The sequence below is a fragment of the Lactuca sativa genome, chromosome 1 (genome assembly GCF_002870075.4).
Source record: "Lactuca sativa cultivar Salinas chromosome 1, Lsat_Salinas_v11, whole genome shotgun sequence".
Taxonomy (NCBI): Eukaryota; Viridiplantae; Streptophyta; class Magnoliopsida; order Asterales; family Asteraceae; genus Lactuca; species Lactuca sativa.
Genome location: NC_056623.2, coordinates 22,623,521 through 22,695,609, shown reverse-complemented (window position 1 = coordinate 22,695,609; position 72,089 = coordinate 22,623,521). Strand labels below are relative to the sequence as shown.

The window sequence follows — 72,089 nt, the reverse complement described above, 5'->3', positions numbered from 1 at the left end:
TTTTGAATGGATAGAGACCAAACGTGCAACAAAAATATAATATAAGGACGGTATGGGTGAAAAAAAATTGTTAGAGACCAAACACACAAATTATCCTAAATCACAGTGACCATCTGTGTAATTTACCCCACAGTTTTTTTTTTTATTATTGAATACTAAAATGGTATTTTAAAACATAAAATAAGTTGGATCACGAGATATGGCTGTGGCTTTTTGCAATTTTTTTACGAGACATGGCTGTGGCCTTTGTAATTTTTCTGCTCGTTTCGCTTCTCAAGTCTGAACACAGATGAGTTAGAGAGTCGCTTGCGCTGGTTTACGAGAGATGGCTGTTGATTTTGCAATTTGTCCGCTCGTTTCGTTTCTCAAAGACAGAGGAATTAAAGAGTCGCTGAGCCCTACTCCCCTTTTTTTTTTCTATTTCTTTAGCATTCTCTGTTAATGAATGTTCGTGCTTCCAACTTCGAAACCTTCATTTGGGCATTCATTCGAAGAAGGTAATTAGAGATTATGCTTTCAACCTTTCTAATTAGTTTGTTTCCGTGTAAAAACAGTATTTGCGCGTTTGACTTTGATGAATGGATACATATTCAAACTATATTTGATAGTCATCATATTAGAAAATTTTCAAGATGGTAATTTGAACACCGACTGATGGATTGTTCTTTTCTATTTATTTAGTTTGTAACTTCCATCTAATTTAGGTTGAGATTAATTGATATGTGTAATGCCAATGACTTTGTTTTGTATGAGAATATTAGTTTTTTTATCAACATTAAGCCTATTGTTCTAATCTGTTAATCGATTGGTGCAGGTGGGGGGATATCCACTAATAGTGATTTCAATAGGCCGATGGTAGTGGTTCACTTTTCTGGCATTTTTATTGATTATGTTTAATCTCATGCGCTAATTAGTTGTAGAGTTATATAATGCATTTGTATGCTTTGCAGGCAGATACAACCATTTTAGAAAAATGCATAACGTTTGGACCATGGGGCACGAACATCTCATTCTCAGCAGGGAAAGAGTGTATTTATATACCGGATGGGTTTATTAAAAAAATTCGTATTTTACATGGAATGTGTATTGATGGCATTGAATTCCAAAGCGACAGTAGCACAGGTGCACGACAAAAGTCCTTTTTTGGTCGCCAGCGTGGTGAACGAACGGACATGGTAACCGCTCTTATCTGAATATGACTTGATGCATTTCATGGAGGAACAGATCATGATGGGGATATATCAGAAGTGGAGATTAATTTGGATGGTGTGCAAGAGTATTTGACTGGAATATCGGGGTATTATGGACCTGTTGAGGGCTATGTTGGATTGGAAGGTATAACGTCCCTCACTATTCACACAAACAAGGGGAAACATGGGCCTTATGGACAGGAAAGTGGAGGTGCCGGGTATGTTTATTTTACATCGACCACATCTTCTGGGAAAATAGTTGGTTTCCATCGAGGAATGGTGATTTTCTTACTGCAATTGGTGTTCATATGGAGTATCTCTGAAGATGATGGAAGAAGCATAGACCTTTTGCTAAGATTTCATTTTTTAATGGTAATTGCATCGATCGAATTTCCTACTCTTCGCTTTTGATAATATAAGATTGCCATGTTTGGGTTTTTTCTTTTTTTTTTGAGCAACTCGTGTGTGAAATTTTTTGGCATTTCTAAGTAAGCAATTATGCCCTATCAATGTTTGTTTCAAATTAATTCATGAAGGTTATTTTTCCCTTCGAAATAAAATATTTAAAACGCTTGTGTTATTGCGCCTCTATTAAGGACATGAGATACCATATTATTAATTTTATTACTAGTTGTGAAACCATGAGTTATGTGGATTAATTTAAAAAAAAAGTTAAATATATAAGTCTAAATATTTGAGAACTTCAAATTTAAAAGAAAATAAAAAAAATAATGAATTATTAAATATATTTTAATCTTAATCAAACAATTTAAATAAATAAAATAAATAAATTAATGAGCTTTAATTTGAGAATTTAAAAACAGAAATTTAAAACTAAAAGGTAAGTCTATTTATAAAAATGATATTCATTTTTTATTACATTTATTGTAATTATTATATTAAAAGTTTATGCCGAATTTAATTAAAAAAAAACTCATAAAATGATATGTGTAAATAAATTAAATCAAAAAAACCAAAAAATAACATTTAACAAATTTAATATGAATGTGACATTTAACAAAAGAAAACCTTTATTTATTAGACTAAGAAAACTAAGAAAGTTCAACTATTACAATCATGTATGCCAAAGCTCTTTTACCTTCTTTTTTTTTCATAAAACTTTCACGCCATCATTGTTTGTATCAAAAGCACTTTGAGTTTGAACCTAACTTTTATTTCGCTCAGGATTGCATTTTAAAAGACGATTTTGAGATTTTTAATATCAGATTTTTTTTGAATAACAAAGGTCGTTTGAACTGGAATGTAATAATCCCTTCTAGCATTCTCTTTCAAAAAATATAAAAAATAATCCCTTCTAGCATGTTCATCTTCAAAGTCCCTTCACTTCTTTTTTTAAGGCATTGATCATTTCACACAGGCATAGGTTGTTTTGTTGTTTCTATTGACTTCTACTCAGTGGCGTAGCCATGATTTGGTTTTAGGGTACGCCAAATAATTTAAAAAATATGAACAAGTAGCAAAATACTTCGAATGATAACAACGTGTAACAATATATGATTTTAAAGTAAATTGTTCGTTTAAGTTGGAAGTAATTAATTAAACTAAGATAATAATAAAAAATATTAATATACTAACTTGATGAACGAAGAATTCACCATGGAGATTGAAATACAATTTGATCTATTTAAAAAATTGTTGTCTTAATTCTTTAATCGACATGTCTCAATAGGTAAATTATTTCATTCATTATGAATTTAAGTTTTGAGTGGGTACAGTCTTTGCATTTTTTTATTCAATAGAAATATGAATTTTATATATAATATATATTTCATCTCAAATTTGTACGGGGTGGGCCAAGGCCCACTCTTGCACCAATGTAGCACTGCCCCTACTTCTACTATTGTTTTATCATCAATTTCTATCGACTCTAGCATCATAGGCTGGAGTGAGTGGTGTCACCGAAACCGTACTCTATTCACTGTCATATGTGTGTCATATCATTTTTTTACCACATAATGTGGTTTCTTGTCACATCCAAGGAGTGGTACCACACTTTTTGTGTTTTTTTGTTGTTTTTTTAATAATTTAAGCAAATAAAACTTCATTATATATATATATATATATATATATATATATATATATATATATATATATATATATATTACATTGCATTACTTGGTTTATTTTATTATTATTTTGAATGGATAAAATCTTTTTTTTTGTCAAAATATAATATTTCATTAATTAAAAATAAAAATGCCATACATTGCTTGACTTAAAAAAATAAAAAATAAAAAAAAAAAAAAAAAAAAAAAAAACCCTAAACTTTTAGAAATGCAAATTAGAAACATAAAATCTACAACATAAAAATATAAACAAAAAAAAGTAAAAAAACAAAACAAAACAAAATGCACACCAAACGTTAAAAAAAAAAAAAAAAAAAAAAAAAAAAAAAAAAAAAAAGAAGAAGAAGAAGAAGAAGCTAGGCACGATTTGCATAACGTTTTTTTCACTTCCTGCTTCATCGCCAAAATAACTTGAAACTCGTCCTTGGTCATATTCGACGTGTCCATCAATAGTACTCTCATATCGCTGTCCCTTTGTTTCCGAAGCTCTCTTTCAGAAGCAATTTGCAAAATCCTGTCCATTCTAGCTTTTATACCTTCCATGACGGCCCCATTTCTTTCAACTCATATGAATCTGACGCTTTGTCTTTGTCTTTGTTTTTTGCTTTGTCTTTGCTTTTTGCTTTGTCTTTTCCCATTGGTCGGGAAGGTGGTGAAACTGGAACAAATTCATTCTTGTTCAGATCAAATTGAACACGAAAATCTGATGTAGTGTGGTCGGACTCAGATGTTCTGCTGCGTTTTGAACCACTGTCGATATGCTTGTCTGATGTTTTGTTGTTTTCCCATTTCTTGTTATCTTTCACAAAATTCCAAACTTCAAGAAACTTGAAAGCCTTCAGATTTTCTTTTTGATACACTTTCAGCGCTTTCCTCAAAATCACATCATCGTTTTCTCTACTTTTCCATTGAAGTTTCATGTTGGTATACAAATCATTAAACAACATGATTTCCTTGTTCATCTTCCCCCATTTCGAGTACACTTGATGTTATGAACTGTATTCTCTACGGTTCATTCCTTTATCGAACATATATAAAACGTGAATCCAAAAGCGGTCATGCTTTTGGTCTTTTCCAACCGTCGCATCTTCTGAAATATCAATCGAAGATTGTGCCAACACTAACACTTCTAGGGGTCCCAACCTTTAGCATGTGCCTTTTCTTTTCTTTTAGTTGTTGCTCGAGTGGGCTGAGTTTCTTCAACGAATTCCGGTTTAGAATCAGAAACGACCGTAGGTGGTTGTGTTTGTGTTTGTTGAACAAACTCGGGTTGAGACCAAAAATCAAATGGATTAAAATTTGTGTCGGGTTGTGGTAGTGTTTGTGTTGGTCGTTGTGGAAAATACGGAAGCATACCGCCATAGTGGTAATACGGAGGCAAAAAAACCGGTTGAACAAATTAAGGTATTGGGGTTGTGGTGTTTCCAGCGGGTGTTTTTTCTTTGGAGGGCCTTTTGGAAGAAGACATGTTGAAAAAAAATTAAAGAAAAGATAGTTAAAGAGATAAGTAAATAGAGTAAAGTTTTTGTAAAAATGGTATATATATATATATATATATATATATATATATATATATATATATATATATATATATATATATATATATATATATAGGGTAAATTTAAAAAAATAATAATAATAATAAATAATTCTACGAATTGACCGTTTAATGGTCAAAAGATGCCCCATCCAATCAAACTGTACGGCGAAAAATGGCTACACTGCGACCTAAACCACGGGAGACCGCGGTCAGGGGGCGATGTGCACGGCTGAGGTGGCAAAACCGCGGCCCCAAACCGCAGCCACTCCCTCGAGTCTTATAAGAAAAGAAAGTCAAAAATTATAAACATAAGCAAAAATAAGTATAACATTTTCATATATTTTCTTTCACATAAACCTGATCAATAAAGAACTCAAGTTTTCAACATAAAGTTGATCAACAAAGAACTCAAAATAGTAAACAAGTTGTCACATGTTTGACAAACTTGATCATTGTTTCTACATATATGTACATATTTGACAAAACATGGTCAGTGTTTCATATACTTTCATGTCCTGATCAGCAAAGATGTCGTTTTCCTCTTGTCAAGAGGATCTGAAGCAACAATTTAGAAGGTTGTAGAATGGTAATTGGGGTTATAATCGGTTGGGTTAACTTGCTTTTCTTTTTGGACCATATTAAACACGACTTATTTTATCTAATTTTGGTTTGAGTTGGTTGGGTTTACCGGGTCCATTGACCATCTTTTACACTAAGGTGTGTGTTTTTTCATTTGGTTGTTAAAGCTTATTGAAAGAGAACACAGAGGGAAGTATGCTTAAAAGTGATCTATCTTGCCCTTTAAAGAACCATTTTTCCCAATATGCCAAGAGAATTTGAAACCTAACACCATCTTTAGCTAACACCTAATAAATCCAGTTAAATAGTTGTACACTCAACTATTATTATTAAAGTTAATCTGACCATGGCCTTAAGGCTATCTTGATCATCAAACTAAATGATATAAATACATAAAAACCATCAACGATCCTTTGCATAGAGTTGGTAATCAGTCAACCTAGATTGGATTCGGGTTCAATCCATTTATTAATTGGCTTTAAGTTTTTAATCAAACTTGTCATCGAGCTCATATGTTTATGTATTTCTCAACCCAATCTATTACATAAATAATTAAACTTAGATTAACCCATTTATAAAAAATAAAAAAAAAATTAAAAAAAAAAAAAAAAAAAAAACTAAATAAATTAACCAATGATTACACCACTTAAAGTAGTTCCAAAAGTGAATAAAATTTTGAAGTATGAGAAAAACACAATCATAATTCAAAAATACATATAAATTGTTGGGTTTTTAAAAAGGGAAAACTACAATAAAGTCCCTACATATTGGCCTCATAATCGATTTAGTCCCTATATATTTTTTTTCTATTCAATTAAGTCTCAAATATCGGTAATCGTATTCAATTTAACCCTTTGACCCGGTCAACAGGTCATCTAACTTTCAAAAATTACATTTTTGTCCCATATTTCAAAATTTATTACAAATTTGGTCCAAAATTTACACTTTTGGCCCAAATTTTAATTTTAATTTTTTTACAAATTTGGTCCAAACTTACCTTTTTTGCTCAAATTTTAGAATTTTATTATGAATTCATCCTAATTTTAGTTTTTTTACAACTTTTTTTTTTCAAAAAATTGTTTCTAATATGTTTTTTCTTTATGAAATCATTATTATACAAAAAAATATATTTTCACATAAAAATATTATATTATCTATATAAAAACTTTTTTTAAAAAGTTTTTTGTATATGAAATATCTAGTTATAAAAATATGTATTTATTTATATATAAATTCGTTTTTATAAAAAAAATATACACAAACACCTATCACCTTTATATATATATATATATATATATATATATATATATATATATATATATATATATATATATATATATATATATATATATATATATATACACACACACACACAAATAGGTGTGTATCTATATTTTTTTATAAAATCGTTTTTGTTTATATTTTTTTATAAAAACGTGTTTGAATAATTTTTTATATAATACGTGTTCATATATATTTTATAAAAACGTGTTTGAATAAGTTTTTATATAATAGGTGTTTGTATATATTTTATAAAATCGTGTTTGTATACATTTTATAAAATGTATACAAACACGTATTATATAAAAAAATATTCAAACACGTTTTTATAAAAAAAAAAATATAAACAAACACGATTTTATAAAAAAATATAGATAAAATAGGGTGTTTGTATACATTTTTTTTTGTAAAATACATTTTTGTATACATTTTTTTTATAAAAACAGATTTCTATATATTATATACTTAATAAATACTTATTTTTATAACTAAATATTTCATATACAAAAAACTTTTTGAAGAAAGTTTTTATATATAAAATATAAGATTTTTATGTGAAAATACATTTTTTTATATAAATATGATGTTATAAAGAAAAAACATATTTCAAACAATTCTTTGAGAAAAAAAGTTGTAAAAAAACTAAAGTTATGATGAATTCATAATAAAATTCTAAAATTTGGGCAAAAAGGGTAAAGTGTGGACCAAATTTGTAACAAAATTTAAAATTTGGGCAAAAAGTGTAAATTTTTTATCAAATTTGAATAAATTTTGAAATCTGGGCTAAAAATGTAATTTTTGAAAGTTAGATGACCTGTTGACCGGGTCAAAGGGTTAAATTGAATACGATTACCGGTATTTGGGACTTAATTGAATAAAAAATATATATAAGGACTAAATCGATTATAAAGCCAATATGTAGGGACTTTATTGAAGTTTTCCTTTTTAAAAAAACATAGTAAATAACAATGTATAACCATCAAACGCAAAGAAAAAAACCCAAATACGGCAATCATGTATTATCAAAAGTGAGGACTGGCAAATTTGATTAAATTACCATTAATACATGCATCTTAACAAAAAAAAGTCAAAGCTTCTACTATCACCAGCTTCAAAAATACTCCATATGAACACCAATTGCGATCAGAAAATCACCATTCCTCCCATGAAACCCAACAACTTTCCCGGGAGATGATTTTGAAGTATAATCAACAGACCCCTTTCCACGTTCCTGTCCATAAGGCCCATAAATTTTCTTGTTTGTGTGAAAAGAAATAGAAGTTATGCCATTAACTTCAACAGGTCTGTAAAAGCCCGATATCCCAGTCAAATATTCTTTCTCATCATCAAAATCAACCTATTAAGATTAAGGTTTACCCATTAGATTACACGGTAATGCCACTCACTCACAAATAGAAAACAAAAAATAAAGTGTATATTTTAATATTTTTGCACATTACCAGTTCTGTTTTATCGCCACGTGTTCCTCCATGCATTTGTGACAAAACGGATTTACCATCCTTCTTAACATATTTAAATTGGACGCCACAAATGACCTTCAAAGACTCTCCTAAATAAACACGTATTTGTTTGACATGTGAGAAAACCCCATCATCCCATGGCCTACCTCCAGCAGCCCCCCAAGGTCCTGCCCCACTCGCCATTCCTAGTGCAGACATCTTACAGCACAACTGCAGTGAAATGAAATTAATTAGTCACACTTGTTAAACACTAAAAGCAGAAAATAATCGACAATCAAATTCTGAGACAATAGAACGAACCCCATGTGAAGATTTGGGATATAATGCTAGTGATTTAGGAATTACATAAATCCCAATAGAATCAATGTATTTTCCAGCACGACCATAAAATCCAACTATCATCCCATCTTTACCATCATATGAGAAAGGGATGCCTTTATCTGAATTACCATACGGACCATAACGAATCTGATTTGTTCGAAAGCATAAAGACATGACTACAGTAGAACCTCCAAATTGACCAATTGTCCCGCTTATATTAGTCAAATATTCGTCTGGGTAGTCGATTAAAATCTGCAGAATTGAGGAAATGTCATCGACAAATGTGTTTGATGAGATCAAAGAGGTATTGAAATAACATGATGAATTACCATGTCAGTTTTGTTGCCACCATCTCCACCAAAAATAGAGGTTTCAGTTTTACCCGTCTGACAATCACTTTGAAATCTGATGCGATCGATAACCCCTGCATGTACGATTGTGATCTTTTTAAGAAAGCCGCCTGCTTCAGGCATAATTACCCAGTCTTCACCCTGTGAACCACCCCATGGTCCAAGAGTTATGCACCCTTCATTACTTCTTGTACCTCCCTGTAACCCATTAAAAATCATAAAGCGTTAAAGTAGTATTTTTGTTTTTCCATATAATAAGAATGGAAAAATAAAAAATTGAAACTCTACCATATCTGGCTACTGAAACAGGATGAAAGGATAAACTCTAATTGCCTTCTTCAGTTGTATGCTCCGGTGAAAATACAGAAACTGGAATGAGGAGCATGCAGAAAATGCTGAAAAAAAAAAAAAAGGCCTAGTGTGTAGAGTGTAGGGATCATCAAGCGACTCCATCTTGAGAAACCAAACGAGCGGACAAATTGCAATAAATTACGTTTTCTTCGACTTAAAAGTAAATTACAAAGACTTTATGCTTAATTTTTACAACTATTCGTTAATTAAAACGAAAGTGATTGATATACATAACAATTTTTGATCATTTTTTACCATACACATATAAAACACAAAATTAATTAGGGTCTAAGGAGAATACATCTCAAAATGATCATCTTTTAAATCTCTAATGCAAAAATTATAACCACATTTGCAATAAAAAACACGTTATAGATAAGTGAATCAATATTATTTAAAGATATTTAAATCCTCTATTAGTTTATTTTTTATGATTTACAAAATTTGTGGTCATTAAATTACACAAAATACATTTAGAACAGTGAACTTCTTTAATTATATTATAACCTTGTAACCCGTTTTCTTTTTCTAGTAATACTCGGAGTATCTTGTTCATTTTCTCAAACAACATATAGATATTTTGTAAGGATTGAAGGAGTGAAACATGACATGTCATGCTCCCACATCATCAGTAAAGCCAAAGATTGTTTATTGTTTGTCATGTCAATTTTGCTACATAGCATAAATGGCATGTTATTTTGAGAGGTAGGTCAAGATTATTTTTTTATTTTTATATTTTATATTAAATTAAATGTTTTATTTAAAAAAAAACATTTCATTTAAAAAACAACAATATTTGAAATATTATTTAAAACTTGACTTAAACTAGACTTAAAATTACTCAATGATAGGCTTAAAATTAAACATTTAAAAACTTGACTTGATACTACTTCTCAAACTTATATTTTTTCATAAGCTCCTCTTGCATTTTCTCCGCAGCTCGACATTGACACTCGGGTAATTTTGAAACTTCTTTCATCATTAGCTTCCACTCACGATTTCTTTATTTTTGTTTCGCAAGTTGCAACATTCTTTGGATGTGCTCATTTAACTCCATTAGCCCCTCTCTTTTCTCCTTACTCGAAGAACCTTCGACACCCTTGAGCTTTCTCTTCGCTTTATCTCTTCCTATAGGATGACTCGACCTCAGAATATCATATGGTGTGTCATCGTTGAGGTCTATTCCAACATGTGCATCCGAAGATTGACTATGGGAGTTTTCGAATGTTTTTGTTCTTTTTGAACTACCCGTGACGTCTTCCGGCGTGTATTGTTTAGCCATTTTTCTTTGTCCTTCACAACATTCCAAAAACTAATATTTTTTAATGCTTTCTTCTTTTCCTTACAGTACACTTCTTGAGTTTTGGATAGGATTTGTGCATCATTAGCACCTTCACATTGACGTAGATACCATTGAAATACGTTGCATATTTGCTTGTATTCCTCCATTTTGAACATATTTATCTTTTGTTTGGTATGAACCTCTCTTCATGCGCTTAATAAAAATCCTCCGATACGTCAACTCATGCTTCTGCTAACGCCTTTTCTTCATCCGTTGACGATTTTTTATTGTTGGCCCTCCTTTTTTCTTGTTGTCGACTCGAGGGTTGTGTGGTAGAGGGCGGGGTGGAATGAAGGGTGGATCTTCGGATTCGGTTGAATCTAATTCAATAGACTGAAAGATCTTTTATTGCATTTTTTCAAACGGGTTAAATTCAGGTTGTGAATTTAGGGTCGGGATGGAATTTGAGATGAAGATTGGAATTAGGGTCGAGATGTAATTTGTATTGGAGATTGGAATTGGGGTTGGAGATTGGCATTGGGCTTGGTTTGCATCATTTGTAATATGAAACATTTTCGGGATAATGAATAATTGGTGGTGAGTATATGGGTGCTTCAAGTTGAGGTCGATATATCGAAGAAGACAAACTGTATGGCGAAGTGTTTGAAACATTTTTCTTATTTCTTCTAGGGTTTTTTGTTGGCTATGAGAATACATTTTTGAATTTAAGAGATTTAAAGAGATTTGATGTTTTGTAGGTTGGTGTGGAATGAGTTTGGAAGATATAGAGGTATTTATAGAGGGTGAATGCAATTTTTAAAATTTTGAATTTTAAAACTCTAACGGCTAGCTTTAAAAAAATGTTAGTGAATTTGAATTGTAAAGAGTGGCTACATAAATTTTGAATATATGGGTTAGAAAGGTAAATTTTTATTAAAGAAAAAAATAAATGCAAAACAGCCGTTGGCTCCTCTCCCTCATTGGCACATTTATGCCGTCGACCCATGCCACCCTTGGCATGCCACCGTCGAGGGATGATGTATGCTGAGCTCGCCGAGTAAACTAAAGCCTAAAGAAAAACCCAACCATGAATATGATTATCAACCAAGCAGACCAAAATATGCACAAGCCCCGAAACCAGTTTAATGTTCAAAATACTTTTCACAAATTTGTTTTAAGTTATGTATATCAACTGTACATTTGAATTTAATCTTGATATATATACATTGGATATTTACTTGTGGTATTATTTTGCAAACTATTTTAAGAGATTTTATAAGCTTTTTTATGTTAGTTAATTATTTGTATATAATTTCATAATTAAGACAGCCAAAAACTTCAAATGAACGTACAATTTTATTTTTGACTTTATTTCATGATTTTCTATACATTTCGTGAAATACTTTATTTGTTTTGCATAGGGGTGAGCATTTGGACCGGGGAACCGGCCGGAACCGAATAAAACCGATCGGGCTGGTACCGGGACGATATTCCAAGGACGTAGCCACTCACAACTAAGGTGGGTCCTAGGACCCACCTAATTTCTTAAATTGATATAGTATTTGTATAGAAAAAAAATTAGGAACCACCTTTAAAAAAAAATTAGGACCTATCTAATACTATTCGACAAAACCTATCACACATTGGAGATAAAGAGAAAGCTAAAGTTATTTGATGTTATAAAAATAAATTATGAATGGTTATTAGGAAATTTAAAAAACAATACAAGTCTCTCATATTGTTGGTTGTATAAAATAGTTGTTGCAAATGAACTCTTTAAAAATAAAAGAGACTTGGTCGTGCAAAGTAATTGTTTTTTTTTTTTTTTGCAAAAATTGGGTTAAGTAGACCAATTTTTACTAGTTTTTAGTTGCTCTATCGGTCCTGTTGAACTCGAGTTTTTACAGATTGGTCGTTTTTTATTGGTTCGACCCGACCCGATATGTCACATATAGCATTAACTTTTTGGTTTTTCCGCTTTCATTTAATTAGGAACCATGTGTTATTCTATTCTAGATTCGCCACTATGATATTCTTGTGGATTTTTGGAACCAGAAAACCGGTTCGGTTCTTAAATTTGGCCGACTTCGGTTCCTGGGCCAAGTCGTACGGGTCGATTCCTTTGCTCATCCCTAGTTTTGCAAATTGATTACTATGTAGTAATGTAGTTAACTAGTTGTTGATATTATAAGATCCCATTTAACGAAATCATTTACGACTTGACAAACTAGTATGTAATATTCAAAAGACTAAACTGCACAAATGGTCTCTGTAGTATGTCAAAAAATGCCACTTTGGTCCAAAAAGGTTTGGACTAGCACCAGTGGTCCAAAACTTTCATTTTGTTGCGTCTTTGGTCCAATCTGTTCTAATTATTTTCAAAATGACGGATTTGCCCCTATTAATATGATTTTCTCTTTTTTCTTATTTCCTTTTCTGATTAAAAAAACAAGAAATCAAAAATAAAAATCTCTCTCTATCTCTCTCTCTCTCTCTTTCTCTTATTTCTTTTTCTTGATTTTCTGATTTTCTGATTTTCTCTTTTTTCTTATTTCTTTTTGTGATTTTATGTTCTTGGACTAATACCCACGATCACCTTAAATCCACACACTTACACCATTGTTAGAACAAACATCACCAACCTCTACCTTTCACCTTGGACCATGACTAGCAGCCACCGAGGACCACCCATAGCCACAACCAAACTCTGCTGCTAAGGAGTTCCGATAACCAACCACCGATAGTGAGTCCACCGGAAAACCACCTGGGACCACCGGAACATCATCGCTTCCACCACCCATCTACCTTCCTGTCATCGCCGATTAACCTACCACCCATAACCCTTTCCTTCTTATCCCCTCTCGTCAAATCCGTCGGAACAGAAAAGTAAAAGCAGCAGTGCTACCATCACCTCCCTCCATCGCCGTTGATTTGGAATCCCGTCGGACACCATCAACCTCTTGACACCCCCACCGTTTTCTACCATTGGTAAGCCACTACCTCTCTCTCTCTCTCTCTCTCTCTCTCTCTCTCTCTCTCTCTCTCTCTCCCTTCTCTCTTTATATTCTTGCATCGAGCCCCACTGTCGATTACAACAGATCTGTGGCTCGAATATTAGATCTATTTAGTATCGGTTTTTCAAATTTATTCAGATCATTGGTTGAAGTTTGATCGATTTTTCAGATCTAGTTAGCGTTACCCCCATTCTCGGATCGTCCTCGTTACTACCCTTGTTGTCTCCTGTTTTGCTTTCCTTCCGACAAGAACGAAGAGAAGGGAAGGGAGTTAGGTTGGGGTTGATCGGTAAAGGAAGTGGGGGAATAAAGGGTGTCGGGCAACTGTGGTGGTGATGTGGTGGAGCAAGGTGGTCCTCGATGGTGTTGGGGTATTTCTTGGTGTCGCCGATGGTCAGGGAATGAAGCAGCAACGAGGGGAAGAAAAGAAAATGAGAGAGAGAAAAGGAAGTGTTCGTTTATGGGGAAGAAGAAGAAGAAGAAGAAGAAGAAGAAGAAGAAGAGAGAGAGAGAGAGAGAGAGAGAGAGAGAGAGAGAGAGAGATTTGTCTTTTCTTTTAATTTTTTTTATTTTTTAACCAGTCAAATATTTAAATAAATAAATAAAAGTGAAAAAGTAAAAGGTAAGGGTAAAATTGTCATTATAAAAAAGTTCAAAGCATATTGGATCAAACTTGCAACAAAATAAAAAGTTTGGACCTCTGGTGCTAGTCCAAATTTTTTTGGACCAAAGTGGCAATTTTCAGTTAACCACAGGGACCATTGTGCAGTTTTGTCTATTCAAAATCGTAATTCAGACTTTCTTTATTGTTTGTTTGGTGAGAAAGAGAAAGACAACAACTTAAAATATCTAAAGAAATAAGTAGATAAATTGAGAAATCAAAAGAATTTAATGTTGCAATAGTATACCAACAAACAAATTATCAGGAAAAATACATCATTAGTACGAAGAACAGAAGAACTGTGTTCGTGATGACACTTACAAAGGATCTTCGATAACCACAATTTTCCTATAACGAAAACATATATAGTATAATTAAGAGAAATTAAATATTTTCTAACATTTTTTTCATAGTCGTCTTGCTATCCATCTTAAATGCCCGTATGTATCATTAGAGGTGGCAATCGTGTCGTGTCGTGTCGGGTTCGTGTCGTGTCGAAACACTAAACGGGTTGAAAGTGCTTGACCCTAACCCAACCCATTTAATTAACGTGTCGTGTCGTGTCAACCTGTTTATTTTCGTGTCGAGTTCGTGTCGGGTTTCGGGTTAGGGCTATACCTTGAAATATGTCGTGTCATGTGAGGGTAAAAGATTGAGCATGCTGAAAGAGTAGGAGTTGGGTAGGCGGGGAGGAAAAACTAATAGTTTGGAGGCACAATAGATGAAGTCATAGCAATTTCAGGTGACAAAATTAAAAGAGTGGGAGTTGGGGAGGCGGATGAAAATGTCGCGAGGATGTGAGAGTGGTGAAAGAGAGTGTGTAGTTTGGGAGAGAATGGAAAAACTGAAATTAAGTCTTGATCTAGACGGCTAAGTCATTTCAACATTACAAAACGACTCGAAGGTTTTCTTTTACTTATGGTTTTGGTTTTGTATCTTTCTAGTTTATTTAAATAATTCAAAAAATTTGCATATAAATAAACGGGTCATTTTCGAGTCATATTCGAGTTGAAATTCTTAACCCTAACCTTACCCGTTTAATTTTCGTGTCGTGTCGTGTCAACCCGTTTATTTAAACGGGTTGAAATATCTTACCCAAACCCGTTTATTTCGTGTCGGGTTTCGTGTCGTGTCAATTTTTGCCACTCTAGTATCATATTTAATAAAATTAATAATATTTTAATCCATCACTATTTAACATATATATATATATATATATATATATATATATATATATATATATATATATATATATATATATATATATATACTAGTTTATAACCCGTGGAAACCATTGTTACAAAATTAATTAAATATTCATAATAACAATTTCAAAATTATTAATCAATTATTTTATATAAAATTTTAAATACATTATTAATTAAGAGATTTTTTTATTAATTATGTAAAATTATAATTATTGATTCAAATAAATATGTGGAGTTAATTTATCATATATATTAGACTCTTTTTATTTGTGAACTAATGAAAACAATAATATAAAATTTAAAATTTAAAATAAATAATAAATAGATTGACAAATACCATCACATTAATTAGGATGTTTAATGAATTTAAAATAAAAAATTAATAGAATGACAAGTGGCATCATATTAATTAGGGGTTCTAATATTATGACACTTGGCAAAAAGACTACTCTTTTATTAGTATAAATATATATATAAAAGGATATTTAATTCTCAAAAATTAATATCACAACAGCGACACAAAGTCGAAAAGTATTTTAAAAAGTATTGATGTTTTTGGTTTTCAAATATTATATTATATATGCATTAAGGCTATTAATATTAAACGTTACTTATTAAAAATAACACATTATTCTCTATACGTCATACACTAGAGTTGTGTTTTCAAATCATAGAGCTCTTTACTACCAATTTGTTTGTTAATCTACAAGTTTGTTCTCTTATATGTTTTATGATGTAATTTTATTAAATACTACGATTTTAGACCTTCCGAGTGCTTGATAAAAAAAATATAAAAAATAAAAAACCCAAAATGACAATCATATATGTATAGCCATCACTAGTTAAAAATTCCATGTTTGATGCAATCAATAACCATGAATACATGCATCTTAGCAAAAAGTCAAAGCTTCTTCCATCATCATATTTTCAGAAATACTCCATATGAACACCAATTGCAGTTAGAAAATCACCATTCCTGCCTTGAAAACCAACCACCTTCCCAGGAGATGATGATGATGTAAAATAAACATACCCTTCTCCACTTTCTTGCCCATACAATCTTCTTGTTTGTGTGAATAGTGATGGAGGTTATCCCTTCCAATCCATTGAACTCCACAACAGGTCCATAAAACCCTGATATCCCAGTCAAACACTCCTTCTCACCATCCAAATCAACCTGTCGACAATCAAGATCATGGTTCTCCAGTCAGCCTACACTAATCATGACACTCATGAATTGCAACAAGAAAAAAAATAAAATGTAGATTTATGCACACTACCAGTTCTGTTTTATCCCCACATGTTCCTCCATGCATTTGTGACAAAATGGAATTACCATCCCTTTTAATTTATTCAAATTGGATGCCATAAATGACCTTCAAAGACTCTCCTAAATAAACACGTATTTGTTTGACATGAGAGAAAACTCCATCATCCCATGGCTTACCTCCAGCAGCCCCCCAAGGTCCTGCCTCCCTTGGCATTCCTGCTCCAGACATCTCACAACACAACTGCAGTGAAATGAAATTACTTAGTCACAGATATATTTAAGCATATTTAAACACTAAAAACATAAAAGAAATGACAACTAATGAATTTTGGAGACCATGGAATGAACCTCATGCATCGAATTGGAATTGTTTTTGGGAGCAGAGTTTGGAGATAATGATGGTGATAGTGATTTAGGAATCACATAAATCCCAATAGCATTAATGTATTGGCCAAAACGTCCATAAAATCCAATAATCATCCCATCTTTACCATCATACGAGAAAGGGGTGCCCTTATCAGAATTACCATACGGACCATAACGAATCTGATTTGTGTGAAAGCTTAAAGACATCAGCATCGGAGGAGAAAAAGAACCTCCAGAATTATCAATTGTCCCACTTATTGAAGTCAAATATTCGTTTGGGTAATCAATGCAAATCTGCAGAATTGAAAAAAGCTTAAAAGCATCATCTCTCATGAAGCAAACACATGACGTCTTCAACGACATCAAGAGGTCTCACAGATAACATCACTTACAGTGTCCGTTTTCTTGCCACCAGATCCACCGAAAATGGAGGTTTGAGTTTCACCTGTTTGAGTATGACAATCGCTTTGAAATCTAATGCGATCAATAAACCCAGCATGTACGATTGTGATCTTTTTAATATAGCCTTCTTCAGGCATGTAAAGCCAATATTCACCCTGTGAACCACCCCATGGTCCATGCTTTATGCATCCTTGTATTCTGTTTGTAGTTGTACCTCCCTATAAACCATATAAATTATAATCATAGTAGTAGCTTCATAACATGAAATAAGTGCAGAACAAAACGAATTGAAAGTTTGAAATCATACCATCCGGTTACCGAGATCTATGTATGTATTTGAAATCCACTACCTGAAACAATCAGTCAAAGTGAACATAAGCAGTAAGAGAACATTAATAATGATTATTTGTCGAAAAATCATACGTAGAAAGTTATGGAAGAAGTACTAAAGATTTAGAACAATATGCGTGATCATGATGCAGATCAGATAGGATGATCATACTACACTCTTTGTCATGCATTTCTAAAGTGAATTGTAGTAGTAAAACAAACCATTAGCATGATACACAATAAACTCCAACTAGGTTAGAAGGTAATTACCCGTTAAATGAAAAGAACGACTCCGTAAGTCGATCGATTGACAACAATACTGACTGGCATTTTCTGATTTTCCGTTTCCATCATATATATAATGTGAATGTTTAGCCAGCTTTTAGATTTCAAATGCGCATTTGTTTTACCCTACTAAAACAACGTAATCACTGATCAGACAGGTTGAAAGGATAAACCCTAATTACCTTCTGCAGTTGTATGCTCCGGTGGGCGGACGCAAGGCTTAGAAAAGGGGGTGGTGCAAATTCCCAATGATGTGAAAATTTATATAGGCAACAACATCAAAAAATAAAAAAAAATAAATAAATAAAAATAAATAAAAAAAAAGAACCTTCCAAATATTTATATTTAAATATTTTGCTGAAGTAACCTGAAACTTTTTTTTCTTTGCTAACATCCCCAATTTCATTACTTTTTTTTTGCTTAAAAAGTTCATTTTTTTCAAAACATTTAAGGCTTTTATTTTTGTTTAATATTTTATGTCGGATAGACCTCGTGATTTTGTTCTTGATCCACTACCGGTCGGAATATATAAAGTTTAGTTTCTGTGTAACAGAAATTATATTGGCCCGGACACCATCATATTTTTAATCGCTAATACACCCATGATGAAAATTCTTGGAGCTGCCACCATATATACTGAAAAACGAATTGAAGAACGAACATGCGGTTACATACAATGTTGAAGAAATAGGAAAAAAACCTTGTGTGTACAATGTAGTGAGGTTGATCTGTAGTATCAATATCAGAAAAATGAACATTTAGAGTTGATGAAGTTGAGAAGGTTGCAATACATTTCCGTCATCATTCTCCCCCATTGATTAACTAGGATCATCTATCGATTCTTTGTTGCATGCATCTTGAAAACGAAAAGACAAAACAAAATGTAAAGGCCATAGCAATGTTTTGTAACAACCGCAATTAGAGGTGAGCATTTGGACTTGTGAATCAAACCGGATCGAACCGAACCGAACCGTTTTTTTGGACCCCCGGGTCAGTCGGTTCTAGGATTTGAACAAAACCGGTCCGGTCCGGCCGGTTTCGGGTAATAACCGGTTTTGGACCTGCTTATTTTTAAAAAAATTGTATTTTATGAAATATTTAAACAAACATATCTTATTCGTTTTAAGTCAGATTGACTTGCAGTTTTTTCTAATGTGTAATTTAGAGTTTCTAGATGATTTTAGATTATAAATTTTTTGTTTTTGATGTTATATTCAATGAGTTCCAATCTTTTAAAGAAGAGATATCAAAGCTGAAATATTTCAGCTTTTCAACAAGAAATTTTACTTTTGTATTCTGAGAAATTCTTTAAACAATCATATCTCATTCGTTTTAAGTCGAATTGACATGAGGTTTTTTCTAACGTGTAATTTAGAGTTTATAGATGATTTTAGACTACAATTTTGTTGTTTTTTTTGTTATATTCAATGAGTTGCAATCATTCAAAAATGAGATATCAAAGTTGAAATAACTACAAGAAAAATGGTCTTTTGTCACTAAAATATAAGAGACTAGTTAATCAGTCTTGGATACCATGTATCCAGGACTGATAAATTAGTCTCACATACCATCTAGGACTGATTTTAATGTGTTAATCGTTGGAGACCCACCACACTTATTTGAGACTGAAATTCAATCCCTAATCTATTTGCGTCAGTTTAGCTAAGGTGGAAATCACGTTAGGGACTGAATTTCAGTCTCGAATAGTAGTCTAACTTTATTCTGGCTTTGGAGGGAAGTTATTTGGGGCTGAATTTTAGTATGTGATAGACTTGTGCCAGTTTTGATTGTGTGTGAAACTTATTAGGGACTAAATTTCAGTCACTGATATAATTGCATCAATTTGTCCTTTAGATGTGAAACTTTTAAAGACTGAATTTCAGTTCCTAATAGACATTCATTATTGGAAATTCGAATGAAAACCTATAACTAACTGAATTTTAGTATCTAAGACTGATTAATCGGTTTTGGATACATGTATCAATGACTGATGAATAAGTCACAAAAACTCTTTGGAAGGAAATTTATTAGGAACTCAAATTCAGTCTTTGATAGACTAGACGTACTTGACTTTGGAGGGAACATCATTAGGGAATGAATGTTAGTCTATGAGACATGTTATTTAGTAATATATACCATATATTAGAGATTAACGAATCAACCACGAATACTATTTTGATAAAAATATATTGGGGACTGAATTTTAGCCTCAAATAGTCTCATATATTTTTCCGAGACCATGGGTATAGATTGATGGAACGGTTATTCTATCATATTCACCTATACAAAACCCTATCAATACCTAACCAAAATAGAAGGAAGACTAGTGACTATAAGGAGTTAAGCGACTGGAAGTGATAAAATCAAAATAAATAAATAAAAGAAACTATACAAATATTAATAAATAATATTAATAATAATTTGCATATAAATAGTTAACCTAATATGAAAAACACATTTGTGTCAAGGACTAAAAGTGATAAACTTGGCGACACATAGAGTCTTGTTTTGGGAGTAGAAGCTATCATTATGGGAAATATGAAGGTCAAAAATGAAATTTCGAAATTATAAAGCATGAAATCCACTAGAAACTACACACCTTGAGTTTTGGGCTTCTTTTCCTTGTTACCCATGACATATATAGCATGTGTCTAATACCCTTAACCAAACCGTAGTAGGGGGCTTCTTTTCCTTGTTACCCATGACTTATATAGCATGTGTCTAATACCCTTAATCAAACCGTAATACCTCTAACCGACAATTGCAACTTCTTACGACGCATCAGGAGAGCAAGGGAGAAAGAAAGAGGTGGGAGAGAATGAGGTCGGTGGAAATTGTTGGGTTTTTGCAACCGTAATCGATCGCATGAGAAAAAGAGGGGATTGTATGGGAAGGTTCAGATCAAAGCTTGTTAAAGGGTAACTCTTACTTTTATTCTTTTTCCTTCCTAGCTAGTATGTCCTTTTGTCGTCGGGTTTTGGATTGCCGCCATAAACCACCACCGACCCAAAGGGCACAAGAAACAAAAACATATTCATTTTTACGAGTTGTAGCGTATCAAACCCAAAAAAAATCATTTTAAGGAGTTGTAATGTATGAAACTCATCAACATATTCATTTTAACGAGTTGTATTAAACCCAAAAATGCATTTTAACAAGTTGTGTCGTATGCATGTAAAGTTGTATCAGTCCAAACGGGTCCAAGAACCGGAAAACCTGAACCTGGACATGGACATGGACATGGACATGGACTTGGACCCGGTCAGGTCCAAGAGTCGGTCGAGTTCGGTCCGGTCCAAATGCTCACCCTTAAGCGCAATGTAGCACCATGACCACCACATCACTAGCGTCTAGTCGTATATATCTTTTTCCAATGATACTAAGTTACATTTCATTAGAGTTAATAGTAAATTACAAAGACATGATGCTCGATTTTTACAACTATTCATTAAAGTAAACTGATTAGGGAGGGTACATCTCAAATGATCATCTTTTAATTTTCTAGTACAAATTACCACATAACTTGGAAAAAACATGTTATTGATTATTGAAGCAATACTTTTTTTTATAAAAATGATATCGCGAAATATTTGTGAGATTAACATAATCCAAATTAATAAATGTAAATCCTATATTAGTTTATCTTTTATGATTCACGAGATTTATGCCGATTAAAACATGAAATTCATATAAAACATTGAACTCTTTCAAGTAGGGATAAGCATTAGAACCGTCGGAACCGGAACCGAACCGGAATCGGACCGGAACTGGAACCGGAATTGGTAATAAGGTCCGGTTACCGGTTCTCTATTTTTATGAAAGCCGGTCCCGGTTCTAAAAATCGGAACCGGTTTGACATTTTTCCCGTTTTTTAAAATGTGCATAACTCACTCATATGAAGTCGAAATTACTTGATTTTTTTCCAACATGGAGTTTGTAATTTTATTTTGACTGTACAGACATATATTTTGGTTAGATACTAAATCATGGTTAGATACTGAATCAGAGACATTCCCCGAAAGAAAGAATATATATGCTGTGTTTTTTATATTTCAACATTTTTTTGTTTTTCTAAATATGTCCCTTTTTTTAAATGTGCATAACTCATTCATATGACGTCGGAATTACTTCATTTTTTCCAGCATGTAATTTGGTGTTTTTACTTCATTTTAGACTATACAAACACATATTTTGGTTGGATATTGAATCAGTTATAGACCTCGGAAGACAACATATCAATGTTGCGTATTTTGTATTTTCTGTTTCAGTATTTTTTTATTTTTTTTTTGGAATTTGTCCCGCTTTTAAAATACGCATTAATCACTCATACGAAGTCGGACTTATTTGATTCTTTTTTCATCATGTAATTTAGTATTTGTACTTCAATTTAGAATGTAAAAAGTCATAATTTGGTTACATACTGAATCATTTACAGATTCCAAAAGATAATATATCATCTACATCATTTTAACCGGTTTTAGTTTGAAAAATAATCGAAAAACCGGGATCGGAACCTGAACCGATGCTAAAACCGGTGGTCCGGTTCTCGATTCTTATAAGATAGGGAAATCGGTTCGAGTTCTGGTATGGTCCGGTTCTAAAACGCATCCATACTTTCAAGTATAACTTTGTAACCCTTTCATCTTAAAACTTTCATAGATCTAGGATTTTGTTCATGAATTAGAGAAAAACTATAAATTTGGCTCTTATAGTTGATATTTTTTGTGTTTTGGTCCAGAAAAATTTGGGCTAGTGATTTAAATTTGGATTTTTTTTTTTTTTTTTGTGGTTTTGGTTGCATTTGAAAAAACTAATTTGCCTTTTAGTGGTTCAAATTTGGATTATTTTTGTGGTTTTGGTCATTGATGCATTTGAAAAAACTAATTTGTCTTTTTAGTTTCTTTTTTATATTTTTAACATTTATCTAATACTGAAGTTATTATAAAATAAAAATAAGCACACCTCTCTCCCTCTCTCTCTCTCAAAACATAAAACATTTGACATAGTTTTTCTCTTCTGCTCTATAAATGTGATCGATTTTGCTCTCGTTTAGACAGGAATTTGGCATATGGACAAGGATAAGGTTGATCAAATCTTCGGTGGATTCTCCTTTGATCCTACATGAACGTTCCAAAGCGATTATAGTTTTTTCGGGAGCAATGTTAGAAAATAATGTATTTAGTGATTTTGGATGGAACATTCAGCCACCACCACCCATGTTTGATCCGATCGATTTAGATGTATCATTGTCGCAGGTAGGTCTAAGTGTTGTTGCTAGTGAGTTGTGTATTGGATTTGTGGATGATTATTTCCACCAATTAAACACCCTCTCTAACCTACGTCGGTTGATGAACTAGATCATATATTCTTGCTTCTAGGGGTATTCACATGGCGGTTCGACTAAGATTATAATAAAATTTTGAATTGTGACCATGGGGAGGTGCATCACGTTCACTAACCGAAACCGAACTGAATTGGTCGAAAACCTAAACTGAACCAAACTGTGTAAAGTCGGGTAACCACATGTGCCTGCTAATTAAATATAAAAAATAAGAATTTGTCAAAACTACAAACTACGTGTAAGCCAATTGTAAAGCATTCATTTAAAACAAGTTATTCAAAAATAAATGTTCAACGAGAGCCAATTTAAAAGTATTTGACACAAGTTTGACAACACAAAAAACATCTATAGTTCTTTTGACAACACAAAAAACATCAAATCATTTTTGGGATAACGAGTTGTCTTTCGATCCTTAGAAAAATAGCAAGGGCTCGTTATCCATAATTAAATTATATTTTCTATGTTTTAGTCTTTTACTTTCCTTCAGATATATTAAGAATGTATAAAAATGTCTCTAAATCAACACCAAACCTGTGAAAAAAATAATTAGTACAAACAACACTAAGGAAACAAGAAAAAATGCACAAAAAACAACATATAAACACCGAATGGCCAACACCCACCACCAACAAGGATATTTTTATCTATATGAATTAACGTGAGATATAAATTATGACTAAACCTAAAGATATCAATTTAAGGCTCTATTTTCGGGTTATTAGATTTAAATCCATAAACAAATGGCCACCACCCACCACCAACATCTTCCGTCGTTCACCACCGATATCTTACTCCATCCATCATTATTTTTTCCAAGATCAAGAGAAGTAATCACACTCAAATCTGGAACAAAATCGAGAAAAAATTGAACCAATCTAATATCCATCTAACAAGATCCAAACATAATAAAAAAAAAATCAAAACAAATTTATACAAATCGAAATGCAATAATCAATGAACCCAATCAACTCATCATGTTCTTCTTCACTCTTAATCATGTTTGCTTAATTTTTTTTACTTATTCCCAAGATATTTCATAAAATCAAACCGCCATCCCTTCAAGACCAAAACTCAACACCAAAGATGGAAAATTCCTTAGTTTCTTAGTTCATATTCAAAGAATATTTGGAGGTTGAATATAGAGAGAGAACCAACGAAGGTGGTGAGGTCGTGTTTGTGGTTCGATAGTTAATTGGTGGCGTACATTAGGGTTAGAGATGTTGTGTATAGATCTTGAATTCGAGGTTACACATGTTGTGTATAAAATTAATGTATGTGGAATTTGGTAGACACGGTGAAGATGATACCAATGGAACTTAGGCGTTAGAGTTAAAGGTGTTGTACTGTTGTGAACATACCTTCTCTTTCGTGTTTGGCACTAGAAACAGGTTATACCATATGAGTTACCCAAATAAGTTTGTAAAACTCAAGTTCATGCCCTTAAACACACAAAAAATGACATAATGGACCATTCAAAACAGCAACTAATAGTTGGTTGCGCTATAGTGCTAGTAATAACTCAAAACAGCAACTAATAGTTGGTTGGGCTATAGTGATAGTAATAACTAAATTAGTTAAGCATGAATGGCAAAACTAAATGAATCATAGTTAGTAAACTACATGTACCACTTGAGTTATATTCTAACAATTAGGGTATCATCAGAGGATAACCCAGCAGATCCCCTTACGGAGGGATTGAGTAGAGTTAAGCACTTGCAGCATGCTAAGAGTATCAAGCTGAAGGACGATATTAGTTTTAGTGATTAGATAAATGTTTAGAAACTTGTAATAGCTAAAATTTAATTTACATTTGATGATTGAATAAAAGGAGTTTTATTTATAAGTAAAGTTACTATCTTGTGTCAATTGTTTATTATTGTATCACTTTTGCATGTTTTGACTTCCGGAATTATAAGATTATTCAAACTATCCACAGTCGATCATATTTTGAAAGTAGGTTATGAGGCTAGACTATCATGAATTGGCTTGTAGATCGTCTAAGGTGTTAGACATAGCAAAAGTTTGCTACAACATTCATGACTGCTCTTGAAATAAGATTTGAGTATTGGATTAAACCTGCGCTCACCTGAATCACTTCATGGAATTTATCACGAGTCATTGTGAGATGATAATTGTTGGATTAGTGTCTAAGTCCATAACTATTTTGGTATGTACTTGACCCGATGGTGCATGGTCCTTTTGGGTTGCCTTCACCAAAGCAACTTGATAGGATGAATTATGGAGAGAAAGGATTAAATATGATTTATTAATATATTATGAGAATAATATATTAAATGAGAAATCATATTGTTTAATTAATATTAGTCAATAATTAATTGGTAATTAGTTTTGTGACTAAAAGAGATTAATTAAATTTAAGGGACTGGAATTGTAATTATAAGATAATTGCAATTAGGGCCATGGATTGCCTTTTATTATAAGGTGGACGAATTCTATGGGGGAAGCCCATATGAAGTCGTCCAAGGCTTTAAGAAAAGGGTTCCATGGGTTGCTTAGGGCTTAAGCAACCAAATTAGGGTTTCCTTGTTAGATAACCCTAATAGCCTTACTATATAAAGACCCCTTATGCCTCAAAAACGTGGACAAGCAACCTTTTAGGGTTTCACATGTTTTTGGGCAGCCTCTAACCTCTCTACTCTTCATCCTCTTGCTTATGGTGTTTGTGAACCATTAGAGGAGTGACACTTGTGACTCTAAGCCTTCCAAAGTCAATTCAAGGAGGAATTGGGATTGTTATTGCTACATAACAATCAAGGTAACATTATAAACTTATTCTAATATCTAATATGATTACTTGTATGCTAGAATTAGGGTTTATAGTCTTGGATTCAAAGCATGTGCAATAGAGAAACCTAGATCCAAGCATTAGGGTTTGTATGAGCACATAGGATGTCTTATGACCAAAACCCATCAGTGGTATCAGAGCCTTGATTGGTTTCTACTGTATTGATGCTTGTTGTAACTGAAAAATTCGATTTTTTGCATTCTGGAGGCTGGACTCGCCGAGTCCATGGCTGAACTCGCCGAGTCCAAGGTGACTCGACGAGTCCAAGTCTGACTCGACGAGTCAACTCGTCAGAAAAAGGGTACTTCGGGATTTCTTGCTGTTTTTGCTTATGGATAGTTACCTTATCATGTTAGATCAATATTAATCCGATTATATGATATATTTGACTATAATTTTGATCTAATTGAAGATATTTATCAATTAATAAGATAATTCTTTCCTTATAAGATAATTGATTAATTATTTTGAGTAAATTGATAAATTGTTTTGCAAGAAATCATTAAATAAATCAAATATGGATAATTATCTGATTAAATGTTAATTTGAATTATTTGTTATTTGATCCTTGTTGTTATGAAAAGTTTCATATTTTGCCCTTTAGGTTTTATAGTTTAAATTTGAACCCAATAGTTTTGTAGTTTTGAAATTTAAATAGTTAAAACCCTAATGTTTTGAAAAAGGTTTCAAAACTTGCCCTCAAGTTTTGGAATTTAAATTTTGATTAAATAGTTTAATTTTGATGCATATTTAAATTCTAAACCCTTATGGTTTGAAATGTTTCAAAACTTGCCCTCAAGTTTTGGAATTTAAAGGTTGATTAAAAGTTTAATTAGAAATATTAAATTCTAAAACTCTAGTATTGTTTTGAAAAAGTTCAAATCACACCCTTATGGTTTTATTAATTAATTAAGGTGTATAATTAAAAGAGGTTTAATAAATCCATAAAAGTTTAGGTTAATCATTTAATAGAATTAAAAGTGTAATTGTTAAAGTTAACCACATAGTATTTTAAAAGTTATAAAATACACCATATACTATATATATAACATTAAAAGTCTAACATTATATATATGTATAACTAAAAGTCAGTCTTACCATTAGTAGGCCTCATTCACGAAGTTGGTCTATAAGGGGTGTTTAAGGAAATTGCCTATAAAATGGCGATTGAATGGGTATCCACTCTTACCCACCACACTCTTGACTGGTGGAGGGTCGTTAGCCGAACGGGTAGGATAGGACGAAACCTTCTATTATAAGTATAATGAATTACTAAAGTAACTAAATGTTTTCATAAAATTCTCAATCATAGTTACTTAGGCAAAAGTGAATTGATGCAATTCCATGAAATTACACTTTGTGCCCTTGCGAAGACGTTAGTGGAGCGTGTGTGGTTAACCGGCACACTAAATGGGTCTAAGCAAAGGTAGCAAAGGGTGACTCAATGTTTGTCATAGTTCGGTGGAGCGTGTGTGGTTTACCGGCACATCGAATAGGTGACTGTAACATGTGAGGGCACCATGTAGTTTGCATGGTTATTCACACCCGCTTTGTGATCCTCGGCATCCCAGTCACAAACAAGAGGGGCATATCGAGATATAAACATGCCATTGAAAGTTCAATGTATCTCAAAGGATCTAGGAGTTTTCATAGATTTAAAACTTAAATTTCTTTTTCGTTTTTCATGGTGGAAATTAGTGAATCGTCATTCACTTACCTTCAAATATTCTGCAACTAGATTACGGCATCCCTTTTCTAGGTCGTAGCGTATTGTGTTGGGTCCTAGCCTTCGAATTTCATTTGGGTGATCTACCAAGGACTCAATCTATCAACTAACTTGAATTCATTTTTCTCCCGTTTTGTAGATGTCAAAGTTCGACAACTATGGTCTTCTCAAATCCCGTGGAACAAGCATTCCACATGAAGATGATATTCCACGATTCGATCGAGGAACAAGAGATCATGCTTCACTTCCTCCTCCTCCTCCAATTATTCTCCCTAACCCACAAGTTCAAAGGCTTGAAAAGTTCAAGATCACTCAAGCCCTTTTGGCAAGTAAACATAAAGAAGGAAAGTCTGTGTGTGCACACGTCCTAGGGATGAAGTCACACATTGATAAGTTAAGAATGTTGGGATCCGTTGTCTGTGAGGAAATGGTTGTTGATTGGGTTCTTCAGTCACTTCCCAACTCATATAGTGAGTTCGTAAGAGAGTACTATATGATGAACTACGACGTGACCCTTATAGATCTCACCTATATGCTTATTGCTGCTGAATCTGCAATGATTTGGCGCAATAGAAAAGCAAAGTTGATTGGTGAATTTGCCTTCGAGACCTCTATGGATATAGACAATGGCAACGAAAGACATGCTATGATCGAAAAGTTTGATCATAAGAGAAAGGCGATGTCTGAAGTAGTTGCATGTCCTGTTCCAAAAGAGTCGATTTGCTTTTATTGCCAAGAGAAAGGGCATTGAAGACGAAGCCGCCCCATTTACCTAAGAGATCTAAGAGATGGGAGAGTCGAAACGTATGGCTCTAATATAGGTAAAATCCATTTACTAACTCTTTTAAGCTTCTATTCTAGATTCTTAATACATAATGTAATAAGATTACAATTGATGTTTTGTAGGATCGAAGAAAAGAAAGGGAGCTTAAGGGAAGAAGTGAGCAAAATCTAACCGTAAAGGAATGGATTTCGATCGCATTTCTCGAAGATTAGATTCTTGAGCAACTACTTTAGAGTTAGAATTAGACTGCTAAGAAAGATGTATTAGCATAAGTTTTCAAATCAGTTGCATTGTAAGGACAAAATTTTTCCGCAAATAAAATAAATTTTGATTTTAAATTTTATTTATTTATCCTTACAATGGCGTGTATGAAAAATTGATGTTAAAATGGTTCTATTATTAGCAATAATGGATTTGGTTCTTATTTTATTATGGAAAGTCGAGAATTTACCAAATAGGGAGAGTTTCTCATCGCCCAAGTTTCAATTGGACAGAAACTTGGAATCATGCAACGTGGATGCACGATGAATGAGAAATTTCGTATTTGGAAATTAGACTAATTCATTGACAAAGTGTCAAGTGAAGGACTAGGAGATCGAATACACGAAGTTGCGTGTTGATCAAAGTCCACCATAAGAGTAACAATGATATTCGTCATGATTTACTAAAGGTTTAGTAAATATGATTATACTTACAAGATTAAGTATAATTCTGAATTGATTAAAGGGTTTAGATCAATAGCAGAACGAATAAGAAGAATCAAGTAGGCAGAAAGATAAAAGTTACTTCATTCTAAGATGAAGGGAGAGTACCTTTTATGCTTTATGATAGGTCTTAATGATTAAGAACCATATCTCAATTGATCCTCTAAGTGAGTCTTAGTACAATTGTATGTCTAAGAAGAGGAATCAAAGAATTGAAGAAATGGTTAAATCAATAAGTCAATCATACTTCGTTCCAATAACAAGTCTTAAAGTTAAGATTGTGACATTGAGTGAAAAGTCTTAAGAAGGTTTGAAACATTCATCAAATGTGGAAAGTTGTGATGTCTTGAATAAGACAAAGACCGATTAGGACCAACTTATGAAGTGTTTTTGATAAAAGCTACACTAACTCTTGAATATTTGTTTGTCAAGAAATGTTTATTGACAAAAAGAATCTTATATGTCAAGGAGTCAGTGGGAGCCTTAATGGTATTGAAAGGTTTCAAGAACAAATCAAATAAACCTTATCGATCATCCCTAGCACACGAGTTAAGGTTTACAACCTATCGTGATGACATTATTTTGATTCTGTGCCAATCTAATCGAGTTAATTATGCATGAGAGTTCTATGAGTTCTCATTTTGAACGCATAAAAGGCAAAGCACCTTAATCAATGAAAGGTACATTGATAAGAAAAGGTGAGCCGCTTAACTACTTGGAAGACATGGTGGGCAGCTGTGCTACCATAAGGCAAGAAATCAAGATTAAGAAAGCTCGGTCCATAAGAGTTTGAATTTGTCGTAAACTTTAGTTTTAACAAATTCACATGGATAAGAACACATACACCGCTCAAATCTAAGTGTCACAAGATTTCCTCCTTCATGAAAATGATTGTGAAGAAATGCTTTCACTAAGAGAGATTTTAAGAAGATAGTGATTGTAAAATTGCATTCTCAAATTCAATCATGGTTACGACATCCCTTTCCATAATTTGAATTGTGAGGTTTGGCAATTAGTCTTAATTGTTTAGACACACATATGAACTATCAAAGTCAAAGGTGTATAAATTCAAGAAGCATTGATAAAGGATTATCAAAGCATTAAGTATTAGAAACATGAACTTAAGAAATTCAATAAGTATTGTCTTTCTGGAAGTTGAGATGTTTATGAATACATGTCGAAGCTAGTGGGAGCATAAGTGTTATGTTTTATAATAATCATCATGATAGTGGGAGCATAAAAGTTATGATTGTATGATTATTAAGAAAAGTATTGCAAGGTTAGCAATATTAATTATAGAAAACAAGAGTCATACTTTGCAAAGTTGTAAGAGTTGAAAGGTTGTTTTGCTATAATTAAGGGAGAGAATATTATGCTTCATTTCAAATCTAAAGGATTAGGTTGAGAAATGTTAATAAATATAGTCAAAGGTACATAGTGTGTTCTTAAAATTTCGATTATGATTACGGCATCCCTCTTCACAATTCGAATTTTGAGAACATAGCAAATAAAACATTATGCGTCGTGTCCCATACGCTTCGGGTATAGGATCGATTGCAAATGCTTTAATGTTTGACCATTCTAAAATTTTCCAAATGTCTAGCGCATTTAGAGGGAAAAAGGGACAAGAATTGGTTTTGACTAAGATAATTAAACAACTATCAAAGGACAATCCAAAGTTCGACGAGGATTGGTTGCTTGTGAGTAGTTGGAAGTATAGTATTGGAAAATATGGAAATGTTTCCATATTGGATGGACCATATCGACATCATTACGAATATATAAGATTCTATTAAGAATGAGTTTTCATATGGAACATATGGAAGTGTGTCTATATTGGGAATTGAATATTGATAAATCTATGATTAGATTAGAAACTTCTATGCAAAAGGATGTTCAAAGAATGTACTTTGAGTGAGAGACATCACATCTATGGAATTGTATTGTAACAATCTCCGATAGAGGACTTTGTAATATCATTGGCAATAGTCTTTGTGACATTGGTGCAGTGACATTACGAAAGGATAAGTTGCATAGAATGTTAGAATCTAGCATATTCTATAAGTAGCAAGAATTTGATATTCTTTAACTTATGGAAAAAGGATTTGGAGTTGAGAAATGAGAATGATTGGAAATGTGTTCAATATGATCTATTTCGAAAAGTAAGAACCATAGGTAAACATTGTGTGCATGCTAGGAGCATGGGACAAGTGTTGAAATTCAAGTAAGAAGTTGATTACCCGAAACGACAAATAATGAGTAATCAATATGGTGATAAATAAAAGGCATTTTATTTATACTCAAAGGTTTGAGGCCATATGGGATTAGTATTATTCTTGTGTTTCACTTTGCATGTTTTGACTTCCAGAATAATTGAGTTTATTAAGAATAATTGAATTATTCAAACGGGCCACAGTCGTTCATATGTTGGAAGTAGATATGAATGAAGACTGTCGTGAATTGGTGTGTGGATTGTCTAAAAGAGTATTAGACATAAGCAAATGTTTGCTGCAACGTTCATGAGTGCTTATGAATATGATTTGAGCATTGGATCAAACCCACACTCACTTGGATCACTCCATGAATTGTATCACGAGTGATTGGTGAGACGATAACATCTTATATTCTTGAAACCAAGATGTGTGAGTTGTATCTTGCGAATCGGTTGCACATTGATAATATGTAAACGCACTAGTAACTTGGTGTTATAAAACATATTGTTGTGTGTGATTCGGTGCGTGAGTGCAAGCGAGCATTGTATCAAAGTTTATCCGTTCCTTTTATTCAAAGTAGAATAAAAGCGATATCTTTGGGCCCCTCGATGGTTTAGTGATGACAAACGTAAATGCTCGGCCGGGCTAGGGCTAATTTGATTTGTTCAATAAGTCAGTCGTCATAAATCGGAAATCGAGACATAGTACAAAGAGAATGATTTGAAATCATATCTCATATGATATCTAGAATGGAGGAATATATGATCCCTTATCTAAGGACACGCGTATTTGATATGATCAGAGTTGACAGCGGCTTTGGAAAGCCACGATTGCAGATTGGGAACTGAAGTCATACGCAGAATAGTTATTAGACTTATCCAAGTGGGAGACTGTTGGATTAGTGTCTAAGTCCATAACTATTTTGGTATGTACTTGACCCGATGGTGCATGGTCCTTTTGGGTTGCCTTCACCAAAGCAACTTGATAGGATGAATTATGGAGAGAAAGGATTAAATATGATTTATTAATATATTATGAGAATAATATATTAAATGAGAAATCATATTGTTTAATTAATATTAGTCAATAATTAATTGGTAATTAGTTTTGTGACTAAAAGAGATTAATTAAACTTAAGGGACTGGAATTGTAATTATAAGATAATTGCAATTAGGGCCATGGATTGCCTTTTATTATAAGGTGGATGAATTCTATGGGGGAAGCCCATATGAAGTCGTCCAAGGCTTTAAGAAAAGGGTTCCATGGGTTGCTTAGGGCTTAAGCAACCAAATTAGGGTTTCCTTGTTAGATAACCCTAATAGCCTTACTATATAAAGACCCCTTATGCCTCAAAAACGTGGACAAGCAACCTTTTAGGGTTTCACATGTTTTTGGGCAGCCTCTAACCTCTCTCCTCTTCATCCTCTTGCTTATGGTGTTTGTGAACCATTAGAGGAGTGACACTTGTGACTCTAAGCCTTCCAAAGTCAATTCAAGGAGGAATTGGGATTGTTATTGCTACATAACAATCAAGGTAACATTATAAACTTATTCTAATATCTAATATGATTACTTGTATGCTAGAATTAGGGTTTATAGTCTTGGATTCAAAGCATGTGCAATAGAGAAACCTAGATCCAAGCATTAGGGTTTGTATGAGCACATAGGATGTCTTATGACCAAAACCCATCAATAATATCATATAGTCTTCAAACCAAGATATATGAGTTGATGACTACGAGTTGGTTGTGCATTGATGGTATGAAAATGCATCAGTAACTTGATGTTATAAAATGTATTGTTGTGTATGATTTAACGAGTAGTTAGTACAAGCATATAAGTTGAAGTTTATATGTTCCTTTTATCCTATGAGGATTAAAAGCGATATATTGGGCCCCTCGATGATTTTATTTTGGCTTATATGTCGGGCTCGGTCAAGACTCAATTGGTGTGTTCAATTAAGTTTTATGTCAAACAAATCAGAAATCGGGAAACAAACTGTTGGACAATGAGTATGAATTTATTCCATGTCTTTGTCTATATGATATCTTGTTGAACAGAGGATTATACGATCCCTTATCTAAAGGACGCGTCACTGACTGGGTCAGAGTTCAACAGCGGCTTTTGAGAGCTACGATTGCTAATCGGATTTTGAAGTTGCATTGGCAGTTATAGTTATTATACTTATCCAAGTGGGAGACTATTGGATTAGGTGTCTAAGCCCATAACTATAATTGGTATGTACTTGATCCGATAGTAGCATGGTTCTTTTGGTTTGCCTTCACCAGAGCAATTCGATAGGATGGATTTTTGAGGAAGAGGTAATTTGTGATTTATTAATATATTATAAGTATAATATATTAATTAAGAAATCATATTATCTAATTAGTATTGATCAAAAATTGATTTGAAATTAATTTAGTGATCAAAAGAGACTAATTAAACTTTCGGGGACTGATAAAGTAAATTAGTAATACTTATAGTATGGGCTAATGATCTATGGTTGATTAGGATGGGTTAAACCTATATGATAGTCCATGAAGGTTTAAACCCAACGGGCCTAAGAAATATGAAGGGTCATGGTGAATTAGGGTTTGCATGGATGAAACCCTAGTCTTTGCCACACTATAAAAGAAACCCTTTAACCCCTAAAATCGGTCCCATGCATTCTTGAGAAGAACCATAATCGATTTTAGTGCTATCTAGCCTCTCCTCATAAGCCTCCTCTTGCATTTGGTGTTCGTAACACATTAGAGGCATCACATTTGAGGTGATAAATCTTTTAAAGGCCAAGAACTACAAGATACAACAAGAGGTATTCATCTAATTTGGTTTTATGTTGTATATCTTCAATTGCATGCTAGTTAGGATGTATGCTTTGGAAAATTGAAATTGCATGTATAAGTAGAGAAAACTTAGATCTAAAGCATCTAGGGTTGCATGTGCACCAAAGGAGTGTTATAGTGCTTAAAACCCAACATATATTATATTAGTCTTTTAATTATATATAGTATAAGGCATATTTTAAAACTTTTCTAAAATACTAGGTTTAAATTTAAATAACAAATAAGGAAACAAGGAAAACCCTAGAAGGGATCCTTAAATTTTCGAAAACTAGGCAAAGGGGTTAGGGTTTCTTGTAACGCCCCGATCTCCAGGTATGAATTATTCCATTTCACATGTTTTTCCTCTGAAACACGTAGTGGTGAAGCCTCACCATGGCGTGTTGAGGAACTTTTGGGCTGCATGTTTTATTGACCAACACGGCGTGTTGGCGGCTGGTTGAGAAAACCCTAATTTTCAGGGTTTTGCACCCTATATAATCTCCTTAAGTCCCATGGGATGGTCTTTTATCAGCCCCCAACTCCCCATATCGACCCTTAATAACACTAATCATCTTTCCCTCTTATTTGTGAGCTACTGTGGTGTTTTTGGAGCCAAATAAAGAAGAAGTTGGAAGAAGGGAGTAAGGATCCAGCAAGCAAGCCCTCATCTTTTAGTTTGGCACTCTTCTAAACCTTTGTAAGTGTCCAAGATCTGATTTTTATTCCTCTATGTTGCTAGATCTTGAGTTTTAGCCCTTTTTCTTGTTGTTCTTGAGTGAGGGAATGTTTGGATCTCATAAATTATCAACTTTATGAATCTCCAAGTCTAAGTGACCTTGTAGACTCTTGGATTTGGCATATAGTTGATTTTTGAAGCCATGCATGGAGAGTATGTCATAAATCCCCATTCCTGACCTATTTTGGGTTCAAGACATGCATTGGACATGCATGTTTATAAAGCACCGACTTTTGGGATGGTTTTGGTGCTAGAATCTCTTCTGGAAAGGATGGGTTTCAGACTTCAAGGATTTAGTGCTTATTGGTTAAGCCCTTGAACCTTCAAGCCTTGTAGTTGGGTTTTGGGACCTTTGGAGTATTTCCAAAGGATAAAGTTGGAAGCTTTATCCTTCTTTGATAACATTTGGGTCTAGATCTGAGCCTTGGAGTCCCTAGAATCGAAGAAAACAGTCGAATGAATTAAGTTGCTGGAACTTGGGAAAACACGACATGTTTGCAATGCCAACACAGCATGTTGGCTGGAGTTTTACCGATCATCTGGATGCTATCGAAACACGACATGTTTTCTAGTAACCACGGCATGTTGGGTCAACATGGACTACTGACCTTGACCTTAAGGGTATTTTGGGTATTGCTGGGATTTTGATGGAATTGGTCATTTGATGGTTGTAGGCATTTGAGTTGAGAGTTGAGATTTGGAGTCGAACCTTATCAGTTTTTTATTGCTTGTGAGTTGAGTTTTCCTCACTATACTTTCGTGTCGAAGGCACCAAGGTTGGCCTATTGGTTTTATTACCAAATATTGTCGATTTGCTGAGTATGGAATAGATATGCATGCTAGTTTTGATATGCTAGTCTGGTAGATCTATATGACTACTTGTGACACTGTCCGTTTATTTGTATATGATATTATTTGTTATATGTCAACATATCGTGTGGTTTGGGTTGAGGTTATATTGCTCTGTGTTGTAGCTAACAAACCCTGTAGCAAGCTAAATATGAGTTGAGGGCCAAGGAAGGCATGCCAAACTCATATTGAGGGATCATGAGCATTCCAGATACAAGTTGAGGGCCGAGAAGGCATGCCAGACTTGTACTGAGGGCTTAGTGGTACTTAATCCAAGGACTGATCAAGCCGGGGAGCAAGCCAAGTATAATCTTTGGGTCCATGGGGCAAGCCAGACTTATGGTGTGGACTCAAGGGTAATCCAATTAGTTGTCGACGCATTGCATGTTGTTATTATATTTGTGCTACTTGTTTATGTATTGGTATTTTGGGGGAATCACTAAGCTTTGGGCTTACAATTTTGGTTTATGTTTCAGGTACCTCAGGGTATCGCAAGAAGGCGAAGGCGTGATCGTGCACCTCCTCATGTTTTGTTTCATGATTTTGGGATTTCTCTGATATTGAACCTATTTTGAAAACTATTTGTAAACAATGATGGTTTTTGGATTGTTTTAAAAGTTTAAATTTTTTATGAATTTTATGGTTGTTACATTTCTAAAACCCTTGTAAAATTTAAAAATATAGGGTGGAGGCTAGGGTTTCAAGAACCCTATGGAATTTTCGAAAATACCTCCTTAGGGTTTAGTTTCCTATAAACCTAAAATTTGATATATTCAACTTTATGTAAGACCAATGAGAACAATAGCTTTGATACCACTTATGGGTTTTATATGTTACAAAAAAACTATTTTTTGGTGGAAAAACATAAACCCTAAGCTCACATGCACCCTAAAGGATCTATGTTCTCATTATGATTTACAAATAACTATTGAATATCAAGAACCCTAAAACTATATTGTTATTTTTGAAATCACTAAAGGGATTTTAGAAAATACATACCTTAGTTTATTATTGCAAATAAACTAGTAATCCTTCCTTTGTTGGTCTTTATAAAGCAAGCACCAGAAGTGTCATGTCTTTAATGGCTCACACCCAAACTCTAGCAAATCAGAGGCTAAAGAGGAGAGAGAGAGAAAGGGGAAGGGATTTTTTTGGAATTCTCTTAGTAATGAGGCGAATTCCAAAAATCATAACCCAATAGGGTTTATATATGTGATAGGAAGGCTAAAGATAAGGAAAGTTTGTTTTAGATAACCCCAATCATATTGCTTTTCCCTCTAAGGCATCCAAGTTTCCTTAGATCCCAAGAAAAACTCTAGAATCCCTCTAGAACTCCTTTATAACATCCCCTTTATGGGAGGTTCTATAATTGCTTAGAGTTCACCTTTTAAACATTGTCATCTTTAGTCCTTCCACTTTTAATAAATCCAATTAATCAAAAAATTAGATCCAAATAAATTTCTATTTAATTTTTAATTAAGCAATACTACTTATAATTAATATATTGTTCTCATAATATATTAATAAATTACTTATTTTGATTTCTAGTTAATTTATTAACCATATAACAAATTAATAAATCAGTCTCTCTCTCTCTCTCTCTCTCTCTCTCTCTCTTTCTCTCTCTCTCTCTAAAAAGCATTCAAGTCAATTACTAGGTTTCAGGACAACCCAAAAGGACTTTGCTAATAATTCAATAATATAGTAATTTAGTTATTAGTTTAAACACCTAATCCAACATACATGTCATTTTGTTAACACGGGTCAATGTGTACTTACGACCTACATGCCATTTTGTCAACATGGGTCTATATGTACTTACGACCTACATGTCATTTCGTTAACACGTGCGCATATAGGCACCTGACCTCTTAGTCATTTTACCATCATCCCCTAACTAAATATAATATCACAACAATTACGCATATAAAGGCTGCACTTTAGACTCTTCTAGTACATGCACAATTTCACTTAAGCACATTATACCACTGATGGGTTTGAGCCACAAGAACGTCGTATGTGCTCATGCAAACCCTAATGCTTGGATGTAGGTTTCTCTAATTGTACATGCATTCATCCAAGACTTTCTAACCCGATATCTAATGATAATAATTCGAAATTATAATGACCAAATTAGATCTAGAAGATTACCTCTTGTTGCTTGCTTGAATCTTCTTGTCTTTGATGCTTAGAGTCATAAGTGTAACTCCTCTAATGGCTTACAAACACCAACTAGCAAGAGGGTAGTATATGAGAGAGGGAGGAGGCACACAAAATCGGCTCTTAGGGTTCTAGGAAAGCAAGTATTCGATTTTTGTAACCTAGGGGTTCTATTTATACTGTGAGCAGTTAAGGTTTCAGTCAAAACCTTAATGGATAGCTTAAACATTAAGCAGCCCATGGAACCTTCTGGAATAAGGCCATGGACGAAAATATGATGGGATCTCATCATAATTTAGTTCATCCCTTTATCCATTAGGTTTCCCATCCCAAAATACAACTATCACACATTTGACAATTTAAGTCCCGTTTATTCAATTAATCTCTTTTAGTCACCAAATTAATTCTTAACTAATCTATGACTAATATTAATCAAATAAGATGATTTCTCCTTTAATATATTATTCTTATAATATATTAATAAACCTTAATATCTTCTCTCTCTCTCCATAAATTACCATGTCAAGTTGCTATGGTGAAGGCAATCCAAAAGGACCATGCACAACCGGGTCAAGTACTTACCAAATATAGTTACGGGCTTAGACATTAATCCAACAATTATCAACTTTACTCTACCAGCTCTTTATCCTAACATACATGAATGTATACTGTAGTACATTGTATAGTGAGATAAATCACATGGACAATTACTCAGACGACTGGCTATTCCCCTGGCGATACGGGTAATGCGTCTAACAGGAATGAACCTATAATATTATTATTTATTAATTCATATGGAAATCTTGTGAAAGATAAATCATTTACTAATTCCAAATATACGTTCATGCTATTAAATAAGGATCATGCATGCATGACAGTTGGGCGACAAGATCATTTAGGCATATAGCTTTTCTAAAATCTAACAACCAAGCCAACATGCCAATTCTAGACACTTCTCCCGTAAGTAGACCAACCAGTATATTCAATAGGAAATAATGTTTAATCTAGTACTTACAGGTTCCTAATAATAACTATAAATCTAACTATATGCTACCCTAAAAGACTAGTAAGCGTAGCTGCACTTATAGGGGTTTCTAGCGAAGAGCCTGAAAAGTCACGAGCAGGGCCTCGATACTGAGCACTTATTTCTGCATGGTTATCTACTACCCCAGCGCCTTGCTAAAAAATAAATTCTTCAAAACCTTGAAAACCCAAGAAAATTGGATCTTTGAGAGAGAGGAGGTGAGAAAGTTTGGTGTAAGAAATGAAGGCCCGAAGGCTGAGTTTTATAGGCAATTTCGTGATGCACGTCGCGCCCTTGGTCGGCAACATTGGCTGGACCATCTAAAAAATTGCCATGTGTCAGCACCATGTGGTGTCACGTCACCCTTTTCGGTCACCTTCTAGAATGTGGCACGTGTCAACATGTGGCGCTACCACATGTCTGATTCTTATGGCGCCACATCGGTCGGTCGGTGGAGGAGTCTGCTCTCTTGCTGCTACGTGACGCACTTCGGTGTCGCCACGTCACCCTCAACGGGTATTTTCGTGAATCTTCAGACAACCGCAACATTCACATACGCGCTCCGTTTTAAACGTTATTTATATCCCCGAAATCATCTCGGCGAGATATACGACTTTCCTTTAGGTCTCAATAGTTAATTCTTACTCTAACTAAAATTCATATTTAGACCGGTTTAGTCTATTAGATTGCTTGCGAAATTCATAACTTCTTCATACGAACTTCATTCTCAATGTTCCTTATATTGATGGATTGGTATTTGTGAAATCTTCGATTATTGTTTATATTGTTTTGGCTAAAAAGAAACCGATCTAGAACTTACTATATGGGGCACAATTAGCTATGTCAGGCTGAACACGAAACTTGGAAAAACCACTTCCTTATACGAAGCCAAATTTAAGCGTTCTATATATTAACGGAAACCGCATTGACGTTTTCTACGTTTTTATAATGATTACTTTGGCTAAAAAGTAATATATTTTAATTTTAATTTTTATAAGCAACAGTTTATATCGAATTCTATTGAAATGTGAAAATGGGGTGTTATACAACAACTTAGTTGGTTTTCGTCTTGCTTAAGAAGGTTAATCGTGCAAATTTATCTCATTGGCTTTATAGCTAAATATTTGGAGATACCTGTTGATTTGATCAATCTTCTTGAGGTCCTTGGTCACATAGTTAAGTAGAGGATGACAAATCTTGAAAGGATTCAAGGTAGTCTCAAAGGTTCAGGGTTTTAAAGGTTAAAGTTAAGTAGAGGATGACAAATCTTAAAAGGATTCAAGGTAGTCTCGATGGTTCAGGGTTTCAAAGGTTGAAGGTTGAATGTTCAAGTTTTAACCTTTTTTATTTGTTTTATATGTTTGGATGTAGGTTTTTTTTGCCAAAGGTTAAACCTTTGTGTGTTTTGTAAGATCATCTAATGTTATTATAAACATTTTTGTGTAGCCATCATTGTGATTATCTTGACATAAACAAACAAAAGAGTTTTTTGAAAAACTTTCGACGACTAGATGAGGATGTCATCTCAAATTAGTTTTCTAATCACAAGGAGAATAGAGTAAGATTGAAGACAATGGGATTGAAATAGAACAAAAGGAGAGGCGGGTGTAATAAATTAGGGGAAAGGAGAAGGAAAGAGATAGAGTGATGATATGTAGAATGACTAAAATACCCCCACATGAGGGCATGAGGGTGAGTTAACAAATGATAGAAAAATAGGGGTTGTCTTCAAGGACTAAAACCAAAAAACAAAACAAAAAATGCACTTTTAAAACTATTTAAACCAAAACCACAAAAAACAGAAAATCACAGGGACCAAATTTGAAGTTTTCTCTATTCTAAAATTAGATTTTCTTCTTTACGGGTTTGAATGCTATAACACTTGAACGAACTGTACTTTCAGAATCCAAACCACGCGCCACCCCCCAGAACAATGTCCTCCACTGCCGCCACTGCCAGTATATCCACAACGTCTCTCACAACACATCTCACTATTCTCGCTTTCCTTTCCGCCACCACCGTCTACTGCTTCTATAAATCCAGCCGCCTCCGCCACCTTAAACTATCCTCCCCCTCCACAAACCCTAATCTCTCTTCTGCTACTCGAAAAGGAAAACTATTCTTTATCTCTCAAACAGGCACCTCTAGGACTCTAGCTCAACGTCTCTTCAACCTATTGACCTCAAATAACCTCCCATTTGAACTTGTTGACCCAAACGTCTATGAGCCCGAAGACCTCCATCAAGAAAACCTAGTTTTGATCATTGCATCGACATGGGAAGACGGAAATCCTCCATCCAACGGCGTTTTCTTGTCGAATTGGTTGTCGGAGAGCGCTGAGGACTTCAGAGTGGGGTCACTGTTGCTTAGCAAGTGCAAATTTGCTGTATTTGGGGTTGGCAGCCGAGCTTATGGAGATAATTTTAATGCAGTCGGAAGAGGGTTATCAACGAAAATGCGATCTCTTGGAGCATCGGAGATTTTGCCTCTTTGTGAAGGGGATGTTGATGAGGGTGAATTAGATAAGGCCTTTGGTATTTGGAGTAAAGAAGTGATTAAAGTTTTAAAAGCAGGTGAATTGAGGGGAAATGGGAATGATTTAATTGAGGAAAATGGTTATGAGATGATCGATGGATCAGATTACGAAGATGATGATGATGATTACGAGGATGAAGATGAAGAAAATGGGATGGAATCTGATATTGTTGATTTAGAAGATATTGCAGGCAAAGCACCTTCAAAGAAAGATATGGGAGCAATCACAAGTAATGGAAAAAAGAATGGGCAGAAAGAAATGGTAACTCCAGTGATCAGGGCTAGCTTGAAAAAGCAGGTATATCCCCAATTGATCTTGCTTTTAATCCAGGGTAAAGATGATCTTGCTTTCTAGATCTTTTCACTCTAGAATTTCCTAAATGATCACATCTGGCAACTTTTATAGGCCATGTTGTTGTTATATACTTATATTCAACATAAACTTAGTTCTAAGATGAGTAAGATCGAGTAGCAAGTATGATCTTATCTGAAATTTGCAAAATACACTCTTCAGATTTTAAGAACCAATGGTGGTTTTAAAGCTAAATAGTTCTCTCTATTTTATGAATTGCAGGGTTATAAGATTATTGGTTCACATAGTGGTGTTAAAATATGTCGGTGGACTAAATCTCAACTCAGAGGACGTGGAGGTTGTTATAAGCACTCCTTTTATGGAATCGAGAGTCACAGGTGAGTATTTTGTGGTTATAGAATGGACATATTATAAAGATGAGTGTTTTTCTCTACTCTTTAGTCTTCATTATTGTAACAAACATTTAAAACTGTCACTTTTTATGGAAACAGGTGCATGGAAGCAACACCAAGTTTGGCATGTGCAAATAAATGTGTCTTCTGTTGGAGACATCACACTAACCCTGTTGGAAAAAGCTGGCAGTGGAAGATGGATGACCCTTTGATGATTGTGAATTCTGCCTTAGAAGAACATAAGAAAATGATAAAACAAATGAAAGGAGTTCCAGGTGGGTTTTATCATCTTTTCTCTAATCATCTTCTTTCTAAATCTCACCATACAAATAAATGAGAAAGTTTATTGTTATTTCTTGTAGGTGTTACAGCAGAGCGCCTATCAGAGGGTTTGTTACCTAGGCATTGTGCCTTGTCACTTGTTGGGGAGCCTATTATGTATCCTGAGATCAATTCACTTGTGGATGAACTCCACAAAAGGCGAATTTCCACTTTTTTAGTGACAAATGCACAGTTTCCAGAAAAGATTGTGTCACTAAAACCCATCACACAGTTGTATGTTAGTGTAGATGCTGCAACAAAGGACAGCATGAAGGCAATCGATAGGCCACTTTTTGGGGACTTCTGGGAGCGCTTTGGTGTATGTACCTTCCCTCACTATAAAATCTTTTAATTTGATCTTTGAGTAAATTACAGTTTTCGTCCCTGTGTTATTTCACTTTTTTCTGGATGTGGACAGAAGTATGAATTTTTGCTCTTTTTTACTCCCTAAATCACTGTTCTTTTACCCTTTTCACCAACAACAAATCCCAAATCATATCTGATGAAAGGTTCATACCCAGAAGCTAAAATCCAAAAAAGCTGAAACTTTTGGCCTCGTATAACATCCATTTAAATGAACTTTATCTGTGATTGTATATCAAAAAAGCAAAGAGTCAAACTTTATATTTATGCTGTCAGCATTATCTTACATTATGAAATGTGAATTTCAGGATTCATTGAAAGCTTTGAAAGATAAGCAACAACGAACAGTGTATCGTTTGACACTTGTTAAAGGATGGAACACAGAGGATGTGGATGCCTATTCTTCCCTCTTTGGCATTGGAAACCCTGATTTTGTTGAAATCAAAGGTGTTACCTATTGTGGAACGTAAGTACATATCATGTTGTTTACTTTTTCCCTTTAAGAAAATGGCATATAATATTTACTATCATTTGGGTACTCTACTTGGAATTAAAATAATTATTATGATTTATATAACAAACAGGTCAGCCACATCAAAGTTGACTATGGAAAACGTGCCATGGCATGCTGATGTGAAAGCTTTTTCTGAAGCCTTGGCTGAAAAAAGCAACGGGGATTATGAGATTGCTTGTGAGCATGTGCACTCGTGTTGTGTTCTTTTAGCAAAAGTGGATAAGTTCAAGATTAATGGTCAATGGCATACATGGATAGACTATGACAAGTTTCATGACTTGGTGGGTAGTTTTGTCATTTCATTTAAAATTTAAAATCAGTTTGTGTGTGTTTCATGATGTACCTTATTAAATAAAGGTTTGTTTTTGTTGAAAAAATTAAAATTAGGTGGCATCGGGAGAACCTTTTGGTAGTAATGACTATATGGCCCCTACTCCATCTTGGACCGTTTATGGAGCCAATGAAGGCGGGTTTGACCCGGACCAGTTGCGATATAAGAAAGAGAGGAATCACAAATCCACCCGTTGACTTTTCTTTCACCAGGTTTGGTTTCACCATCATATCTTTTTTTTTTTTACCTCACTAACCCATTTACATATTTGACCCACATTCATGTTAAAATTGATGAATATTGTGAAATTCTCTTTTTGGAATGTAAGGGTAAAATGGTCATTTAGTCAGGAAAAAAACAATACCTTATGTATAAAACACTTTGACTTTACCCATACAGAACTTAATGGGAAAAAAAGAAACACACCTTAAGCAGGATATCGTTTAAGTCCAATAAGTTCAAAAAAAAAAGTCTCTGAATTTGCTTACAATTTTGACTAGGATTCTACATTGTTGCTGCAATATTGTGGTTTTGAAAGCAAGTCAACCACAGCAACTAAAGAGCATTCATCCTCATTCTTGTGTGGTGAAATTTTGGTCAAAGGATTTTTGAAGGTAGAGTTTTGATAGAGCTTTTGGATTTATCGAAAAGCTTTAGTTCCGATATTTAATGTGTGGATAATTCATAATTCTATAGGTGGTTTTGTTTGAAGGAGGTGTTTTTTAGGGAAAAACTATAATAGTAATAGGTATGTGAACTTTTAATAAAATGATATTGTCGATTTACATTTGAGAGAAGAGCAACTGTTGAGTATTTGTAATAGAAATGGACCTTTTTATGAGGAAAGAAGTAGCTATCATTCCTTTTGATGCTTGTTTGATCATTGTGTTATGTTGTTTTTTTGATATCTAAAATCTTTGTTATCGTGTATTTTTTTGTAATTTTTTTTTTCTGGAATAAATTAAATAGTGTTGTTTTACTTGGAGTAAGGGTGTATAAAAAACAGAACCGTTTTGAGAAACACACTCTGGTTTTAATATTTTAAAAAACCAGATAGCCAACAGAAAATCCCAAAATGACGTTTTTTTTTTTTTTTTTTTTATCGAAGAAGAGTTTGTTAATGTTGTTTTATAGAATAATGATAGATTGTGTGCTTTACAATTTTAAGTTAATGATTGCTAATTTACTTTTCTTAATAGTTTTTAGATTATTTTTGCCTTTTTTAAACTTATATGAAAATGATAAATGTTTGAACCTAGAAGCGAAAACCAAAAGTATCAAAGGGCTAAATAGTTGATTATTATTTATCTTCTATCTTCTATTTTCCAAAAGATGATCTGTTTATAAAGTAGAAAGGATAAAAATGCATTATACATGCATAACATGAGATCCAAAATAAAAGCATTGTCGGTGAGTTTTGCTTGTTACCGAATACATGCAAACCATGAGATCCAAAATATTTCAATACTTAATTTAACGTGTCATTTTTTTTATTAATTTTGTTTGTTGGGCATTTATAATAGAAGCTATTTTGGGATTGCAATAGCTTTTCCATCTTAAAAAACTCTTAAAATTGAAAAAAAAAAATTGGATGAGTTTTTAAAAGCCTAAACTTTTTCAAAGAGCTTTGTTAATTAAATTAATTAATAAACTGTTACATAGAGCATTTGCAATTTTTGGTGAATCTCATAGACTTCCAACTAATGATAAATATACAAGTTCTATAAGGGGATTACCAAAAAAAAAAAAAAAAGCAAAGTGAAAAAGCTCTTTTATTATAGAGATAAAATAAGTTTTTTTTCATTTTAAGGTTTTCTATGAAAAATCTCCATCAAAAATGATATTGTGGATGCTTGAGTTTATATTATGTATAACTTTGTATCTATATAGATAAAAAATGCAACGACTATATTAAATATATAAATAAAATTATAAGAAAACTAGATCCTCATCACTTTGGTGTAGAGTCATTCGTGGGATTCATAAGCTTGACGGGAAACCCCGTCATCAAATCTCTAGTGGTACCGTTATTGGAGTCTGGAACAATATTTTCAAAGCGAAAAATGACATCAGAAAATTTAATCTTAATTTCTATGACCTTTTTAAAGTGCAGAATGAGATTATTTTGCCTTACAGGCAAAAATGGAGTTGTCTTTTAAACCCAGACGGTATATATTCTGTGGAGGCTGTGAGATTAATTGCTGATCAAAACCCGGCTGCTGAGCCGAACCCGGTGGTTGTGTGGTGCAAAGAAATTCCTATAAAAGTGTTGGGGTTTGTCTGGAAGGCGGAAAAAGGGAGAATTCCAACTCCGGAGGCTCTATCAGTTAGGGGCGTTCCTGTTGATTATATTATGTGTGGTTTATGTAGGGAGGTGGAGAACGCGAACCATATTATGATTTCTGCCCTTTCGCAACAAAGATGCGGAACTAGATTGGAACCTGGTGCAGGATTCCTTTCCAATTTTTTGCGAACACTTGTGTTTTATTAGATTTCATTAACCACTGGGGGAGATGTCCCAAAAAGAGACGCATTCTCACCATGATCGTGTATGGTCTTATTTGGAGTCTGTGGAAAGCCAGGAATGCTAGATTATTCAAAAAGCATATTGTTTTTGCCTCTTCGGTTATGGATGATATTATTTCCTCGATCTTCCTTTGGGCGAAGCATAGGGGTAAAATGGGGATATGTAATTGGATTAATTGGTTATCTTTTCATTTCTCTTGTTTGTAATTTGTTTTGCTTGTTCCTGTTTTGCTCCGCCTTGCGTCTTGCTAGGTGTGAGTGTTCTTTTCTAATGCATTGACTGTTTCAAAAAAAAAAAGATAGCATATAGAAAATGATATGAAAACTCATTTATTTTTATAGTTAAACAACACTTGATCATAGAGTTGCGATGCTTCATTTCACTACACTTCTCGTTCCGTTGTCCTTTTTTTATTATTGTATTTGTCATTTTATTATTTTATCATTTTTTTAATCATTTGTAATGCACCTCTTGACTCTTGTTATATCTATATATTTCTTCTTTATGTGTAATTTGACGATTATTGGAATTTTTTGGGTTGATCATGTAAATTTAGCTTAGAGAATCTCAAATGAATTTTTTTAGGATTGATTATTATTTATTTGACCATTTAATATCATTAATATTATTGAAATGGGTAGTTTTTTTTCACTAATTATTTAATATATCCTGATTTTTTAAATTATTTTTAGTTTCTATTCTACCCCTTTCACATTCAATGATATGTTGTTTCATCCTTTACATTATATTTAAATTTAAATATTTGTTATTTTTTTACTAATTAATTTATTTTGTTAAACATTTAATAATATTTTATTTATAACATATTTAATAATATTTTATTTATAAAATATTTAATAATATTTTATTTATAAAATATTAAATATTAATGTCGAATAATATTTTTTATTAAACAATTCATATTAGAATGTGATATATATCTAAAAAGGGCAATAAAAAAAATTATAGAATATTTTAGATGAATAATGATACATACGATAAATAAAAACTATTGAAAAACTTAGACATTGAAATGATATTTATAGTTACAATTAATGGAAAATAATATAATAATGATTTTAAATCATATTATAAATTATAAACCAGCCATTATATAGATACCACCGATCCCATGAATATATAATTCTTAGGTATATACAGCTCACAAATTCTAACTACAAAATCAACTTCATTTTCCTTTTCTCTTTTTATAAATACCAATTAAAGAAAAGCCTCTTTAAAAAAATTATTACTGTATTAAATAAATCGAAATTATTAAATATCTAGTCAAATTTAATGAGACAAAAGAGTAGGATGTCGATTACCAACTCGTTTCTTGATTTTCTAGTTTATCCTATTTGGTCATATTAATGACAAACGTTTTTTTTTATCTAAGATACCGACCAATACCATTTTTTCTGACCTCGTTACTTCGATTTTTCCAAACTCCCATCTTCTTCTGGATAAGGAAGGGAAACTTCCAACTTCCTCAAACCCGTCACCATCGATCGACGTGTATGCATATGCATATCAGCATATGCGTATTAAAGACTGGTCGCAAGATATTTCGCTATTTGGGTCTTGAAGATATCAAATCAATCTTTCCAGTCGTTCTGTTTTCTTTGATTTCCACCGAAAAAAAGTTTGAATCTTTTTAGGGTTTCAAAGAGGAGATCTAGACCGATTGTGTGGGGTGTTTGAAAGCGATTAAGGAAATCACTTGAGGCTTCAATTCGATTTGGATATTACGAAAGTGGGTGTTGAGAGAGACTTTGTGGAGGGTAAGTTAGTTTATTGATAATTTGTTTGTGGCTTTGTCTTGATTTCTTACAGTTTTTTTGGATCTTTGTGACACTTACAATATTAGCGATTGCCGGCCATCAATTGAGCATCGTGTGGTCTCAATTTTATATCTCTTAAACACAGGAACGCATCTAAACACACTGAAGGTGTTTGGATTATCAATCAATCACATATGTTGGTTTTGGATTCTTGATTTCTGGTGTGTTTTCTTCTCTTTATCCCTAATTCATTAGTGGTTATCTTCTTTTATTTCTCTGTGTGGTAGTGTGTCCTTTCATTCTTCATATGTAAAAAGGTTGATTGGAGATAAGAATCTGAGCTTTGCATATGAATTCCCTGATGGGTATTTCAAGATTTTTGGAATCGAGTCAATTGCAAGTCGGAAACATAGATTTCTTAAGTGGGTAGCTGGGTAGCTTCTGATTTATTAGGGTTATTAGTTTCTCTCACTCCACTTTAATTTTGTGCAATCTTTACTTCAATAAAGTGTTCCCTTTTCTAAAATCATGTTACTTTCATGTGCTTGAATTCCATGTTTGGATCCGCTTTTAAAGCCTAAAGGGAATATTTATGCTTATGTTTTTATAATCATTTGTGGTCAAAATGATTAAATTCGGAGGAGTTGTGTACTTGTGTACTAAAAATGATTATTATAAAATTACTAAAGATCCCTTGTTTTAACTTTTAGTCAAGTGATGATTTTTAAGTCCCAATGGTGACTTTGAAAGTTAATATGCACATACAAACACCCTCTCAATTATCTAAATTTCTGCTTTTTAATTCTTTTTAAGGTTAGATGCAAGAAACAGTAACTTACTTCTATCGATTTGTTTATTATAGCATCATACTTTCATTTCTTCCCATTACAATATTGATAAATCAACCCATTATAGCAATGTCAACAAAGCAATTTTGAATGCTATAATTGTGTAAGATTTTACAAAGCATAATGTCCTGATAGAATCCAATTCGAAAGTACAATGCTATAATTGGGTAGATTTTTCAAAGTACAATGACTTAACAAGAAAAAAAAAGTCAAACTACGATACTGTAATAGAAATAAATAAAATAAAAGGAGGATACATTACCATAATTGGAAACTCAAATCATTGAACTTCAAATGTTTGGTTTTCACAACAGGATTGATTCTTCATACCTTACTTCCATGAGATTAAATGGAAAACTCAAATGGAACAACAACGAAGAACAATCTTCAAATCATCAAGCATCCTACATACCAACCATACACTAAACCACTATTAGCTTGGTTTGATATCCGCGTATTCTATGTCCGAATTAGTAATTTCATGGTGGATGGATACACCCCCGAATACCTAACTCTTACCCATATACCATTAGACCCCGATACTATCCTTGAAGTCAATAACAAAAGATGCACCCTTGATTCAACCGGAAGTGCATGTCGTTTAAGAAGAAACCGAGTGGATAAAAAGTTTGAAGAGGCTACTTTTGTGAGCACGGATAGTATTCGGTTGACTGGAAGTGTTAAATTTGAGGTTTTTGATGGGGATGATCTTATTCTTTCTGGGGTTTTGGAGATGTGTAAAAATGAGAATGGTAAATTGAAGAATAATGATGTTGAAAGATGGAGTATGAAATGTGAATCCATGGTTAGTGGTGGTAGTCGGGTTTTGAAAGGGAAACAAATTGCGGGTTCGGATTCTATGCCACCCATGATTGAAGTTTATGTTGCGGGATCTTTTGTTGGTCAACCGGTTATTTTGACCAAGACTTTGCAGATTAGTGTTAGAAGGAAGCAAGGTAGAAAAGGAGCCTTGGATCCGATTCCGGAGGGTGAGGCAACGGAATCAAGGAAGGATGTTCCGGATAGACTTAGTCTTCAGGTACTCATAATTTTTTCTTTTTGATTCCGTGTTGTTTGGATAAATGATGTTTTGAAAAAAATGGTTGATGGATTCCGACGGAATTGGAATTCGAGATTCCAATCTTTTAAATCTCTATTAAGTCAAAAAGAAACATCCATACGTTAACCTCTTAAATCCGTATTGTGCTAACGACAATCTCTCGGGCAATGCAGGAATCGGAATATGGACCTTACAAGAGTGAAAATGAGTACGAATATGAAAACGAAAACAGCCTTCATTGGAACCAAACAGAGTACATGGAAGGTGAAGATGGAGAACTCACGTGGTTCAATGCCGGTGTGAGGGTTGGAGTTGGCTTAGGCCTCGGCATTTGCCTCGGGGTTGGAATCGGAGTTGGGCTTCTAGTTCGTACGTATCAATCTACCACCCGAAACTTCAGAAGGCGGCTTTTGTAGATCCTTCTTATCAAAGTTTTTCTTTTTCTTCTTTTTCACCGTTTGATGATACAATATATAGAGTGTGATAGCCGATTGGAATGAGTAAAACTATGTAGACTGCAAACATTCAATTAGTTGTTTTTTGCTTCTTGTTGTAATTGGTTTGTGTAAATAGATTTTGTTTCGCCTATAAAAGATTATAAAGATTAAACGGTTTTGTGTTATATATAGATTCTTTCAATCCATTAAATATTAATCTAGGACGTTATTATCATGCTACCAACCTAACATAAGTTATTGCATATGTGATCTACATCTTATTTGGCTGACAGGCCAATGTGGAATGTATTCTTTGTAAGCATTGGGCTTTTATGCTCGCAACCAAACATAACAGGCCAATGTGTATCTGATTTAAATCTTATATGATGTCATTGGGACTTGATAGTGTGCCAAAAATTAAGCCTTCTTTCATAAACTCGGTTCCACAATGAAGTATAACCATCAAATGTCATACACAAATATAAAAATCAAGGGGTTAATAATAGTGATCTCGGGTACGCACACAACTACAATTATAATAAGGCAGTTGGCATCCGGGCTGACTGGTTTAGCCCGAATGCTGCTAAGCCAAAGCGGGCTCTGGAGCAACCGTGGCTCCAACAGCATGGCTTGAAGACATAGAACCGGTCTTTTCATCAAAACCCCAAAATTTAGCAGCTTTGACATCATCTTGAGCCATTAACCTTGAAAAATCTTCATGGTCATACTTCATGGTTGCCTTTCCACCAAACTCAGTCGGGAGGTTATCCATATCAAAATACGATCTCATCAGCTCCACACTCTCTTTGTTCTTTGGGTACACAAATTTCACCTTCTGGAATGTTTTCGGATCCATGAAATACTTAACAATCTGCACATTCATCACACAACATAAACATTCAACAACCATGCAGTTACCAGTGGGGTAGAAAATGAAAATGTAGACGGACCTTCCAAAAAGCTTCAAAAATGCGGGGAGGGGTGTACAAAAAAGCGACGGCTAGCCTTTGAGGATAATGGTCTTGTAATATATTGATGGTGTCTCTAGCGGTTCTAACCGGAACATTAGTGGTAAATGACCACCCGGTAAAGTCAATCAACCATGCCATTTCTTCCTGACCTTCCGGAAGATTAAGCATCGCGTTTTCCATCAGGTATACAAGATGTTTGATCTGGTTCTCCATTGATTTTGTATTCTGCACAAAATGCATGTGTCAGTGTAAGTTTTAGGAGAAACAAAAGGTTTAAAATGCAAAACGTACTTTTACTTTCATTTCTTCTTGTTACAGCATTGTACTTTGAAAAATCATCTACCCAGATTATAGCAATGTCATTGTCATCCAAAAACATATGCCTATTTTCATTGCTATAATTGGGTAGAAATTTCAAAGGTCAATGTCTTGATAAGAAAAATAATCTAGTAGTTTTTAAAAAGTATGAAGTGGGAAACTGGGAATTGCTGAATCACCTGAAGTCCTGGTTTTAATATCAGAACAGTTCTTCCAACTCGGTCATGAAAATTTGCTCTGAATAATTTTCCTGTTTCACCCTCCATTGCGACTTCATGCTACCAAGTCAAGAAAATTAATATGATTTGACACAAACTTTATATGAGTAGTGATATAATGTTATGGTTTCCTATATTATAAGAACAGCAAAATCTAGAAAAGCACTTTTGCTTTCCATTTTATCGATTTAGCCACTTTAACTATTTTTGGTAGTGATCAAACCATTATACTTTTCTTGATTGCTTAGAGAGACCATTTTTCTTGGTTGCGAAAATACAAAAAGGCACAACATACTTTTCACCATTTTATCAATTCAGCCACTGAACTAATGGTTTTTTATTAATATAGCCACTAAACTATTATATAATCATAAATGGTTCACCTTAACTGTAAACAAATTATAATGGTTTAATCACTCTACATAAAATGGTTGAAGTGACTATATTGACAAAATGGTGACAGTAAGTTGTGTTTTGTAGTTTGCTTTTATATGAATCTTTAAGACAAATGAATCATCGAATTACTAACCCAACGGATTTCTTCAGGTTTATAGGTTGATCTCCAGGCAAGTGTTTCTTCCAACATCTTTTTTGCTTTGTCTACATTCCAATTCCTAGCTTCCAAATATCTTCTCAAGCATGCATCAGTGCAATACAGTAAGTTTCTCCCTGAAAGTGGTCCAATAGCAGCTTTAAGCTCATTGACCTGCATTGACCAAACTCCCACATCAGCCATCATAAGGTTTTCATCACTCAGAAAAAAAAAATTATAAAGAAATTGCAAAAAAAAGGAATGGGAAATGACCTACTAGGCCTCATTTATTACACATGATACGACAAGACAACACAGAACATGACAGGTTGTACTGCATTTGACATGCATTGGTCCGGGACCACAACCGGGACAGGGACAAATGTCAAGATGGCAAAAGACGTAAATGCCCTCCCCATCTTCATTCTCACCATCAAAATCTTTTACAACTAATTGTTACCTTGGAGTCGGATTGTAGTTCAGGGTGCTCCTGCTCTAGCTGTTGGTGAGAAGATCCACGTCGACGAAAGATGGACATGGTGAAAAAATAGGGCAACTACAAATAAACAATAAAAAACTAAATTATGTTTATATAAAATGACTAAATAAAAATGCACTTGTTCATAGTCTCTATAGTCTATACTTCCAAATGGGTATGCAAATGCAGATGTATTAGTGCTCACATGTCTGTTTAAAAAAAGCTTATTAAATAGAGGAAGTACCTATAAACAAAGCTAGTTTGATGAAGTGAAATCCAGCGCATAAAGTGCAAAAGTGCATATAATCTTTGGTAAAGAGAAGAAGAATAAAATAAGCAAAACTAACAACACAGATATAGGTAAACAAATAAAGCTACTTTACTGAACCAAATCTGTTTAGTATCAAATCCATGTCTCGTCATATAGATACTAATGTACAGAAGCAAACAAAATAATCCACAATAATGTTTATTGTTTCTGATATCCAAATTAAAGCGTAAAAGTTAAAGCGTTCCTTTGAGGAAGCCTCGACATGATAACTTATGAGAATGCATCCAGATCCAATATGGGATGTAGATAAGAACACGGAAGTGAAAATCTTGTTAATTGGTAGTTTCGTGTAAGAACATAGTTCCATGGTTTTGCATAAAGGTTTCACAAAACGGGTCTAAAATATATGATAAATTCTAATAACAAAGAGAATCTGGTATATGGGCACCTGATCTAGCTCAATTTCAGAACATGCATTAGCAAAATTAACGTCATATGTATCAAATCAATCCGAATGATATGACATAATAAAACGAAAGCAAGAACTGACACACGAACCTTCTTCCTGGTCCTACGTGACTCCTTAAATCAAAAATGCCCTAATTTGTAATTTCCATGAGACAAACAATAATCAAGTAGATGCTGAACCGACTTTAACCTACAAAACCCCAAATTCAAACAATCTGAAAACAGACAGCTAAACATCACTGCGAAACAACAAATCAACGAATCTTAAACATTGTAGATAAAATCTCGATGTTCATACTTATATAACGTAGTTACAGACATGTAGACAAAAAATCAAAATCAAAATGTAAAATAGACTCGACAACGTTTACAGCAAAATGTGTCGCAGAGAGGCAGGATTCTCGATTTGTACGCACCTTTGGTAGAACAAATACCTGGTAGACTAGAGAAAGGTGTTCATAATGATCAAAAGTAATCTTTTGCTGACGATTTAAGGGAATTACGAGATATTTGTGTTAATTGAGAACAGATGTGTAGGAATCGTGAATGAGAGAGAGTGTGTGCGTTTGAAATTTGTTAATTTGATGCGTGGGAATCATGGGATTTTCTTTATTGCAGTTTTAATGTTAAAAATAAATAAATAAATAAAACTCACATTCCTGAATCAAACAATAACATATTCCTGTTTTTTTGTGAATAAGTTTATGAATTCTTTTGAGGTAAGAATCTCTCAAATTGATGAAAATAATACATACATACATATGATATATATTATACGCCTGTCATTGGTTGCTTAGAAAGGTGAAATAACTTATAAGCATTTTGTGTTGTTAAGTTAGTAAATGGAGTAATGTCGATTGGTTCTCCACTATATTACAACTTGTGATGTATGCTTTGTGATTTACAAATTTAGCTCATGGGTAACCGATTGACTTTAATATATCTAATTTCGATCCATATTATAGTGTTGGCTAACTTTGATATTATTCTTTAAATTATCAATTTGAAATTACATATAAAGGTATATGCGATACCCATTACGAAAGCATTTGTGGTTGACGTGGCAACGGCCACTAACCACGAACACCATCGTGATGCTTAATGGTTGATAGTGGCCATGGTGTTTTGTTGTGTAGACCACCGAAGACAACAACCAATGAAATTCTTCATTTCTTTCTCTCTCTCTCTCTACCTCTCTCTACAATAAAATATATATTTGATGGGCATTACGGATGACATGATCGTAATATGTTATGAAAGAAGTAATAAAAAACTATAGTTTGCAGTAATATGAATATATGATCACCCAAAGTAATGTGGTTGAGTTAAGAACAAGGGTCAATGAAGTATCTCTATATTGCTACATTGCTACCTGATAACATGAGAATATTAAGTGATCGAATGTTATTAAATAAAATAAAAATACAAGATATTGACTAAAGTAACAATATGTTTATGGCAATTTTAAGAAAAATAATTATAAGTTCTTTATTTTATTATTTTTTATTTTTCTGCAAAATAATCATTTTCTCTAAAACATGACATTTCAGAGTAGTCATTGTTAAATAATAAATGGCTATAAATGTCGTAATAAAATTAATTGAACTACGAAACTTTGTCTATCATTTAATTTTCACCTACCGCTTTATTATCACATTAACACTCACTTAACTAGTTATGATTTCTACCTGCCACTTAAAATCATAAAATTTGTCACATACCTCTATATTCAAAATCTATCTAAATCAATTGAATTATCATAATTCACACCAAAAGTTATTAACTCTCTCTGCAAATGTCTTACGACCGGTCGAAATTCACTCCCAATGACAAACGGTTCTTCAAGCTCCATCAATGACCTAAGGTCTTGGAGCATCTCTAAATATAGTTTGTAGCATTCACAATAATGAGTGTTAAACGTATGATGATGATTATTGTTGGTGATTTTAATGTTATCAATATATTGTGGTCTAGTTGGTATTACTATCGAGACATATTGAATTCATTTTACTATCTGAGAATGGAGGTGTGGGTTGCACACTCGAGATGATAAATATGGACTCGGTAATATGGGGTCCGAGGGCAGCATACTAGAGGGGTCAAAGGGGAAACTTCCTTAGTATAAAACGGAAGATGGTTGTTTCATGTAAATGTTATTAGTTTTATAACCAAGCAATCATATTTCATCTCTCTACATGCAAACTATCTCGAATAACACACAACACATCAAGGTATTGTGTGTTTATGAGTTAGATTAATCATGCAATATGATTTGATCTTTTGGATTATCCTACAAGTCTTTGTTCGTCTAACCCTAAGAATAAGGGTCGAATTACAAATATCGGAAAGTGGTTTCTAAACACGATCCAAGGAGATTATTCATGTTATTGTTATTTTAAACCCTTAAATTCAAACAATTACATTGTTGGGTTTGGTGCAATAGTATGAGATAGCCACTATGAGTTTGTGGATACGGGATCATGTGGATATAAATAGGAATTTTGAGAAAAAAAATGCAAAAAACGGAATTTGTATGAGAGAGTTATGATTTTAGCAAAATCATTTAATTTTATAAAAATATGGACGAAAAATAAAGTCAAAATTAGCCGACGGAGTCTAAACGAAAGTTGTAGATCTCGTCGATAGTTACGCGTGGATATAAAGAACGTCAAAAATGAAGTTCGTATGAATAATAAGTTATAAATTATAATAGCATATCTACGTATTAAAATAAAGTATAAATCATATATATATATATATATATATATATATATATATATATATATATATATATATATATATATATACATATACATATACATATGTATATATCATTAAAAAAGTATCGACGATGCGGTCATTATAAGACAAGTGTTGAGTACTTTCGACATTCGTTTAGTACAAATATCGTTAAATCTATTTAAAATAGTATTATAAATTGGTGTTTTGTCATTAAAGTAACTATAAGGTCATTAAGTAACTATAGATGGTAATTTTTTAAAATTCAATTACTATAAATAAGAGCCTCTAGGCTCTCATATTTCTTGCACCATTCTATTGATAAAAGAGTCTTTCTCTTCTTATCTCCCGAGCATTTTCGGTCCCTCGTGATTCAACTTCTTTTTCTATAGTTTTAGTATAGTAAGGTGAGTGCGGAAGCGTTGCAAAAGTCTTTTTAGAAAGATTCAGCGACGAAGTTCTGCCCCTGCATAGTCTTACTCCTAGCTAAAACCCCCTTGTAAGTAAGTTATGTTTACCCTACTTTAAGTACAGGTTATGTTTAAATTTATTATTATTATTATTATTATTATTATTATTATTATTATGAACTTATAAACTATATATATATATATATATATATATATATATATATATTATAAAATATAATATATAAAATGTTATTATAATATTTTTTAACTACTCGCGGTACTGGGAATCTGGTTTAAAGGGTCGCATAGGGCTGTTCGATTTTAGAAGTGTTATATGCCAAAAATGGTCCTGCCCTCTGGTGTTTTATGTATGCCCCTGTCTGTACACAATGATTGAAAAGTATTGTTTATACTTATAAAACAAAATTGCTCGTAATTAGTCGCGATAAATATTAGACTAAAATCTAGTGGTAATAATATTAGGTTTCGTCGAAGGAAATTATATTATTAAGAAACGAAGCGCTATCCAAGTTAGAATCATAAATTTAACAAGTGAGTGCATAGTTACTTTTATCGTACACATAGATATGACGTATTTAAAATAAATTACGTGCTATGTGTGCATATTATCTGTGTTCTTGATATCTGTAACGACCAAAAAATCAAGGGTAAAAATTTCATTTTTAATATAGCTAAAACATTGATACCATTTATTTCAAACATTTCAAATCATCGTTAAGTAAATCATTTATCAGAGTTCATCCCAAAATCATTCATTGCGGAAATCATAGGTGTGTGCACTGCGATCAATTTGAGCCCTTCCTTTCCAAAACGATGATACCTGAAACCATAAACAAAACATGTAAGCACGAAGCTTAGTGAGTTTCCCAGAGCATACCACACACACAATCCACATATCAAATATCCAGTTAGATATAGAAGCTACATGTAACACATAAGCCATGCATACAAAAACCTGCAAGGATGTCGTGGGCTCCCCCCAGGATCTTACACCATTGTGCCATGGGCTACCCCACGCGATCTTAACCTAGGAATGTCATGGGTTACCCCACATGGTCTTACATCCAATTGCCATGGGCTCCCCCTGGGTACATAATCACATAACATATCATATATCACAGAAATATCTACACATAACACAAACATAAACCTATAAGGACATCGTAGGCTCCCCCAGGGTCTTACACCATTATGTCATGGGCCACCCCACATAGTCTTAACCTAGGAATGTCATAGGCTACCATACATGGTCTTACATCCAATATCATGGGCTACCCCACATGGTCTTACATCCAATGCCATGGGCTCCCCCCGGGGTCTTCCATGCAATAACACACAATCACATAGCATATCAAATCACAAAAATGACTAACATATATACCATAGTCACATAATGGGCCGGCCTCGGTGCCTTAAACCCATGGGTATGGTGAGATGACTCACCTCGCACTGCTGAAGTCCCGTGGATAAACTCTAGCTGTTGGTTGACTGGTTCCCGAACTGTCAATCATCAATACGACACCCAATTAATAATTGGGTTCCAATACACGGCCATAATCTACACTTGGGGTAACTGGACCATTTTACCCTACCCTAGCTTGGTTCAAAACCAAGGCCCAACATATGGCCTAATTTTCCAAATCGGGCACAAACCTCTACATGGACTTATTTTAAGGTCCGGCCAATTATTCTAGTCCCAACAATTGGCATTCTGATGGCCCAACGGCTAATAATCCTCAAGGCGCACTTATGGCCCAATTTTCCAAATTGGGCCCAAGCCTCTCCAATGGGTATTATCCTGAAGCCTAGTGATTTCCTTTAGTCCATAAATATGTGAGAAAATAACAAATTTAGCCAAATATACTAATTACTTTGTGGAAAATAGCCAAAAAATTGAAATGGCAAATTTGGCCACCAAAATCGCAGACGGGAATGGTCCATCTGCGATTTTCACATCCCATCTGTGAATGTACAAGTGGCTAAAGCATGGACGTGCTTTAGCGACTTATACATTCGCAGGTGGGCTATTTTTTATTTTTTTTGTATATATATAGGGTTTACCAGGCTAAAATCGCAGATGGACTGTGTCCATCTACGATTTCCTCTCTCTTTAATCTGCGATTTTATGTTTTTTTATTATTTTGACTATGAAATCAATGGGTTTGACTATGAAATAACCTTATTATATATAAATTTGTAGAAAATTATCACTTTACTTATTATTTCTTTAGGAAATTTCTTTAAAATCTCTCTAAAAAATGATTGAATATTTGGTTTGTCTTGTAACTGGTGGGAGATGACAAGTTGTTGAAACAAATATGAAATACGTATGTCCATAGGGAGGTATTTCTGAATTCGCTTTGATATTTTCTGAGTATATTGGTTAGTGATTTTGTATCTTTGGTGAGAAGCAAAATTGGTTTGTTAGACAAATATATAATTAGTCTTCGTTTTCATCATCCTGAATTGAATTATTATATAGCCATAGTTGAAGACATGGATGTTGGAATGTTGATAAATGTAATCAAATGTAATGGAGGAAGGGCTATGAAAGTGTTTGATGAAGGAGATGAGGTTAATGAGGTTGGTCAGAGTGGAAATCAGTCGGTTGGTAATTTATGCAGCTATAAAGGGAGCAACGATCCGATAGGTACTTTCAATACTCCTAGTGTACCTCAATTTCACAGTGTTGTTGAAAATGTTAATGATACTTATTCACCTATTCACTATGTGGATCCTGAGAATTACAAGTATGTTGGTGATGATGATGTTGGTACATATCTTAATGACATGGGTGGTCGTTGTGTTGATGTTCCTGAACAAGAAGTTAAAGTTATAAATAGGCGTGTAGTAGATAAAAGTAAAAAGAAAAAAAGCATGTTTATGGGGATTATGTTGATGTTGTTGATGTAGCTTTAGATATAACCGACTTAGAAAGCAATTCAGATGGAGATGAGTTGGGTGATGAAGTTAAAGCTAAGTTTCATGATAACCTTTTTTACGGTATGCCCCTTTTACCAGCATGTCCAGTTGATATTAATGAAGATATCCCAACACAGATGGTAGACATCAATCTTCAAAAGATTGAATGTGAGAGTATATTTAAGAACAAAGAACTTTTAAAGCGGGCTATTAGTAAAAAAATGTCTTCGAGAAGGTTTTCAGACGAGGACAAGTAGATCCACCAAATCAAGGTATGAGGTTGTGTGTGTTTCAAAAAATTGTTCTTGGTTACTAAGAGCAAAAGAAATTAAAATTTTTGATGGACTTTTCCAAGTGAATAAATTTGTTGATGTACACACATGTTCTTCAACAATTTTTCAACCTAATCATCGACAAGCAAACAAATATGTTTTGGGTGAATATCTTGTTGATGTTTTGGCTGAAGATTATAGTAGAGTTTATCGGGGAAAAGATATTATTAATGATATGAATGCTCAATTGAATATCAATATCTCATACCATCAGGCATGACGTGTGAAGCAATATGCATTGTTGTTGTTAAGGGGTACGAAAGAGGATTATTTTACCAAACTTTCGACTTATTTTCACAATTTGGTCAAGCATAATCCGGGTACGGTGACACATATTAAAACAGATGGTAATGATCGCTTTGAGTTTTTGTACGTCGCACTTGGTTGTTCGGTTAGTATTGTAATATTTTATTATTTTTTATTTTTATTTTGGTGTATTTGAATAGATATACAATGTATTGTAGGTACATGCTTTTGTCAAAATTTGTAAACCGACCCTTGTAGTAGATGGAGCCCACCTAAAGGGTGTAACGATCGTCTTCCGAGGTATAAATTTATTTAGATTCTCAAGTTTTATGTGGGGTTATAATAGAATTGTATATGGGATTGGGCCTCTTCGTTTTGGGCCGAGCCATAGTCTGCCCATAAGCCATACACGGGGCGTAAACCCATTGTACGCTGGGCGTAGTGATTTAATGAAACACGAGGAGGAGAAATGTACGCGCAGCGTACCATATGGTACGCCCAGCGTACGCGGCCATAGGAAAAACCATAATTTTAGGGGTTTAAGGCTATATAAACCCCATTATAGCCTCCTTCCCTGTTTTCCCATCAGCATCCTCACTCTCAAGAAAACCCTAATTCGTTCTTATCCTCTCTTTGTGTGTGAAGAAGTTTTTGTGAGTGTTTCAAGGAAAGAAAGTAGTGAAGAAGGAAGGGAAGAAGTTGGAGAAGAAGCTTGAGCTCAGGGATCTAGACTTAGCACTCTCTTGGTCAACAAAGGAAGTATAAAGTTCTGAACTTCCTCTTTCCTTCTAGATCTAGGTTATGGAAGTTTGGACCTTTTTAAGTCCAAAGGTTGAGTCTTGATCTTGTAAGTCGGTTTTGGAGTTTGGGTTGCCATCCTTAAGGCTCAGAAACATCTTCCTAGTAATAAAGTTGCAATCTTTGTGGCTTATATGGAACCATGCATGAGATCTAGTTAGCTTCATGGAAGTAGAATGTTATTTATGGAAGTTTGAGCCTTTATGAGACTTGTAAGCCATCAAGTAGGCAACTTTATGGCTTAAGACATGGAACAAGCTTAGGATCTGGAATTGTAACTTCTGGATCGGGTTATTAAGCACTTAATGAGATTTTGGCTTTACAGGGCTGTACAATGGGTGTACAAGGAGGTACGCGCCGCGTACAAGCCAGCAGCCAGTACGCTCAGCATACCTTGGCGTACGCCCCGCGTACGCCCCCAGTTTGGGCTTCGAGTGTTTTGGGCCTCGGTGTGGGCTGAGTTTCAGACTTAGTGGCCTTCAGAATTAAGTTATTATGGGTCAAAGATTAGTATTGGGCTTGGTTAAGGCCCAATAAAGGGTTTTGGGCCCAATGGAGCAAATTGGGCCATTAGCGGGCCTTTAGTGGGGCCATGGATGGGCTTAGAAGGATTTGAGGGTTTTGGGCCATGTTGTGACCCATGCCATAACAGGGGTAAAATGCTCATTTTACCCATAGGAGAATCCCTATTCTGATTTAGTATTTTATTTCCCATGATAGCTGGGAAGCAGCCGGAGCAGCAGTCAGGGATTTCTCATTTAGGAGTTCAGCAGTCAACATCACGAGGCGAGTTTCCTTCCAGTAGGAACGGGTCTAAGGCCACAATGCCAGCCCGTTTAACTAGCAGTAGTTTCGGACTTCGGTCTGATGCAGTAGTGAGGATGTTTGATGCCTTCGTGGCTCAGACAGGGTTATGTGTTATGTGTTCCGGGTTACGGCCCGATGCAGTATGCAGTTTATGTGTTCATGCTAGTTGATATGTTTATGCTATGCTATGTTATGTTCAGTCAGTTTTCGGACTTCGGTCCGATGCAGGGGACAAGGTCCCAGTCAGTTCCGGACTTCAGTCCAATGCAATTTCCGGACTTCGCTCTGATGCAGAGGGCAAGGCCCTGGTTAGTTCTGGACTTTGGTCCGATGCAGTTCCCAGACTTCGGTCCGATGCAGAGGACAAGGCCCTTGTTAGTTCCGGACTTCGGTCTGATGCAGTTTCCGGACGTCAGTCTGATGCAGTGGGCAAGGCCCAGTATGTGTTTATATGTTATTGTATGGTATGTGGTAGTTTGGGGGAGCTCGTTAAGCTTCGTGCTTACAGTTTTAGTTTTGGTTTCAGGTACTTCCGCAAGTAAAGGGAAGAGCTCGGGATGATGGCATCGCACACACCACAACTTCAGTTTGTCCTGGGAGTTGATTTAGCTTTTCCTTTATATGATTTGATTCAGTCTTGATACAGTTTTCTTGTGATACTTGTTATGGTCTTGAGATATTGACGTATGGGTTTTATTTTATGGTATTGATACAATGATTTTAGTAATGATTAAACAAAAGTTTTTGGGTCGTATTTTGGGGATGTTACAAAGGGCGAGTTCAAAGGTACCATGTTACTTGCAGTTACTAAGGACGGACAAAACCAAATATTACCGGTTGCATATGGTATATGCAAAAATGAGTGTATATATATTCTTGGACATGGTTTTTTCAAAAATTACGTGATTGCATAGGCAATATGCAGGAGCTTACAATTATATCTGATAGGTGTCCATCTATAGCGACATCCGTTGCCAACATTTTTCCTCACGCTCATCACGGAATATGTGGTGTCCATTTGTATTTCAACATAGTATCTAGATTCGGGAAGAGTAAGACAGTTAAATGAATTTTTTGGGAGGCTTGTAGGGTGTATACAGTTAATGCTTTTGACGTTGTCATGGAACTTATGAAAAAGACAAAAGAACCAGTATGGGAGTACTTAAAAAGTATAGATCCAGAAACTTGGTCTAGGGCACATTTTAGAGGGAACCGCTACAATCTTATGTCGTCCAACAATGCGAAGTCTATAAATGCATTATCTAGACACGCACGTAAGGTTCCGATACTTATGTTGATCGATTTTTTCCGTGCAACAATGCAACAGTGGTGGTTTCAAATACGTAACTTTGCAGGTATTAAGTTAATTTTTAATATTAATGTTTTATTAAATGTTATTGATCTTAACTTCTTCATTTTGTCTATTTTTTAAGCGGAAGCAACAACAACACTCACCCCTTGGGCCGATGATATTGTAAAAGGACAAAAAAAAACTTTTACTAAGTGGGATGTTAGCATGATCTCAAATACGAAATGTGAGGTCAAAAAGGGGGCACAAAACGTGATTGTTGATTTCCAACAAATGACATGTACATGTAGGCATTGACAACTTTATGAGATACCTTGTGGTCATATCATAAGATGTTTAACAGTCAACAATTACCAAGACTGCTCGAGGTTTACATTAAATGCTTACTTTACCGAAACACCGAGGAAAATGTATGAGGAATCAATAAACCATTTGCCAAAGCCATACGAATGGGATATCCCCGATGATTTGATGGTTGTTAAGTCACCTATAATGGATAAACGTCAGCCAGGCAGGCCAAGAAACACAGACCGCATTCCATCCCAAGGCGAGGGTCCAATTAGAAAAAAGTGTTCTACATGTGGTCAAGTAGGACACACGAGAAACAATTATACTGGAAGGGTGTCCGGTAGTGGAGCACGTCGCACAATAATTTCTACTACAGAAATGACATTTAATATTGGTGGTTCAGCGAGTTGCTCACAAACCTATAATGTTGATTTTATACATACTAGTCCATCTGCAAATCATAGTCCAAATGCAACCATTTCGTAGTCAGAGTTGTAATTCATAGTCAAACTTTGAAATTACTACACATTAATGACAAATCACTGTAGTAACCTGCAAATCATAGTCAAACTCTGAAGCGACAAAGACATAAATGACTGTTTGACATGATAAGTCACTACAGTAACCTGCAAATCATAGTCCAAATGCAACTATTTCGTAGTCAAAGTTGTAATTCATAGTCTTGTATTTTTTAATATAAATATATGTGTAAGCTCTACAAACCGAACACCCATATCATCTAAACGAAACCAACTCCCATATTTAGAAATCTCGTCGAATGCAGCAACTTCTTCAAATGAAGTACCTGGTTCCAATTCTAAACGACCATGGACGACAAACGAGGTGTTTGTTCTAACATGATGTTGGCTAAGTGTTAAGGAGGATGAACGGTTACTTGCTCCCCCGCATTGCCTAGTAGGTGATGAATGGACCCGCATAACAACTTTTTTCAACCATAAGATGTGAGAAGGACAACAACGACAGCAATCAGATGTTGTTAGTGATGGGTTTTGGCCAAAAGAACATCCTATGTGCTCATGCAAACCCTAATGCTTGTATCTAGGTTTCTCTATTATACATGTAATTCATCCAAGACTCAAGAACCCTAATCTAGCATATTTATTTCGAAATAGACATAATAATACAGATCTAGATGATTACCTATTCTTTAATGGCTTGAATCTTCTTGTCTTTGGAGCTTAGAGTCACAAGTGTCACTCCTCTAATGGCTTACAAACACCACAAGCAAGATAATGACTTATGAGAAGGAGGAGAAGCACCAAAACCGTCCTAGGGTTCTTCCAAAAGAGTTCCACCCGTTTTGGGGGCTGTAGGTGTCACACCCCAAAACCGGAACGGTGGAAACGTTCTGGGGTGGATGACGTCATGTCAAGTATCACAACATATGCAGTATAGTAATCAAAGTACAACAAACATTGCATTAATAGTAATAGTTTTACATAAGTTACATTACATAGAGACATCAAAGTAATACAGAAATTAGTATAGATGCAGCTCGGTTCTAGGCTGGCTTCACAAAAGCTCCTGGGTGTACCTGTCTATTGCTGACCTGAGAATACAAGTTATTTTGAAAGCGAGTATTAGCATTTTTATAAATGCCGGTGAGTTCATAAGTATTTAGTGTCATTTATGTAAGTAAACATTTTATTCAAAATAACTTTATGAAAAGTAGTAGTTTAGAATCTACAGTGTATTAGCGTCCTTTCCAGAAAATCCTATATTTTCTAAATAAAAGCAGTCTTCTACCAAGACTCGACAGAGTTATGTTGTAAAGAGTAATTTTCCCTGAAATACTATCATTACCAAAATACAGTATTTGACTTTAAAGAAAGTAGGAGAATATCACTAGTGAAAATACTAGGGGAAAATAACATATGCCTCAGCAGAAATAATGCTGACTAAGGCAAAAGAAATCACAGACTCCAGGAGAGTACCGAATGAATGATACGCCTGGCTCAGTCTAACAAAAGGAAACACAGACCCCAGACGGTATCAAATGTACGATACGACTAGCAAGGTCTAAAACAAAGAAACACAGACCCCAGACAATATCAAATGAACGATACAGCTAGCAAGGTCTAAAACAAAGAAACACAGACCCCGGACAGTATCAAATAAACGATACAGCTAGCAAGGTCTAAAACAAAGAAACACAGACCCCAGACAGTATCAAATGAATGATACAGCTAGCAAGGTCTACAACAAAGAAACACAGACCCCAGACAGTATCAAATGAACGATACAGCTAGCAAGGTCTAAAACAAAGAATAATCCTAAGAGTATTGTTTCAAGAATACAGTGTTAAATTCTCGTTACCTTAAGGCCATGAATTATAAGGTAAACATGGAGATACTCGTAACCATACTGATTGACACTAGAGTACTTGACGCCCTGCAAGCGTTGGAATAAATATGACATTTGTCACCCCTTGGCTTGGTAGGCCGTGGACTGTAGCTAGTAGTCAGGGTGCGGGAGTGTCAGTCCCGTATAGATCTATACACACAATACCCGCTCTCCCTATAGGAGACTCTGGTTACCAACTCGACAACGGGGAGATCTGTGTCTTGAAGATGCATCTTGTATAGTGAATTCTGATGTAGGTATTGGACTGATGATAGAGACTCACAATGAACTGACTCCTTTGGAATTCTCGTACTAGAAAGAGTAAATAGAGCTTCCTAACTATTCCTATAATAGTTACTAGTGTCTCTGATCTATGAGTGATGAATGAACGGATGCCCTTGCTACCCAAGGGAATGAACTGGCCGATGGAACCCTTTATGTCTATACATGTATACATGATATATAATTAATGATTAAACGACCTTCGGACGGATATCCGATACCCACCAGACCACATCTAAATGAGGAAAAGGAAATAGGGCGAACTAGCATTCCTAAGTCCTTTAAACATTATTTATATAACTATACAAGTACAGACATGTATTTAACGAAGTAGAAGCATTTAACGAAGTAGAAGCATAGAAGCATGGAAGAAAACTTTGACGAAAACTTTGGAAAACCTTTACACTTAAGAAAATTGTGACTTGATATCCTTTTGTAAAATAAGCTTGAAGACCTTTGGAAATCCTTTGAAAAAACTTTCATAACGAGTTTTGATAAAACAAGATAAGTAAAGAAATCCTTTGTTTAAAATATTGTTGTAACTGATTTTGAAGTAAACATACAGCGCGAGAGACAATTTGAGAAAAGATTTAGACAAGTAAAGACGTTTTGGAAAACCACCTATAGTATTATACTTGGTAAAACAGCTGAAAGTGTGATAAATCCTTTTGCATGCGGGTTATCAATCACATACGATGGATATGATAACTAGCATATTTTAACTTGTATTCCCCCCCACACAAAAGCATGTAAAAACATTTAAAATGTTAATTCAGGGGTATGAACTCACCTGACGTTGGCGTTTCGGATGAATGGACGGTATAGGATGTTAAGTGTCAAGTAAGGACTTGACCACACACATGAATCCTATTTAACATGTAATGATACATTTAAGTATCTAATTAGTCATTTAATAACTAATTAAGCAAGTAAGGATGTCTTACTACATAAAAACACTTTGCTACAAGTGCTAGAAGCACCAAGGGTTGCATAGAAGGTGTGTATGGACTCACATTGGAGTTTACTCTTTAAAAGATGGCCCTTATGGGTGTTTACGGTTTCAAGACCATTTCCCCCATGAGTTTACGGCCGTAAACTCATGGTAGTGGTGTCATGGGATGTTTAAAGGTCTCAACTCACTCATAGAATCATGCTAGAGTCGAATCAAGGGCTAAGGAAGTGATTGGGGCTCAAAATGGACACTTTTACGGTCCATTGACCACTCCTTGAGGAGTTTACAGCCGTAAACACATGATTTTACGGTAGTAAACTCATGTTAGTCCATTTCTTTTGTGCTTTGGTGGTTCTAGGCTATGTAGGCAAGGTTCTAGTCACTTATATGAGCATAGGAAGGTGTTAAAGGCACTTAAACACCTTGGAAAGGTGTTTACAGTCTATGAAGGTGTTATTGGGGAGTTTACTACCTTAAACACATGATTTTACAGTAGTAAACTCATGTTAGTCCATGAATCATGTGTTTTGGTGGTTGTAGGTTAAGCATACAAAGTTCTAGGTCCAATTCTAAGCCATACAAAGTGTTAAGGGCACTTTAACACCCTTTGGGGGTGTTTATGGTCTAAGAAAGGGTGTTTATGGTCCAAGAACCTTCTTGGGCCGTAAAATCAAGTGCGACTTACTTGTGTATGCTTTGGTGCATCTCAAGAAGGAATATAAGGTTCTATGCACTCAAGGAAGTTCATAAAATCTTTTGGAGGTGTTTAAGGGGTAGTTTAACACCCAAAAAGGTGTTTATGGTCCTTGAAGATGGGTTTACAGTCTAAGAATGTTCTTAGACTGTAAACTCATGTTTACTCCCCATTTGATGCGATTTTGGTGTTCTAAGTCCTTTCATGCAAGCCCCTAAGTCATTGCTAAGCATTAGAAGTGGTTTGGAAGGGGTTTTTGGGCACCAAAAACCTCTTTCAAGGTGTTTACGGTTTTAGGATGCTCCCAAGACCGTAAACTCATGTTCTTGTGGTTTTTTGGGTGTTTAAGCCATGAATTTGCAAGCTAGATGAGATGAACAATAAGCTAGGAAGGTTAACTTACCGATTTGAAGCTCGAAGGTGCGATTTTTGACCAAAACCCGATTTGTAGAGAGAGAAAGTGTCTAAGGTGGGGAAAAGGGTGGGATGAAACCCACTCAACCCTTATTTAGGGTGGAGTTTATGGCCTGGTTGGGGGTTCACCCGACACCAACCGCGAACGGGGTTTTTCACGACTACCGTTAAACACGACAATTTTAAAAATTTATACCTCCTTAATTTTTGGTTCGCTTAACGAATATTATTTAAAATATTCCAACGGGTTTAAATCCGGTCAAAAATATTTTTGGGATATATTTGGCTAATTTTTGACGTACTTAATTTCGACTTTAAAACTAACAGAAATTTTTGGGTTGTCACAGTAGGGGTCTTTATATAGTGAGGTAATTAGGGTTATCAGCTAGGAAACCCTAATTTGACTGCTTAGACCCTAAGCAGCCCATGGACTCCCTTTAGAACACCCTTGGACGATTTCTTATGGGCTTCCCATAGAATTCGTCCAACCTATGTTCCAAGGTGATCCATAGCCCAATTACAATTATCTTATATTTACAATTCCAGTCCCCTATGTTTAATTAATGTCTTTTAGTCACAAAACTATTTATCAATTAATTCTTGACTAATATTAATTAAACAATATAATTTATCCTTTAATATATTATTAATATAATATATTAATAAATCATAATTAATCCTCTTTCTCCATAAATCATCCTATCAAGTTGCTTTGGTGAAGGCAACCCAAAAGGACCATGCACAACCAAGTCAAGTACATACCAAATATAGTTACGGACTTAGACACTAATCCAAAAGTCTCTCGCTTGGATAAGTCTAGTAACTACAATGTAAGTGCAATCTGATTAGCAATCGTAACTCTCAAAGACGTTGTCTAACTCTGATCTTATCAGTAACCTATCCTTTAGATAAGGGATCATACATTCCTCCATTCTAGATATCGTATAGACATGAGACATGGATTATAATCATTCTCTCAGTCTATGTGTTGTTTCCCGATTTCTGATTTATGATGACTGATAACAGACTACAATTAAACACATCAACTTAGTCCCGACTTGGCCAAGCGCTTAGGGTGTCATCACTAAATCATCGAGGGACCTACATATATCGCTTTTATCCCACTTTGGGTAAAAGGAATGGATAAACTTCGACTCAATGTTCGCTTGTACTAACTCACCGAATCACACACAACAATATGTTTTATAACACCAAGTTACTGGTGTGTTTACATATTATCAATGTGTAACCAACTCGCAAGATACAACTCACACATCTCAATTTCAAGAATATAAGATATTATCGTCCCACCAATCACTCGTGATAAAATATATGAACCAATCCAAGTGAGTGTGGGTTTAATCCAATACTCTAATCTTATAATAGCACTCATGAACTCTGTAGCAAACTTGTGCTATGACTAAACACTTTAGACAATCTACAGACGGATTCATGACAATCTTCATTCATACCTAATTCCAAAGTATGAGCGGTTGTGGAAGGTTTGAGTAATCTTATTATCCGGGAAGTCAAAACATGCAAAGGGAAACATAAGAATAATAATAATCCTATATGGCCCCAAACTTTTGAGTATAAATAAAACATCTTTTATTTAATCACCATATTGATTACTCATTATTTGTTGTTTCGGGTAATCAACTTCTTACTTTAATTATAACAACAATTGTCCCATGCTCTTAGCATGCACACAGTGCTTACATATGGTCCTTACTTTGAGAAATAGTATAATTGAATAACATTTTCAATCACACTCATTTCACAATTCCCAATCCTTACCACAAGTGTGAGAATACCAAATTCTTGCCACTTATAGAATATGTTAGATTCTAACATTTTATGCAACGGCCCTTTCGTAATATCATAACGCCAAAGTCACCAAGACTTTTCCAATGAAATTACAAAGTGCTCTATTGGAGATTTTTACAAGACAATTCCATAGTCATGAAGTCTCACATTCAAAGTACATTCCTTTGAACATCCTTCTTGCGTAGAAGTTTCTAATCTAGACATAGATTCTCAACGTCCAACTCCCAATAAGGAAACATTTCCATATTTGCCATATGACAACTCATTCTAAATAGAATCTTATATATTCATAGTAATGTCAATATGGTCCATCCTTTAGTATACTTCCAACTGTTCACAAGCGACCAATCTTTAGCGAACCTTAGATTGTCCTTGACAGTTGTTTAATTATTTTAATCAAATCTGATTCTATTCCCTTTTTCCGTCTAAATGCCCTAGGCATTTGGAAAATTTTAGAACGGTCAAATATTACAGCATATGGAATCGATCCTATACCCGAAGCGTGTGGGATACGATTCATAATGAAAAACGTGATACTTTACCAGTTTCTTGCTATAATATTGCCATAATATTTCTATTTGCTGTGTTCTCAAAATTCGAACTATGAAGAGGGATGTCGTAATCATAATCTAACTTTGAGAATGCAACTAATAAATATATCCTTGACTAAATTCAATTAAATTTTCTCGATCTAAGCTTTTAGATTGAAAACGATGTATAACATGCTCTCCCTTAATTATAGCAAAAACAACTTTTTAACCCCTGCAACTTTGCAAAGTGAAACATTTGTTTTTCTATAATTAATATTGCCAACTTTCAATACTTAAAATAATAATAATCATGCTCCCACCGACATGATGATTATATCTATCCCAACATAACATTTATACTCCCACTAGCTTTGACATGTATTCAAAAAACAGTTGGACTTCTAAAAGACAATACTTATTGACTTCCAAATTTCATATTTCCAATACGATGTGCTTCAATAAGCCTTTATCTAAGCTTCTCAAACTCACACACCTTTCCTTAGATAGCTCACATGTGTGTCTAAACTAATTCAGAACTTATATTACTAAGCCCCAAATGTTCAGACTAATTTCCAAATCTAACAATTCGACTATGAAGAAGGATGCCGTAATCATAATCGAATTTGAGAATGCAATTTACATAATCACTATCTCCTTAAAATCTCTCTTAGTTAAAGTGTTTCCTCACAATCATTTTCATGAAGGAGAGAAACCTTATGACATTTAGATTTTATGGTGCATGTGTTCCTATCCATGTGAATTTGTCACAAGCATAATCATAAGATAATGTTTGTGACGAATTCAAACTCTTATGGACATAACTTTGTTCATTCTTAATTTCTTGCCATCAAGGTCCTACCATTGCTTCCAAGTTATTTAGCAGCTCACCTATGCCAGTCAATGTACTTTCATTGAACAAGGTGCTTGCCTTATGCAATCTATTGAGAACTCATAGAACTCATATGCATAATCACTCAACTGGATTGGCACAGAAATAGAATTTTGTCAACACAATAGGTTACAATCCTCAAGTCGTGTGCTAGTGTTTAATAGGTTACTTCTTGATTTGTTCTTGAAACTTTTCAAGATCTTTAGACTCCCACTGACCTCTTGACGTATTAGATTCTCTTATCAAGAAACATTTCTTGACAAAACAAATATCCAAGAGTTAGTTCGTGTCTATATCAAGACAAAACCTACACGCAATTTGGTACTAGTTGGTCTTTGTCTTATTCAATACATCACAACTTACCAAAATGTGCAAGATTCATACTTAAGATTATTTCACTCGAGTCATAATCTTGGAGTAT

The 72,089-nt window shown here is 34.2% G+C and overlaps 5 protein-coding genes and 1 pseudogene across 15 annotated transcripts; 3 read left to right on the top strand and 3 right to left on the bottom strand.

Annotated features, from left to right (window-relative positions):
• The first annotated feature begins 128 nt into the window (after window positions 1-128).
• LOC111876297 (uncharacterized) lies at window positions 129-1,636 on the top strand. Its single transcript, XM_023872846.3, has 3 exons — window positions 129-497; window positions 815-855; window positions 951-1,636. Exons 1-3 carry the CDS (start codon window positions 446-448, stop codon window positions 1,191-1,193), a joined length of 336 nt encoding a protein of 111 aa, XP_023728614.1. The 5' UTR covers window positions 129-445; the 3' UTR covers window positions 1,194-1,636.
• Window positions 1,637-7,788: 6,152 nt separating this feature from the next.
• LOC111876275 (agglutinin) lies at window positions 7,789-10,629 on the bottom strand. Its single transcript, XM_042896157.2, has 5 exons — window positions 10,429-10,629; window positions 8,809-9,027; window positions 8,459-8,731; window positions 8,138-8,368; window positions 7,789-8,034 (listed from the first exon to the last, which is right to left on the bottom strand). Exons 1-5 carry the CDS (start codon window positions 10,627-10,629, stop codon window positions 7,789-7,791), a joined length of 1,170 nt encoding a protein of 389 aa, XP_042752091.2.
• A 5,514-nt stretch (window positions 10,630-16,143) lies between these two features.
• Window positions 16,144-18,238, bottom strand: LOC111876295 (agglutinin-like; annotated as a pseudogene).
• A 22,792-nt stretch (window positions 18,239-41,030) lies between these two features.
• Window positions 41,031-44,818, top strand: LOC111876260 (S-adenosyl-L-methionine-dependent tRNA 4-demethylwyosine synthase). Of its 2 annotated transcripts, XR_002844955.3 has the most exons (9): window positions 41,031-41,999; window positions 42,276-42,391; window positions 42,506-42,681; window positions 42,769-43,046; window positions 43,399-43,556; window positions 43,675-43,885; window positions 43,992-44,147; window positions 44,436-44,549; window positions 44,632-44,818. XR_002844955.3 is itself a non-coding variant. In XM_023872800.3 (8 exons), the coding sequence occupies exons 1-7, from the start codon at window positions 41,100-41,102 to the stop codon at window positions 44,130-44,132; spliced, it is 1,980 nt and encodes a 659-aa protein (XP_023728568.1). In that variant the 5' UTR covers window positions 41,031-41,099; the 3' UTR covers window positions 44,133-44,147; window positions 44,436-44,818. The 2 variants fall into 2 exon arrangements, 1 of the variants encoding a protein (XP_023728568.1); XM_023872800.3 differs by having other exon boundaries at window positions 44,436-44,818.
• A 3,051-nt stretch (window positions 44,819-47,869) lies between these two features.
• LOC111876262 (uncharacterized protein At1g01500) lies at window positions 47,870-50,773 on the top strand. Of its 4 annotated transcripts, none has more exons than XM_023872802.3 (4): window positions 47,870-48,243; window positions 48,389-48,464; window positions 49,406-50,130; window positions 50,325-50,773. In XM_023872802.3, the coding sequence occupies exons 3-4, from the start codon at window positions 49,441-49,443 to the stop codon at window positions 50,565-50,567; spliced, it is 933 nt and encodes a 310-aa protein (XP_023728570.1). In that variant the 5' UTR covers window positions 47,870-48,243; window positions 48,389-48,464; window positions 49,406-49,440; the 3' UTR covers window positions 50,568-50,773. The 4 variants fall into 4 exon arrangements, with proteins under 4 accessions (XP_023728570.1, XP_023728572.1, XP_052625074.1 ...); XM_023872804.3 differs by having other exon boundaries at window positions 48,330-48,464; XM_052769114.1 differs by lacking the exon at window positions 48,389-48,464.
• A 221-nt stretch (window positions 50,774-50,994) lies between these two features.
• Window positions 50,995-54,430, bottom strand: LOC111876263 (CRAL-TRIO domain-containing protein C23B6.04c). Of its 7 annotated transcripts, none has more exons than XM_023872808.3 (8): window positions 54,261-54,430; window positions 53,935-54,034; window positions 53,350-53,412; window positions 53,088-53,183; window positions 52,625-52,801; window positions 52,057-52,155; window positions 51,539-51,784; window positions 50,995-51,459 (listed from the first exon to the last, which is right to left on the bottom strand). In XM_023872808.3, exons 4-8 carry the CDS (start codon window positions 53,163-53,165, stop codon window positions 51,172-51,174), a joined length of 888 nt encoding a protein of 295 aa, XP_023728576.1. In that variant the 5' UTR covers window positions 53,166-53,183; window positions 53,350-53,412; window positions 53,935-54,034; window positions 54,261-54,430; the 3' UTR covers window positions 50,995-51,171. The 7 variants fall into 7 exon arrangements, with proteins under 7 accessions (XP_023728576.1, XP_042755469.1, XP_023728574.1 ...); XM_042899535.2 differs by having other exon boundaries at window positions 54,279-54,424; XM_023872806.3 differs by lacking the exon at window positions 53,350-53,412.
• Window positions 54,431-72,089: the final 17,659 nt, after the last annotated feature.

Bases quoted from the DNA above. Each gene is read 5' to 3' on its own strand.
- LOC111876262 (XM_052769114.1), top strand. From the start codon at position 49,441: ATGGAAAACTCAAATGGAACAACAACGAAGAACAATCTTCAAATCATC. The intron at 50,131-50,324 runs GTACTCATAATT...CGGGCAATGCAG, and splicing joins CGGATAGACTTAGTCTTCAG to GAATCGGAATATGGACCTTA.
- LOC111876263 (XM_023872808.3), bottom strand. From the start codon at position 53,165: ATGTCCATCTTTCGTCGACGTGGATCTTCTCACCAACAGCTAGAGCAG. The intron at 52,156-52,624 runs GTTAGTAATTCG...TTGACTTGGTAG, and splicing joins AACCTGAAGAAATCCGTTGG to CATGAAGTCGCAATGGAGGG. The intron at 51,785-52,056 runs GTGATTCAGCAA...CATTTTGTGCAG, and splicing joins TATTAAAACCAGGACTTCAG to AATACAAAATCAATGGAGAA.
- LOC111876260 (XM_023872800.3), top strand. From the start codon at position 41,100: ATGTCCTCCACTGCCGCCACTGCCAGTATATCCACAACGTCTCTCACA. The intron at 43,047-43,398 runs GTATGTACCTTC...TGTGAATTTCAG, and splicing joins ACTTCTGGGAGCGCTTTGGT to GATTCATTGAAAGCTTTGAA. The intron at 43,557-43,674 runs GTAAGTACATAT...TATAACAAACAG, and splicing joins GGTGTTACCTATTGTGGAAC to GTCAGCCACATCAAAGTTGA.
- LOC111876275 (XM_042896157.2), bottom strand. From the start codon at position 10,629: ATGGAGGAATACAAGCAAATATGCAACGTATTTCAATGGTATCTACGT. The intron at 9,028-10,428 runs GTAGTTCAAAAA...AATGGGTTACAG, and splicing joins CACGCCGGAAGACGTCACGG to GGAGGTACAAGAAGTAATGA. The intron at 8,732-8,808 runs GTAATTCATCAT...TCAATTCTGCAG, and splicing joins GTGGCAACAAAACTGACATG to ATTTTAATCGACTACCCAGA.
- LOC111876297 (XM_023872846.3), top strand. From the start codon at position 446: ATGTTCGTGCTTCCAACTTCGAAACCTTCATTTGGGCATTCATTCGAA. The intron at 498-814 runs GTAATTAGAGAT...CGATTGGTGCAG, and splicing joins TGGGCATTCATTCGAAGAAG to GTGGGGGGATATCCACTAAT. The intron at 856-950 runs GTAGTGGTTCAC...TATGCTTTGCAG, and splicing joins GTGATTTCAATAGGCCGATG to GCAGATACAACCATTTTAGA.